Source organism: Mus caroli, unplaced genomic scaffold (assembly GCF_978045245.1).
Source record: "Mus caroli unplaced genomic scaffold, Mus_caroli_1 scaffold_12, whole genome shotgun sequence".
Classification (NCBI taxonomy): domain Eukaryota; kingdom Metazoa; phylum Chordata; class Mammalia; order Rodentia; family Muridae; genus Mus; species Mus caroli.
The window spans coordinates 80,865,602-80,937,690 of NW_028227267.1; the positions used below are offsets into that span (position 1 = coordinate 80,865,602).

Consider the following 72,089-nt stretch of genomic DNA (forward strand, 5'->3'; position numbering starts at 1 on the left):
AAGAAAGGTGTTTAATAATTGCATTTTTGTCTTTTGGCTTATATTCATAATATTTTCATAATATTTCTCAACATAAGTAGAGAAGCAACCTTGAAGATGTAAGAGTTTATCTTAAAACAGATTAGTTAGGACATAACATGATAAATCAGAAGTTCTGGGGTTGCTTCAGAGAGACATTGTGTTTCTTCATGGAAAGGGTGCATATTTGAAGACAGGTACATTGCTGTGTAGTTAGACTCCAAATGATCATCATATTTACCAAAGAAAACTCACATCTCAGCTATACTCAGTAGAGAGTCTCAGTACTGTCCAGCAAGGTAAGTACAAAGCTCCTATTAAGGTCTTGGGGATTTATGAAATCCTTTTGCATTCCCCTCCCTCAAAGATTCATGTGAAAGACAAATGCCAGGTAGATGAGTTACCCAAATTAAAAGACATGCCCAGTCAAAGTGTGATTCAAACACAGCAAGTGTTATAACTAGTATTAAAGTCACATCTCAGTGAGATCTAAGAATATCAGTAAGAGACATCATTTGTCCAGAAATCACATTCTGAAAAAGAGAAAGACCATATGCCTTCAATGACTCTCAAATGAAAAGATAAAAGAAAAGTCCTGCTGCTCTCTGATCTTCACTCTAAGAGAAAGCAAATCTGAAACCTGGGGAACTGGTTTACATTAACCACAGAAAATACTCAGGGTACAGGTGAGAAGTAGACATATTTCTTAGTTTTTCCTCTGATACCTCTGTGAAGTTCAGAAACTACTTTTAGCATTTGACAGAAAGGTAAAGTCATGGAGCAGGAAGGGAAGGTGAGCCAAATAAACAAGGGTTTTAATGACAATGTAAGACATGATAACATGATGAAAACTATATGAAAATGCTGGAATTTGTTTAGCAATTTTAGTCTATGATTTACGTTCTTTGTGAACATCACTATGGGAACATCCACACTGATGTTTGCTGATTCAACTGTCACATCAGATAATTTGGCAATACAAAGATATTTTTAATAAATCCAAATAAAATGAATTTTACTGTTTTTTTTTTAAACATTAACTAGTAAAATAGCAAATGTGGGTGCTGTGGAGGGTAGCACCTAATGACTCTCTCTTCAGTCAATCAAATATAGATGAAGCCACATTAAAATGAGAAATTATAAGCACTGACCTCATGGCTGAAGAAATCAATCAATCAATAGTTGTGTGTATGGTATTACAATTAGCCAAATCGTCCTTTGTGCTTGTGAGGTCATCTACTACCAAAATCCATCTCTACACCTTGATCATATAATTTATATATATATGTTGTATCAATATGAGGACTACCCTGATAACAAGCATATATGTTCCATATATCAGAAGCTGGAAAGAACCCAGATGCCCCTCAACAGAGGAATGGATACAGAAAATGTGATACATTTCCACAATGGAGTACTACTCAGCTATTAAAAAGAATGAATTTATGAAATTCCTAGCCAAATGGATGGACCTGGAGGGCATCATCCAGAGTGAGGTAACACAATCACAAAGGAACTCACACAATATGTACTCACTGATAAGTGGATATTAGCCCAGAAACTTAGGATCCCCAAGAAAAAAGATACAATTTGCTAAACGCATGAAACTCAAGAAGAACGAAGACCAAAGTGTGGACACTTAGCCCTTTCTTAGAATTGGGAACAAAACACCCATGGATGGAGTTACAGAGACAAAGTTTGGAGCTGAGATGAAAGGATGGACCATCTAGTGATTGCCATATCTAGGGATCCATCCCATAATCAGCTTTCAAACGCTGACACCATTGCATACACTAGCAAGATTTTGCTGAAAGGACCCAGATATAGATGTCTCTTGTGAGACTATGTCAGGGTCTAGCAAACACAGAAGTGGATGCTCACAGTCAGCTATTGGATGGATCACAGGGTCCCCAATGGAGGAGCTAGAGAAAGAACCCAAGGAGCTAAAGGGATCTGCAACCCTGTAGGTGGAACAACAATATGAACTAACCAGTACCCTGGAGTTCTTGTCTCTAGCTGCATATGTATCAAAAGATGGCCTAGTCGGCCATCACTGGAAAGAGAGGCCCATTGGACATGCAAACTTTATATGCCCCAGTACAGGGGAACGCCAGGGCCAAAAAGGGGGAGCGGTGGGGAGGGGAGTGGGGTTAGTGGGGAGGGGGGACTTTTGGGATAGCATTGGAAATGTAAAGGAGGAAAATACCTAATAAATAATTAAAAAAAGAAAATAAATATATTAGATAATTACATCAAATATAAACAAATATGGTAGCTTTAGAAGAAGGCACAGGGAGGCAATTATTTGTTTAGATGTAAGTAATAATTTTACTCTATAGTTTTGTTTGTATTTTCTACAGGAGAAAGAATAGAAAGTCAAAGATAAAAAGCCCATACATTCCTTCCCCTGGTTTTCCCTTGTGATATAAGAAAATTAAAGCAATTGAAAGAGAACATTTCTACTCTAGAAAAGAAGAATTTAAAAGCCTTATTTTGTTGTATGTAAAAATTAAAAGACAACAATGTATTAGTAAAGAAAGTATACAGAAAAAATATATTATGGAAAATTTCATGTTATATTATCTTTACCAATTTTATTTTTAAGTCTCTCTCTCTCTCTCTCTCTCTCTCTCTCTCTCTCTCTCTCTCTCTCTCTCTCTCTCTCTCTGTGTGTGTGTGTGTGTGTCTCTCTCTTTCTGTGTGTCTGTGTGTGTTGCTTTGGTTTTCAACATAGATCAAGATAGAATTATATCATAAAATACATCAATATAGGCACAAAGACACATATATGTCATATTTTCTTTTGCTTATCACATATTGGAAAAGGCCCTTGTTATACCTAAGCCTCTCAATATTATGATGATAGAGACACTTCCTAAAGACATGACTGAGCGCTTTGGAGTCTATCTTATACTATCTATATATCATACACTTGGTGTGTACTACTCTTACAACAGATATTTTGCTGAAAGCCCTGTGTGATCCAGCATCATTAATTATATAACTGATTAAAATAGACTCTCAAATTGTTTTTTTTTTCTTTCTCACTCTTTATTCCAAGGGCAGAATATTTAAATCACTTTCAGTAAAAGTAAAAAGTAAATAATGCTTTAAGTACATGGTTTATTTTTAAGAAAGAATTCATTTCTACTAATAGCATCTAACTATATTAAAATAGTCCAGGAAAATTCCTTAAACGTGAACATTAAAATTTATCATGAAATAATCAGCCAAGTTGTTTGGCTTCTTTAGCACAAGTAATAAATTTGAGTTATTTGAAAAATCTCTGTAAGTTTAAACATTTCCCTTTTTATTGGTGTGTGTTTAAGGAAAGTGATTTGAAACTTGCAATAATTATTTGCTTATAATGTATATAAATTTCAGAGATTTATCAAATAATTATAGGTATTTAAAAAGATCATGCAGACTTGATATTATTATCAAATTTAAGGAATGCTACTTTTGTGCATCTTCCTGCCCATTGTCTGCATGTAACTATAAGTTTCAATTTAACAAGACAGTAGAGAAACATGATATATGCTCTCTGGACACTCTGGACACTGGTCAAACAGGTTATAACTTATTGGAGAATGTTGGAGGCCATGAGCTCAAACATTTATTCTAATATAACTCATCCCCAATTATAATAAAAATGACTTTTTTTACTCAATACTTGATACATCAGAAGGTGAAAAGAGTTCTTGAGTTGAAAAAAAGATTTGACATCAAAATGTATTTATGTACTGTTCTTTGATACTCATTCTATGTCTTAATAAATTTTACTGCTTTCTTAGTAATCGAAAAAGTGCTTTTGAGCAGAAGTAAAGGTTGATGATATGTTTATGCTTACTAATTATAGACTAATATATGTGTCTTAAAATGTCAATGTATAAAAATTCTTAATTCCATTTATAATAACTATAAGTTATGTTTTGTTTCTACACTGTTCTACCCTGATCTACATTCTTTTTTTGTTGAATAGTGGCTAAATCAATTGTTTTTTATTACCATGATTTATGCTTTCCCTCCCAACTGCAGCCCTCCTCCCTCCTCTCCTCTCTCCTCTTCTCCCTCATTCTCTCTCTCCCTGCTCCCTCCTCCTCCTCACCCTCACAAGTACTTCCCCCTATTAACACTCGTTTTCTCATTTCCCTATTTGAACACAACTACAGCTTCATTTGGGCGAATTTGGAGTCTCCATGTTTTTTTCAGAGTTTATTTTAGATTAATACTATTTGTATCTATTTCAGTACATATTCTAAAGCATCATCTTAATGAAAAACATCTCTCCTTAGACTGAAATGTTTGGCAGAAAAGCCTGGAAAGTCAGATGACATTACTGTCCTCTACCATATTTTGTAGGGTAGGCTGGTTGCATAGGTTGTCTGCCTTCCTTCCTTCCTTCCTTCCTTCCTTCCTTCCTTCCTTCCTTCCTTCCTTCCTTCCTTCCTTCCTTCCTTCCTCCCTCCCTCCCTCCCTCTCTCCCTCCCTTCCTCCCTTCCTTCCTTCCTTTCTTCCTTCCTTCCTCCCCCCCTTCTCTCTGTTTTTGTGTATTCAAAAGGGGTTCCTACCTTAGCATGCCGCTCATACATTGTTTGCATTAAAGTTACTTAGTACTGAGGAAACCCTTGATATGCTGCAGAGATGTTACATTGCACACAGATAAAATGAATGAAAATGGCAAAATAAAACTGAAATGTTTTCCATTTTTCCAAAGTGAGGAAAATTTAAAACAATTTTCTTCAATTTACTTCCTTCAAATTTCCACTAAAAAATTCTGATTATTTTCTAATGAATTATTCGTTTGTTTTTGCCTCTAAAGAGGTAATAATTTCACTTATCCTAGTAGTATAAAAGTGATAATGTAATGAACATCCTAAAGATCAAGTTGGGGTAGAAAACAAGATACTCATTTTTGAATAATTTAGTAAGTATATTTGGCTTGACTTGGTGAACAATTAGATATAGAGAAAAGAGAATTATATCTAGGAGAACTGCACTTTTTCTGACCTTCAGTGACTTTCAGTGAACAGAGAAATTTAGGATGATCACCTTATTTTCATTGATTAAATAATCAATTCTAATTGGAGGAATGATGGGTTTGAAATGCCTATGAAATATTTGAGTTTGAAATTCAGTGGGGTAACCTAGAATGGAATTGAATATTAATCCAAAGTACAGTTGATTGATGGAGCAATAAAATGAAGAGAGGTCACCTAGGGAGCAGGTAGTGTGAGATTATAGCTACAAATGAATTGTTAAAATTATCACCATTTAAAATATAGGCACAAGATGACTAAAGGAGGAAAGCTATGTTAGAGTGGACAATATTATGTATAAGCTTTAACAAAATTCTCAAACCAGGTATTCATTTATGGGTATTGATTTCATCTTTGTAAAAGTTTAGTCAAACCAACTGCAATTCTACTCCTGTCATGAAGTTGGAAAAGAAATGTCGAGGTTATCTGAGTTGGATTAATCACTTCCAGGGTCTCATTTTCTCATCACTAAATATTCAGTGTAATTTTCTCACCCTTGTTCAAGCAAGTTCAGAAATTCCAACCAGCCATATTTGTCTGTTCATGATCCCCCCTTCTCTTACTGGTTATTATTTACATTTCAAATGTTGTCCCCTTCCTGGTTTCCCCTCTGCTACCCCTCATCCCTTCTCCCCTTTGCCTCGATGACAGTGCTCCCCCACCCATCCACCCACTCCTGCTTCACAGCTCTAGCATCCCCTTACACCCGGGCATCAACCCTCCACAGGACCAAGGGCCTCCCCTCCCATTGATCATAGCTTGAGCCATGCGTTCGTCTATGAATACACTTTGGTTGTTGGTTTAGTCCTTGGGAGTTCTGGGTGGTCTTGTTAATTGATATTGTTGTTCTTCCTATAGGGTTGCAATCCCCTTCAGCTCCTTTAGTCCTTCCCCTAACTTCTCCATTGGAGTCCATGACCTCAGTCTAATGGTTGGTTGATAGCAACCACATCTATATTGGTCGGGCTCTGGCAGAACTTCTCATGGGACAGCTATACCAAGCTCCTTTCAGCAAGTACTTCTTGGCATCAGCAATAGTGTCAGGGTTTGTTGTCTGCATGTGGGATGGATCCCTAAGTGGGGCAGTCTCTGGCCTTTCATTCAGTCTGTGCTCTCATTTTGCCCCTGCATTTCCTTTAGACAGGAGCAATTCTAGGTTAAAATTTTTGAGATGGTTGGGTGCCCCTCCATCAACTAGAGCCATGCCTATGTATTACAGGTGTTCTTTTCAGGTTCTATCTCCTCTTAGTTGGGTATTTCACCTAATGTCAACCCTGTTTAGTCTTGGGACTTTCTAGTGGCTACCACCAGTTGCCCACCCCCCATTGCTACATATATCTGTTCAATTTCCTGATCCACTGAACTCTTCTCTCTTAATGTATCTTTATCAGGAACAATGAAAGATAACATTGATATTAGTTCTTTAGTTAACTCTAGTGATAGTTATAAACAAAACCAAGGGTTTCTATTTCACACTATAAAATTATGATTAAAAACCAAGCCAGAATTGTCAAAACCTGCAATTTCACACAGAATGGGGACACAAAAACAATACCAATTCAGATCCCCTTGTGGCTGATGGCAGTGAAATCCCACTATCCCAGGAAAGAATATTCTTTTGACTGTTAAACCAATCTTCCTGTTGGTAGACTGTCAAAAAAAAAAATAGTAAGAGTTTCACTCAAAGAAGCTACCAATGATTTCCTCACACCATTGCTTCTATCACTGAATAACTATCTGAAACCCTTCAGAGAGCTTCTTATCTGTGTAGCACCTTGTTAGCCCCATGTACCTATAAATCAATAAGGCTTTAAGGTTGTTCTATCTCCTCCTTATGAACTTCTCCTTAACTGTCATTGCAAATCTCACTATTAAATGCTTAAGATAATATTTTTCTGTTGTGAAACATTGATGAGAGGATGACTACTGTTTCTTAGGACTGTTTTGTATATATAAAGAGTTATCATGTGCTTAATACATTATCTATGCAGAGAATTAAATAACTAAAAGAATGAACATTATATTATCCTTAAACTCAAATAATTTTACAAATCTTAAAGCTGTATTCTTATTTTTTTGGCATTAAGACACAATTGCATTTTTCATTCTTTTCATTTCTTGTATTATCTATTTTACTCCTTTTAATTTCTTGGAAATACTCAACATTTTTAGAATAATTTTTCTCCTACTGATATTCACCACAGATTACCAAAACTCTATTTTCTGTCTTATTTTCCTGTTTCAACAAAATCTTTCTCCAAAGATATGATGAGGACTATCTTAATAATTATTTCACTGAATCAATTTCTGTCAAGATTTAATATTAGTTTCCTTGTCACTCATCACAATGCTTCAAGCAATTAAACACATTTTAAATTTGAAAATTCTCTATATTTGCATAATGATTTCTCTATCAAAGCTATTATATGGAATTGTGCAGCTAAAATAGAGATTTAAAGCAATAATTTAAGTTGTAGGTGGCCAATCCTTTGTGCAGGTCAAATGATTTTCTACTTATATGGCTCTAAACAAAATTGAAGAGAGAATGCATTAAGTTCCCATCTCATAAAAGATTTAGTGTGGTTCTTAATGACAAGTCGCTACATATTTTATAGAATACACTCAAGAGTAGTTCAGAGAAGTACTAATTAGAAGAGGCAAACTTTTCTTTTTGATGGGGATTTGACTTCAGAGACTAGAAAAAAAATCAACCCAGATCCACAGTAAAACAACAAATAATTTGTCACACAGAGCTTGTGCACCTGCTTAGCCAGTAGTTGCCCTACTGTGTGCCAAGTCTTATTTATACCAGTTATTATTGATGAATAACATTACACAATGGTAGTAGCAGTATTATTTTTCCTTGAATAAGTATTCACAAATTGAAATTTGAAGACATCTAAAATGTCTTTCATTTACTCATGACTTTTAGCACCTTTTATTGACATTTTAAGAAGAGGTTAACAGCACTGGGATCTAACAGAGTACATACATTGTCAGACTCCTTCCTATTGTATTTGCATCTTAGCTCTGATCTCTAACAAAGAGAAATAATATCTGACTATCAATACTATCATTACAAAAGGCACTGTATGTCTGGTACTTTGATGAGCTAATCCAGTGGTACATGCATTTCCCTTGGTAGAGGTCACCTGAACTTAATTTCGCACAATGATTCTGTTAATTATTATTTGTTTTTAATACATGCTAAGCAACAGCAGATATTCAAATGGCATTTAGGAGGCGAGTCTGCAAATCACTTAATGAAGACATGCCACCTTTTCACAGTTGTTTAATGCTTCATTGCTGCTTCTCATCAGTAATCTCTTCTGCTCTCACTACAGTCTCCAGAGAGATGAGCAGTTAGTCATCTTGCCCATCTGAAGGATGACAGAATTGAGGCCCAGTGGAATTCCTAGATTATCCAAGGATGCGCAGTTACCTGAAAGGAAATGTCCTTATCATTCTGTTCTTTGTGATAGCCCAAGGTTTACTTTAAATATAGGATTTCTCACAAGCTACAGTGTTGTTTTTAAAAAGAAAATAAATGTACTGTACATATCATGTTCTGATAAAGTTTACAATAATGATCCATACTTTCCTCTTTTAGTTAAAAAATTTGCTATCATTGAAGGGATTTTCAGTTTGGGGTAAAGTTATTTGTATTCCCCTATTAGAACAGAAAAATCTAGGGTATTCTTTGATATGCCCCCAAATTAAAATAACCCTTAGTGGTGTTTAACTGTTTTTTTAGATTTATTTCTTTTATTATTTTATGTATACGAGTGTTTTGCTTGCACATATGTACATAGATAACATGCATACCTATGGTCCATAGAATTCAAAAGAGGTCAACCCCTGTCTTGCGACTAAAATTACAGATGGTTGTGAACTGCCATCTGGATACTGGGAATGAAAATTGAGTCCTCTGAAAATCTAAACAATTGCTCTTATACACTGAACCAACTCTCTATCAGTCTCACTGCCTTGATGATATCCTACATTGATTCCCCTTCCTAATATTCATGGCATCCACAGTCTTTCCCTATCCTACCCAGAAGTGATTTATGCCTACAGTGTAATAAGGTATTGTAATAAGAGGCACCATGTCTTCTGAGCTTAGTCATAGGCAATGTTGTAGGCTGTTTTTGTTCTCAGATCATTTCCATTTATAGTAGTCAACAACCATATGGTGAAGACACTCAGGTATCACTGTGGGTGATTGTTTATATCCAGGAACTTATACCTAGAAAAATATTTTGAAGACATTGCGTGAGGCCTTATGTAGAGTTTTGGGCCCATGTCTGCTCCAATACTGAGCACAGAGGCTGAACACAGGGAGTTTGACTGAGCTTATCCCATGCCTCCGCTAGGGCAAGTGCGGCATTGCTCCAGAGACAGGAAGGCAGTCTAAGATGTGGGAAAGCCAGAGCTGGTTCGGAGTCTCTAAGCCTGCGACAAGGCTGGGGCTGTGGGGTTCTCGGTCTCTTGGACATTCAGGCACCACTGAGAGTTGCAGAAGAGCAGAGAATGGAATCAGGATCCATGGGCTGTGTCTAGCCTGGTTAAAGGGTTGGGGGGAGAAAAGGGGCTCTGGCTTGTCCCAGTGGGGATAGTCCTCTGCTTGGTGTAGGATGTTGGCTTGGTATAGGATGAAGCTTGGTTTCGGTTGTGACTCGGAGCACGGAGAGGTTAATCTTCTATGGGAGATTAAGCTGCCGGGTCTTGAGGCAAACCCCTATTTCATGGCTTCCCATAGCAGATGTTGATGAAAAGAGACTATCCATGGTTCTAAACAGTTCATTGTCATGGCAGAAAATGGATGTGTAAAACCATACCCCCTTGTCAGGGTGGGCCTGAGAGTAAATACCTTTTGCAGGGAGGAATGACTGGGAAGAGATGTTTATTGGCAGTGCCCTCCAGGTCTCTAGGTGCCTCATTAGCATGGAGAACTCTGTTTTGAGCATACTTGACTATGGCCATGTCTCTTTTCCTATTGTCTTGATCTGAGATGTTAGGGACGCCTCATCAACATGTGGAAAAGATTGGAGCATTTCCCTTACATGACTGATGGCTACAAATCCATGGGGGCCAGGGCTGGGGTCGGGGGGAATAATGTGGCTACATTATGGAGGCCTGGTGCCAGGAGCAGGCAAAGTTCCTACTGTCCCATCTGGTTCTCCAGGGCTTCTAAAGCCTTTGGCTTAGCCTTACCAGGTTTCCTCTCATGGTCCTCCACCCTGCAGCCTTATGTAAAGGCTGTTCATACCATGACTGCATCTAACTGTAGCTCGGACCCATATCTTGCAACCTTACTGGTAACTCTGAATCATCTTTCATCTAACCTGCTCCCAACTTGTAGATACACACAGTGAGATATGTGTTTTAGCCATTTTATGCTTTTTTTTTTCGGATTAGTATTTTATATAGCAATAGCAACTTCAGAAGATTTAAATATTCTTTCAAAACACCTATACTTCACTAAGTAGACACTAATACAGTCATAATTGCAAATTTCAGGATGTTTGGGAAAGAAGCAGTTAATGATACCTAGAAGTAGTTGAGCCCAACAGTTTCATGGGAACCATGAAGGACCTGTTATTAAAGGTTATACACTAGTGAGGTAGAGGAAGGCAAGCACAACTATAAGTGCAAGCAACAGGATATGCACAAAAAATAAAAAATGAAGATGCATTACAAAAAATTGAAAACTATTATTGTAACGGACAAAGATCATGCTTCTGCTAGGAGCAAGAGAATGATGATAGGTAAGATGATTTTTGTTGTTTTGTTTTGTTGTTTGTATTTCTTTGTTTTTTTGTTTGTTTGTTTGTTTGTGTATGGTGTATGTTTGTCTTTGTGTGAAGTTAGAATTTAAATTACAATGGTCTGAGGTGTATGTTTTCTAAGTAAAAGAGTAAATAGTATTTTTAGGTAAACATTTAAAATAAAATTTAAAATGTACTAGACTTGTAATGAAGAGGAAAATATTTACAACTGGGGACATACTGTATGTGTTGGTGCACATATATACAAATTTCAACATCACTTTTGTGGTTGTACACAATTTAAATTAGTTTTGAGACTAAGGAGAACAAGGATTCAAGTTTGGAGACAAGGATGTTCAGGAGGTCAACTTCTTACTTTTGGCTGAATTCCAGTAAAGAATTCCAGTAATTAGTGTGGAGATCCACTCTGAAGATCTGTAGTGTAGATTTCTCCTGAGGACTCTGGAAGTTTACAGTAGGCTTTCTGCAAGGAAAGAGGTCAAAGAGAGCAGGATGATGATACATGTGGTCAGGATTTTTCAGAAATGAACTGAGAGGTTTCTGAACAAATTCATACAAATGCACATATAGAAATAAATGAGGATATATGGTTTTACTCAAACCACACAAAACACACATGCACATGTATACATGCACACACATTAATTGTTCTTTCTAGTTCTATTTTTGTAATAAAACATTCTGATCAAAAGCTACTTAAGGGGGAATGATTTATTTAAGTTCAGAATTCTAAGTGACAGTCCAGTACATTGGAAAGGCAAGACATAAGGAACTCAAACACAGCTCACCCCATCACATTAGGGTCAAGAGCAGAACAAATAAATGTCTGCATGTCTTACACATGTGGAGAAGATCAATTTTATGACCTCATGTTGGATTAGAGATAGCAGTCTTTTGGTATTTTTAATTGTTTCCCCTCTGCAAATATCTTTGTCAATGTTCATCTTTTCATATAGATATTGATCATATATATATATGTATATATATGTGTGTGTGTGTTTATGTACATATATATGTGTGTGTATATACGTGTGTGTATAAATATACATACATATAAAAAATATATGTATATATGTATACATATGTCCTCAGGCCAGTTTTTATATTCACACAACCCTTGATCCTCTGCTAAGGAATGGTACTGCTCAGAGTGAACTAGACTATGAATATTAATTAACATTAATTATCAAGGTAATTCCTCAGAGACATGCCAAAGGTTATCTTGATCTAAGTAATTGCTCATTGAGAATCTTTTTCCTGATAGTTTAAGATTGTGACATAGTAACAATTAAACTACTCATCATGTACATGTTGATCTATTTTAAAAGAAAGAAAAGAATTACATTCACATAAACATACATATGTCTGCATATATTATACATGTGGAGAAGATCAATTTTATAATCTCATGTTGGATTAGAGATAGCCATCTTTTGATATTTTTAGTTGTCCCTCCTCTGCAAATATCTTTGTCCATGTTTCATCCTTTCATAGAGATATTGATCACATTTGATGTGGACAAAGAAGTAGGTAGATTCCAATTTCTTACTTGATGTTTATCCCTTGAACTATGCAAGTACAAAGATGTACATAGGAAGATACATTAGGAACATGTACATATTCACATATGAACTCAGAGAACAGCATTTCTAACATCACATCTGTATTAACTTAGTTTAAAATGTTCATGGATATTAATTATTATATCCATTCTAAAATTTGTATTCTTTGATATTCAGTCATTTTGTCATAGCTTAAGTATAACACAAACTTAATAACCTGAATCTATATCTTAGTGCATTTTGTCTCTAAATTAACCACCATGCCAATATTCCTATGTAATACTCTCTATTTATCTGGGGTAAGAAATAGCCATCAAGTCATTATTTTCTTCTCAACTATCAAGCCCTATCTTATAATGGACAGTTGATTCATCAAACAGGTAAACTGCAGCTGCACATGGAAATTTCACAATCTTTTGACCAAATAAAAAAACAGTTTCCATTAGATTAGCAGCATTACATTTTGCTTATGGGAGGCAGTGTGGACAAACATACATGAAGTACACATATCATTATATGTATGCATATGTTAGTCTTAGCTAGTAAGTGAATATCATATCTTGTAAAAAAATAATGAACACTTGCTTATTTATGTGACACCCTTTTCTGCTAGAATTACCTAAACAAAATATATCTCATTTTTATTAAATTGTTTTGTTCAAATATAGTTGTGTCTTGTTATAATTTATACACTGATAAACTGTAAAACAAGATCCCTGGATTTTGCAAACTTCTATTAATCCACATCTATAAAAGTTATCATATATGTGAGAAATGGTCATATTAACAGTACTCTTTTTTAAAAACAATTTTTATTAGATATTTTCATCATTTACATTTCAAATGCTATCCCAGAAGTCCTCTATACCCTCCCCCTGCCCTGATCCCCAACCCACCCAATCCCACTTCCTGGCCCTGGCATTCCCCTGTACTGGGGCATATAATCCTTGCAAGACCAATGGGTCTCTCTTCCCAATGATGGCCAACTAGTTCATCTTCTGCCACATATGCAGCTAGAGACATGAGCTCAGGGGTTACTGGTTAGTCTATATTGCTTTAGTGGATGCTCACGGTCATCTATTGGATGGAACACAGGGCTTCCAATAGAGGAGCTAGAGAAAGTAGCCAAGTTGCTGAAGGGGTCTGTAACCCTATTCTTCATTTACCGTTAAAAAACACATTGAAAATAGAAGCTGTTTGGTAAGCTGTTTGCAGAGTGCTGACCTAAAACGAAGCCTCTAGCAAATGACTTGCTATGGATTTCCTACAGAGATAATCACTCCTTTTCTCCATGTTTGCTAACAATTTTTTGTCAGAAGCAATTAAAAATTTTAGCTGTGATCCTTCAAGACTTGAATGAGATAGGTAAGGATTCTTACCCATTATTGAACTCTTTGTCTATAAAGTGTGCTCTCTAAAACACACATATAAATGGACACATTTCCATTGCATTTAATGAATATATCCCATTTTTATTAAAATTCAAAATTGTGGCTTTAAACAAGCTTGCATTCCTACAATTTCCTATACTAATACACAACTACTCTGTTGTGTTGTGGAAACTGCAAAAATGTTCTTTAATTTTTTCTGGAGTAATTTTAGGGCAACACCTTTGGGACTGCAAAATGTTTCTTATAAACACTAGTTCACTTTATCCATTATAGTTTGTTTCCACAATCACTTTATACCTACAGAATACTACGCCTTTTTGATTAAAGTGAAGGCAGTAATCTATTACAACCATATTAAACCCATTAGCTGTTACCTGAGTGTGCACACTTTCCTACCACACATAGATTTTGTTAGGGGTTGGAGTCAAAATCATCAGAGTAATTGGAATTGTGAAAGGTCATGAAATAGTTTGTAAAAAAAAAAATAGTGGGAAAAGTCAACATACTCAAATTTAACACATACATTCAAATAATTTCTATGAAAAATCTTTTAATTTTTATTTTACATACATGAGTGATTTGCTTATATCTTTGTCTGTGTATCATATGTGTGTCTAATGTACTCAGGAAATAAAAGAGGCCATTCAAACTCTAGAATTGGAGTTACTGGACAACTTTGTATCACCATGTGGATGTCACATTGATCCTTTGCCAGAAAACAGGTGCGTTTTTAGCATTGAGGCATCTCTCTACCCTTACAGTGATTTTATTTTATTTTATTTTATTTTATTAAATAAGAAGCACACAAAACATATTTGGTGGTCAAACACTAGTGAAAACTTGAAGTACAACATTCAAAATTTCTAAAGAATTTTAGTATGATGACAACACAACCTCAAATCAAGAAAGAAAGTCTTCTGGCTCTGCACTGTTTATGCTCAGGAAATTGTCCCTCCCTGTGGCAGTCTATACCAATGAAAAAGAATACACAATTGTTACATATCATTTACAGAGATGAGGTATAATTTATACCCTATCTCTGTCTCATTCTGTCAAATATTTCTGATTCCTCTCCCTTTCTGTCCCTCAATAAGATGTCATTTTCAGCTTTCTTCTACAAACTAATGGCACCTTAAAGGTGTGTACTAAGGACATGTCTGTATTGAAGCCAGAGGGATATATGTGGTGTCTTTGCAGTCCAACTGGATCACTTAGACCTAGTTTTGTGGGTGTGAATCATTGCCAGCATAGCCACATTGCTGGATTAAAATTCCTCTACAGATCATATTATAGGGGCATATAATAATTCATCAGAACTTCACAAAGCCTTTTAGAAAACTGAGGCTATAAAAGATGTGTAGGTTGACTAGGGATGAGACTTTTCATGAGTATACATGTCTATAACTTGTTCAAAGGCCTCCGGTAGAGTTTTTGTGAGTCAACTATGTCACAAATGGGACTCTAAAGGTAATTCTACATAAAAGTTTTCTAGAAGTTTCACATTTGTAGAACTACATTTGATTTATTCATGCTCTTACAAGATCCTACAAGACACTTACTGGTTCTTCAAAATAAATTTGGATTGGATCACTTCTTCTATTTGCTAAGGATCTCTTTATTTGATGTAGACATTTATTTACATGTCATCTCTCAAAAACAATCCTATGACTAAATTAATTTTTAGAATTTTGTCTCTCCTTTTTGATGCCTTGTACATAGTCAACTTCATCAAAATGAAGCTAAGGGCTACAGAAGTGGCTCAGCATTTAGTGTGCTTATCATCAAGCAAGAGTTTGGAACTCAGAATTCAGATTAAAGCTTTGTGGATATGACACTGTACTGTAATTGTAGGGTCAAAGGAGGAGGCAGGTCATCCCAGGAACAAGGTGACTACTGTAACTAGCAATATTAATGAAATCTGGATTTTATAAAGAGCCCCTGCCTCAGAGAACAATACAGACAATAGATTGAAAAATAATCATGTCATCAACCTAGGACCTGTATAGACATGCAAAAATATGCATCCATATTTACTCAAAACTATGCATGCACATACATGCATATACACATACCACATACATGTAAATACACACATACACACACACACACACAGAGAGAGAGAGAGAGAGAGAGAGAGAGAGAGAGAGAGAGAGAGAGAGAAAAGCAAAAAGAAAAACAGATGAAGTTAAATAATCATTTCCTTTTACTGACTACTAGAGGCTCCTTGAAGTTGGTGCTGAATGCAGTATTGCTACTTTTGATGAGAAATAAATGGACACAGGAGTTATTGGTGCTGTAGATAAAGAAGTTGAAGATTGTGATATCTAAATATGTTGTAAGAATGATGAAGAAAAAGCTTACCTGTAAAGTAGGAATTCTTGATCCATAGCAGAATGGACTTGGCATCAATTAAGTGGTATGTGTTTGAAAACCAAGGATAACTGGAAAGAAAAGGCACAGGTCTATTTAAATGTCAGTCTGCCTGTGAGAGGTGCAGAAAGTTCTATCTTGGTTGATGCTACTGGCTGGGGTCCAAAAGGGTCAACAGTCTTCATATACTTCTCAATCTCCCCAAGGAAGATGATTTCCACAAATGTGCTGGTAGAAAATCATGTCAGCAAAGCAAATAAGGAATCGATTATCAAACAACATTTTTCAGTGTCATGTGACTTCATAGTTTGAGGCCAGCCTGGTCTACAGAGCAAGTTCCAGGACAGTCAGGGCTACACAGAGAAACCCTGTCTCGAAAAACAAACAAATAAAAACAAAACAAAACAAATGCTGATATATTTTCAGATAGAGTAAGTCACTAAGAAAAACACGTAAAAGCCTGTAGAACATGGGCAGGTTTAGGCCAAGAGATAGAAGACACCAACGAGAAGTACCTGAAGCAGATTGCTGACATATATTGGCTACTGTCCTTGAACCTTTAAACGTCACACATTTAAAGAATCAGATTTTAATCTTCAATGCAAAAAAGGACGCAGAGTACCCACAACATTATAGCAAAATTTTCATCTTATTGATAATGAATATATTTTGCACATTTTCATTTTCTTAGAGGACTATTCAATTGAATAAATTCTCAAATGATCCAACAGCTAAATATGCTTCTCAAGTTATCTGAAAGTTTTTCTAATCATGAATAAGTTCATATGATTTGTTTAAAAGTAAGAAAATATGTAAAATATAGACATCATAATTTCCAATCACAATATGCAGAATTTAGAACTGTTAAAATTTTACTATAGATATACAGACGACTATAAAAAAGGAATTACATTTAGGGATTGTGTCCATGTGAGGCTTTGTGATGTCACGATCTGATACTGTAAACCAGAAAGCTAGTGGCCCAAGGTCCAAACTGGATTCACAGGAAGTCTACAGACTCATTTTCTACTTGTTCAGAAGAGACAATTTTGCTTTGTGAGGGCTCTCAATCAACTGGATAGAAATCAATCATAGAGTAATCTGCCCACTCAAAGTACATGGATTTAAATGGTTATCCTTTAAAAAAATCGCCTTTATGGAAATACTTAGCAAAATTTTGGCCAAACACTTGGTCATCAAAATATGCCAACAAGTTGACAAAAAATTAGCCAATATGTTTTCTATGGAGGTGTTTATGGAGCTGTAGCCTCTGTAACAAATTATGTTAAAATGCCTTTTTTATGACTCTTGTCATTATATACGAAACATAAGATCTGATGGCTTCTAATATGGTCTGCCCCCCCCCATTCCCCTAAATCATACTTTTCTGAACTTAGGAAAAGTATTCTCCTTTTATATAATTTTCATAGGTGTCTTCCTGCTTTTCTATTTTATTCTTATTTTATGTTTCTTTCCCCATCCCAAATAATATTATGAACTTTTATATGGCCTCTTCCCTGTCTACTTGAATTCACCATAAAGTCATGTCTCTGTTTTTTAGCATTAACCATGAGATACACGTTTAAATGGTCAATTCAGAGAACCAGAAGGCTGAGCTATGGGAACAGAGAGCTTGACCTAACAAGATGCAATTATTCGAACATTATTGTGAAAGAGATGTTATGGGTCCCAATGTCCAAATCTATTTTTATGTTTAGTCTTGGCTTGGCTGCAGAAGCAATTTTTGCTGGTACTACTTCCTTCTGCGCAGTAGAGGGATGATAACCTCTGGGAGTGGACCCACCACCTGCTGACTTCTGCCATATGAACTGCTACACTGAGGCTACACAAATACTAGGGAAGCTATTTCCAAGTGCTATTTTCTGCAGTGGAGATGGTTTCTGAGTGGAGCTGTTACTTGTCTCATGACTGTCCCAATTTCAGTCACTTAAATCACAACTTGGGAAAGCTAGGACTCTGCTCCAATATTCCTTGCAAATTATTTAATAATATATTTGTTATGAGTGATTTTAGCTCCTGGATTTTTTTTTAAAGTAACTGGTCTTATTTTAGGTACTTGTGCAGCATAGCCCAGTCTCTTTTTGATATTTTTTTCTCATTCCCCTGAGACTTATATCTATTTCTGATTCTGTTCCCCAAGTCCTCTGAGAGGCTAGAGAGGCAATGAACTCATTTGATTTTTGTTTTAGCAAAGCCTGTCTCTGCAGTCAGTAAATTGTTCTGCCCATCTGTAAGAAACTCCACTCACTCTGTGACTGACCTTTTGTTCCTTTCATGTCTGAAAAATGTCTTGTTATTTGTTTTAACATCCCCTGCAATCTTCTTTTCGTTTGTCCTCTTTCCTCTTTTCATCACATTTTTTCTTTTACACGTCAAGCTTCAAAATCACTTATATATTCACACATTTCTCAGGAGATCTCCTTGCCTTTAGTCTCCTTTCTGCCTCTGGTGCTGCTCAGTAGGAACTCCCTCAGTGACTGCCTGTTTGCACAGCACTGACTGTGGCAATTCAGGGGGAATGTAAAATGATGATTACTTTAGCTTTTCCGTATTTATATCTGACCTTTGAAAGTGAAGGAGAATTTACTTATCAGCTTTCACTAAATCGCTCGTTAAATAAACTTATTCTAAGTACTTATTGTACTTTGGGCTATTCTTTACCTCAAGTTCAATTTATGTCTTTCCCCGTTTCTAATTCAACACATCTCAACTTTTTTCTCCTTAGTTGCCACCTGCTGGACCTGCTAATACAGCTGATGAATATGGCAAAATCTAAACCCTACATGTAACAAAGGTTGTGTATGTGTAAACTATTTTCTACAAAATATGTCAAAAGTAAAAATTGCATAGATCCTGAAAACTTACAAATATTCTTCCAGCGATGTCTGTTAATGCTACGGATTTCTTCACCGAGAAGAGTTATATAATAAAACGTATATGACCATATCTCTGTCCATTTTTACATCACATGAAGCTGATTTACTGGTAGCATGACTGAAGAAGACTTGATTTTCTGTTTTTCTATGTTTGGATAATATACACGGGTTGGAGCCACTCTAGTATAAGATTTCTAACATTTTTCAATGCTTAAAAGTTTGTGTGAAACAGTAATTTAAGAAAACCAACACCAAATAAGCCACACATTAATTTAAAATGACATAAAGATTTATTTAACTTTGCTTACACAATCAAACAAGCAAGTTACTTTAAATGTTTAATGAAACAATTTATAGAAAACTTTGAAAACTTTTATAAGTTTTCTTTTGATTTCCCACAATGAATAAATTACACCAATAAATTTTCACCCAATTCAAGTACTGCAGCTATAGATGGTGTTCTTAACCCCGCTTTAGTCAATCACCCAGTCATAAACACATGAAAATGCATACTTGAGGTACCTGAAACTTGTATGTTATTATAAATGTATTAATAAAAGAACAATAAATGGAAAAGGGAGGTCATGGATTTGAAAAAGAGCAAGAGAGGCTGCATGGAAGAGTATGGAAGGAGGAGAGGGAAGGAGAAAGTGATAAAATTATATTCTAATCTCAAAAATTAAATAAAAAAATCAATCTGAAAACCAAGAATTCTATACTCCTGGTTAAACTGATAGGTAAATCTTAAACCAAAAATAAACAGATGGCAAAAAATGATTATGCATAACAGTGCCAAATTAGTAGCCTTGATGAAGACTTTTACCTTGTTTTCATTTTAATACTTTTAAAATTATTTATTGTAGGAGTTAAGCATTATTAGTATCCTTTTGACGGTCTACTTAAAATTATATTGTATTTATACACATCTCATTCTTTACATACCACAATGCAAATGAAAGAAAATCTTAGATGTATTATATCCCATCCACACTCTGCACAGATATTGATGTTTTAAAAATCATGAAAACAATACTAAATGTGTATTCTCATTTTTATTTTACATCTCTTCTTTAAATAGAATAGAATTTCCATCTGATATTTTTTTGCCAAGACTGATAATTTTATTATCTTTTGTATTGCAGGTTTCTGACAGTAAAATGTCTGTTTTGTTACTCCAAAACTGTCCAGCTTGCTTCATTTTTTATGTATTTTTACCCAGAACATAGATTTTTGAGTAGGCATCTTGCCAGTATTCCAACATTACATTTTATTAACTCTGGCCTCCTATACTTCTGAAAATAAATTGGTCTAATTGATATCATTATTCCTCTGTATTTATCATATTATTTTCTTTGAAAATGCTGGAGAATATTTCGAATATTTCTTCTTTGGTGTTTAGTATGGGTAATATAATGTACTGTAACAGAGATTGCTTTGAATTTATTTTGACTTAGTTTGACTGTCAAAATCCAGTGCCTATGGGAAATTTCAAACACTGCGTATTCTATACATTCTTTCCAGCATATTTTCCATCCTTTGAGACTTCTACATCCATGCCGATGGAAACCACCTTCTTTCCAAGCCTGCACTTTGACTCCTCCTCCCTCCTGATTCTTGGTTTTTTTTGTTTGTTTGTTTTGTTTTGTCTTTTTGTTTTTTTTTGTTTTGTTTTGTTTGTTTGTTTGTTTGTTTGTTTTTTTGAGACAGGGTTTCTCTGTGTAGCCCTGGCTGTCCTGGAACTCACTCTGTAAACCAGGCTGGCCTCGAACTTAGAAATCCATCTACCTGCCTCTGCCTCCCAAGTGCTGGGATTAAAGGTGTGCGACACCACTGCCTGGCCTCCCTCCCTGTTCCTTACGCTGGATAATTTCTATGCATTTTCTCTAAGACTGATACATCTTCTTGTAACCCTTAAGGTGAGTTGTCAGGGAAGCTGTCCGGCAGTCCCCCTGAGCATGTGCTCCAGGACAACCATGGACTCCAGTCTGCCTTGATGGCACTCTTACATAAGTACATCTTATTGACCCATAGTCTGTACTAACTTTCTATGTTCTTCAAATAATCTGTCCATTAATCACCTACCCCCGACAAGACAAATGCCGTGTTGAATTGTTGTAATATATGGACAAAATAAAGATTTTTGTTTCCTAATAATTTGTACCTGTGGACAGTTGAAGCTTCTGATTTAGAACATACAATAGAAAAGAGCGTGTGAGCTTAATTTCAGAGTGTATTTTCAAGTTCTATTATTTCTTCCTTCTTCTTTATAATAGCTTTTGCTTTTATCTCCCAGATTTTGAACAAATAAGACATTAATAGAACCTTCAATGTTTAGTCATTAAATCAGCACATAACATGTATTATCTAATAACTGTGACACCTAAAGTATTCCACAATTATTTCTATTGATTATTTTTATTTAAATTTGATTATATGCTTCTGATATGTTAAATTTGTATTACTTTTGCATATGAATGTAAAGAAAATTACTTTTTAAAGATTAAGGCATTAAGTTTTAACATTTTATTTATATTTGTCAGTTATTCTGACTACAATACAAATACAATCATTTTATCTTTGAAGTTGTGTTATTTAAATATTTTTCTTACTTGAAAAATTGTCATTTCTATACTATTTTTGAAGTCACAAGTGGTAAATGTATATACACATATGTATAAAATTTTGAAGTCAGGAAAATACATATATCTCTATATATGGTTATATATGTGGGTGTAAAATATGTACAATACACATATTTAAAAATGTGTAAATACATATCTATATATACTTCTTTCTACATATAGATAACATAGACATAGATATAGATATATACACATATGGAATTATATTCCTACCTAAACACGTGAATCATATCTGCTAATTAATCAAAGTATCTGGATTCATGTGATATTCATTAATGAGAAATTTAATGATTAACATAGTATCAATGATGGAAAGAACAAAATGTTACCAATTATATGAAGAACATAATGTCAACAGTTTATAACTTATATAGAATTACATATTTATTTTGTTTTTTATTCAGTATTTCACCTTCCATTCCAAAAAAAGGAAAGGAGCCTACAGTCATTTGTCTGACTTTAAGATACTTGTTTCTTTATGCTGATAGAATTTATGAAGTACCATTTGGCTCTTCTTAGTTTCTCCACAGGATGTAGTAATTTTCAAGAAGTTTCCTTAGACAAAAATTCATTCCACTTTCCCAAATGACCATTAATGACAGAGTGTGTTCTTAACATATGATTTGAAGAAATACTGGAAAATTCTTAATGACTGATGACTAAAGTGGTCTTCATGTCTCTGTCTGGCCACTGTTTTTAGGTGTTTAGCTATTGATTATGAAGACACTAAGGTAATTTGCTTTCCCCTTACTGAGTAAGCATCTGGGTGCCACCACTGTGGCACTTACTAACTGAGCTGGCTACTCCTGTTACTATGAGCAGAACAACTCCAATTAATTGGGCAATTAAAATTATGGGACATGCAGAACAAAGAGATTCTCTTAATTCGGTTTACTTCAGTATAAAATATTGTTAATTTCACATTAAAGTGAACATATTGTTTGAAGAAATACTAGGCTTTGTATTTGATCTTTGGTCTATCTAAGGTTAATACCTTATCTTAGTAAAAAAGCTTTTAGTTTTAGATGTAAAATATTAATTGTTAAGTTTTAGTTGCTGGTTTTGCCAGTAGAATTTCTACCTTTGACTCCTGACTAGCACCCTTACTCAAAAATAAATGTCAAAATCTATGAAGAGCCTGAGGTATGGGATGCAGCAGTCCATTTGCAAAAGGCTACTACACTGAGTTCTCCCATAATTTAATGTTGGTGCTATTCTATTTAAATTATGTTTTTTAAGTGGTATATTAACTCCAAATAGTGTACATGATTGTGCAATTTAATTCATTTAAAATAAAGTATACTCCTATATGCATGTCTGTAGAATGGCTCGGAATTAATTAGCCCAATCTGAGTTTGCCCACTTTATCCAACATATATAAATTTATCATATATATATATATATATATATATATATATATAAAGAACTCAAGAAGATGGACTCCAGAAAAATCAAATAACCCTATTAAAAATGGGGTATAGAGCTAAGCAAAGAATTCTCAACTGAGGAATACTGAAGGGCTGAGAAGCACCTGAAAAAATGTTCAACATCCCTAATCATCAGGGAAATGCAAATCAAAACAACCCTGAGATTCTACCTCACACCAGTCAGAATAGCTAAGATCAAAAATTCAGGTGACAGCACATGCTGGCAAGGATGCAGAGAAAGAGAACCACTCCTCCATTGTTGGTGGGATTGCAAGCTGATACAACCATTCTGGAAGTCAGTCTGGCGGTTTCTCAGAAAATTGGATATAGTACTACTGGAACATCCAGCAATACCTCTCCTGGGCATATACCCAGAAAATGTTCCAACTTGTAATATGGACACATGCTCCACTATGTTCATATCTGCCTTATTTATAATAGCCAGAAGCTGGAAAGAACGCAGATGTCCTTCAACAGAAGAATGGATACAGAATATGTGGTACATTTACACAATGGAGTACTACTCAGCAATTAAAAACAATGAATTCATGAAATTCTTAGGCAAATGGATGGATCTGGAGGATATCATCCCGAGTGAGGTAACCTAATCCCAAAAGAACACACATGATATACACTCACTGATAAGTGGATATTAGCCCAGAAACTTAGAATACCCAAGATACAATTTGCAAAACACATGAAACTCAGGACAAAGGAAGACCAAAGTGTGGATACTTCCTTCCTTCTTATAATGGGGGGAAAATACCCATGGAAGGAGTTACAGAGACAAAGTTGGGAGCTGAGATGGAAGGAAGGACCACCCAGAGATTGCCTCACCTGGGGATCCATCCCATATACAACCACCAAACCCAGACACTATTGCAAATGTCAGAAAGATTTTGCTGACAGGACCCTGATATAGCTATCTTTTGTGAGGCTATGCCTGAACCTGGCAAATACAGAAATGAATGCTCACAGTCATCTATTGGATGGAACACAGGGCCCCTAATGAAGGAGCTAGAGAAAGTACCCAAGGAGCTAAAGGGGTCTTCAACCCTATAGGAGGAACAACAATACAATCTAACCATCCCCCCCCCCGCCCCAGCTGTGTCTCTAGTTACACATGTAGCAGAGGATGGCCTAGTATGACATCAATGGGAGGAGAGGCCCTTGGTCTTGAGAAGATCATATGCCCTAGTACAGGGAATGCCAGGGCCAGGAAGCAGGAGTGGGTGGGTTGGGGAGCAGGGTGGGGGCAGGGTATAGGGGACTTTCAGGATAGCATTTGAAATGTAAATGAAGAAAATATCTAATAAAGAAAAAGAAAATAAATGAATAAATACATAAAGTATACTCCTATATGCATGTCTGTAGAATGACTCAGAGTTAATTAGATCAATCTTCTGAGTTTGCTCACCTTTAAGAAAGCTACTCTGAAGGTATATCTCAAGCTGTATTTTGGGTATTTTTGTTTGTTTGTTTGCTTGCTTGCTTGCTTCACTTGTCCTTCTATTTTTCTTTCACTGTTTCCATATCTCTTCAATGTTCTCCAAGTGGGAATATGTACCATTGGATTCTTAGGAATGCTTTCTGACACTTTGGTTTTCTGGATTCTTTATATCTAAGTGATCAGAGTATGGACTCAAAACTTAGAGTTCCTTCATTTTACTACAGTTCAGTTCTGCTCAATGTTAAAAAAAAAATAGAGCATTGGATAAGGATGTTATTTTTCTTAGGGATTTAAAGACAACATAGAAAGTAAATCAAGGGCACAGGAAGAAAGAATACTTGTCATTTACTTGAAAGTTAGGCTTGGCTATTTTTGTACTTTCCTAAATATGAATATGTTGATTGAATTGTTGAAAGGCCAGCAATTACAATCAGTATGTGAGTTCATATAATTTTGATTTATTCACTACCCCACAATCCATATTTATCTGAGTATACACTTCATACTTTCTGACTTTTTGCAGCCTATGAATCCATTCCTGTGGTATTGTTGATTCTTTCAGTGAGAATTTTGTTTGCTAATATATGTGTGAGGATTAATCGCATAGGTAGACATTGCAGACAATATTCAGACATTTTAATATCTGGAAAGATAAGAGTAGATTACAAGAATTCTATACTATTGATTATAGGACATTTATATATTTGTTGAATTTTGAGTAGGTGTTGAAATTAATTCAACTCAATTGGGAGATTTACAATAGTTATGAAGAATTCACGGCCTGATGAAAATGAAGAAAAATAGCATATTCAGTAACAACACCACCTAAAAAGTATAGCTCATGCTGAAATATTCACATTAGCATTGCATTAGGAACTGGGAATTAAAGAAATTTACAACCAAGTCTCATTTGCCACTTGTATTTTGTGAAGATGATAGAAAATGACATAAAATGACCAAGCTAATAGTCTGGAATGTGGCATCTTCACGCTTAACTTCATTAATGTCACTTCCTGTTATGGTTACATGCTTGTTGGGGTGTACTTTGGTTTAATAATAAAATAGAAAGTATCTGAATCACATTCAATAATAGGAAAGTCATTGGACACCTCTCTTCTTCATTTCTTATATTTGCTGATGATATGAATACCAGAGAACAGTCTTTTGGGGTGGGGGGTTATCAATAATTTTATTTATAAATCCCTAAACTATATACTTTAAAATTTTCTATCAAATCCTAACATCTGTGTTTTCTTTCTATTTTGTAAATATAATGGATTGTATTAATGCAAACAAAAAAGGGTCAATATTTTTAGGCAATTTGAATATATACGTCATAGAGACATTGGAAACTCAAAGCTGGTAACCACAGACAAAATAAACCTTCTACCTAACCACATGCTGTAGTGTGCATTTACTGACAAGTACCATATTTTTGCTAGTTCAGTTTTTCTTCTTTAGCATTATTAAAATTATTATTACTTTTATTTATTTCTTTACAGTCTAGCCATTGCCCCCTTCTCTGTTCTTCCTCCCACAGTTCCTCATCCCATTCCTCCTCACACCTGTCTCCAAGAAGACACCCACACCCAGGCCTCCCCTCTCCCTAGGGTCTCACTTCTCTTGAGGGTTAGGCACATATTCTCCCACTGAGGCTAGACCAGGAGGTCCTCTGCTACATATGTGTTGATGGCCTCAGACAAGCTCATGTTTGCTGCCTGGTGAGTGGCTCAGTGTCTGAGAGATCTCAGGGGTGTGGGCTAGTTGATACTGAGACTGCTAGTCTTCCTAGGGGGTTGCCCTCCTTCTTAACTTCTTCTAGCCTTTCCCTAATTCAATCACAGGGGTCCCCGACTTCCGTCCAATGGTTGGGTATAAATATCTGCATCTGTCTCAGTCATCTGTTTGTTGGGCCACTTGGAGGACAGCCATACTAGGCTCCTGTCTGTAAGCACAGCATAGCATCAGTCTTTTTGTGAAGCAACGAGTGATCTCTCCCACTTCGGTATGCTTACTAACAAAAAGATCAAGAGCTGATGACATCCAAAGACTTGCCATGGACAATGTGACAGAGATGCAACAATATCAGCACTGTTTGCCTGTGAAGACATGTGTGATGGAGTTACAGTTTAAGGCTCTACATAATTACAGTTTAAGGGAGTTCTTCAGAAAGCATGGCATAACGTATAATTCAACTACAGTAACCCTGCTATAAACCAAGTAGTCCCATATTTGGGACCCATACAACAGAGTATCATTTATTACCTTGATCATTAGTTTTTCTAGTTGTTACAGAAAAGATGAAATTTGATAAAACTAACCCTAAGTGTTCAGATGAACAAATATTCTATATCATAGTTTTTCATATGACATAATTCAATATCCCAATAAGAGCAAATGCTTACAAGCTTAGAATTTCTTATGTGGATAATGGCTTAGGGCCATTTCTTAGAAATTTTCTTTGGAAACTGCACTGTTCTGATATGCAGCAAGTATGATATATATAGGCGTGGCTGAGGTACTAAGCCACATTACTCAACAAGTCAATTCAGAATTTTTATATCCTAATAATGACTAAGAATATACTAATATAAAATACAAAATATATTTATTTTAGAAGTTATGGAGAAAGATAAAATTCTGATTATAAAATATATTATGGTTCTTTGTTTTTTTTTTGTTTTTTTTTTTTGTTTTTTTTTTTTTTTTTTTGGTTTTTCGAGACAGGGTTTCTCTGTATAGCCCTGGCTGTCCTGGAACTCACTTTGTAGACCAGGCTGGCCTCGAACTCAGAAATCTGCCTGCCTTTGCCTCCCAAGTGCTGGGATTAAAGGCGTGTGCCACCACCGCCCGGCATATTACGGTTCTTGAAAACAAAATTATTAAAATACAACATATAATAATAGTAATGTTTTTCAGACTTTCATTTTCGAATTTCTCTTATTTTCTTGGTAAAGAAGGGGGAGATGGAAGTTTCTTCATTTGGTTTGAAAATTTGTTTTGAGTTGTACTTTTCCTTACTGTATTATTTTCAGATGAATCTGGATATTTTTCTGACAAAGACAGATCTCTGTGCTTCTGCAGGATTATTCTACAGGACATCAAAGAAATTAATGACGGAAAGATCCCATTCTATTTCTAAAGTGCCTTGTGGAGCTTGCACATAGCTGAGACTACTGAGTAATCTAAATCAATTATATTGAATTCACATCGGGTGATTATGGTCTTCCCAGCTCCTCCCTCGGCCAGCTGTTCCTAATCAGTCTTCATTCCTTAGTTCAACTGATGCCCCCCACACTGCTGACTTCCTCCTGCAAGACTTCTTAATAATCGCCCGTTCATTTGCATCAATCTTCCCCATCACTTGCCTTTTGACTCTTTGCTTCCTCTCAGTTACTTCTGGATTCTTTACATGAAATATTAATGACAACTTATTGTTTGCCTTTGTTAGAAATTTATATAAAATGTGGAATTTGGAATGCCCGTTGATATTTTAAATAAGACAGGCAATGTCCAAAGATGAATAAATACTTTTACTCCTTAGCATAGCTAATTTTCCGACCTAAAATAAAAGCCAACAAATGGACTTTGATATTTCCATTATATAATCATTTCAGAGAATTATTGAAAAATAGAACTATCTTGAGATTTCCTGATACCACACACATATATTTCCATCACACCTTAACAAAACTAACAAGAATATGTTTAATGATTTTTGTGGTAGGATAAATTATGGATTTAATTTTGTTGTTCTGTATTTTATTTTATTCTATTTTATTTTATTTGTTCAAGACAAATAACTCACTCTATATCCTTGACTGAACTAGAAAATTCTATATACACTATATTTGTCTAGCTTTTCCAGAGATTAGCCTAGCTCTGCTTCCTCAATACTCTGTTTAGAGGTGAGGCACCATATCCTTCAGATATTTTATTTTTAAATTGAGAAAATTGTGTTACACTAAACAGAGACAATGTAGACCATCCACAACTTACTTTACCTGGAACATATATGAGGTAAATAATATAAGAATGTCAATAGAAACATCAATGTGCAGCCGAAGACTCAATATATTTCCTATCTGGTTCTAGTTAAAATGGTTGCTATTTGCCATATATGAAACCAAATGTTTTTAAATCATGGGGCATGAAGTGGGCAGGAGGTACAAGGGCAGCACCCTTTCAGAGGCTAAGGGGAGAGGGTTGCAGTGAAGAACTCTTGGAGGGGGACTGGAAGGGAGGCAACATTTGAAATGTAAAAAATAAAACTTTTTAAATTTTTAATATGGTTTTATGTAAAAAAAAAATATATATATATATATATGAGGTAGACTTGATTTCTAGTTTCCAGATAGAAATATTTAGGAACCTTAGTCATGAGTTTAGTTAATTGCTCTAATCTGGATTTTCACTCTGAAAACAAGTCTTTTACTCTCCTATGTGACAAAATCTCATAAGCAAACTGGCCATACCGCTTGCTGACCTCATTCTTTCCTTATGCTACTCTAGCTCATTTTAAAAATATATGGTGATGATGATGATGAGTGTGTGTGTGTGTGTGTGTGTGTGTGTGTGTGTGTGTGTAAGTGATGGGGATGTGACTACGACAAAGTGTGCATGTGGAAGTCGGAGGATAGCATTATAGACTGGGTTCTTCCTTCTGTTGCTTAGGCTCCAGAAGTCATGCTTAGCTCAACAGGCTTCTTCTGACCAGCCGAGGATCCTCGCATGCCCAATAGCACTTCCGTTTTCACACTTTAAACAAAACAGACCTTTCTTTTTCCCAGTTGAGGAAGGTCATATTTTAGAGAATCGGTTTAAGGCATTATTACGGAAAGAAGATATGCAATTAAAGGCTTAATGCTAATGTATTAATAATTTAAGTTGATGCATTTATTTCTCTTTCCTAGCATAACAACATTTAGACGGATAAGAAAAGCCTTTGCTTATCCTAGGTACTTCCTATAATGGCCTTTTCAGCTATGAGTGTGTAACTCTGGTGGCGAGGGGGAGTGATTTTAAATTATGAAAATGCTGTTATGACATCCGGGTAATCAGAAATGAAGGAAAACAAGGGCTATTCTTCGAAGATAGAGTAAAACCCCAGGTAAAGGAGAAGAGGTTTTTAATGACTCTGAGTAAATACCTGAGCATGTAGATGCTCTTTGCATGAGGAAATATTTGGGGAAGGGACTGACATCCGCACAGTGAGAATCACATATCCCAGTCTCCAGTACTGTGTCTGAAAACTTGAAGACACTAATGATTTAATGTGTTAACAAATAAAATGAAAGAAATAAAAGTAAAAAAGTGAGAAATGAAGAGTGAGCCAAGTAAGTAGCAGGAAAGGTGCATACGGAGGAAATAATGTACAGTAGTTTCTAGCACATCAGCTTGATTCTGTAATGCTGCTAGCAGTTATTGAAAGCAGAAATACACAACAAAGAGCCCCTGTGATTCAATTTTCTCCTTTGTAAAAAGAGAGGGGTGATCTCGCCTTAGTCCCCAGCTTTAAGTTGCAAAGGCTGTATGGCTCTCAGATTCTCAAGTCAAATAGGACCTGTGATTTGTTTGTGTTTTCCCCTACCCCAGCTTGGATATGGTCTCTAACTTTTCTGCTGGTCATGGGTGCCCTTGTGGTCGCTGGTTAGTCTGACCTCCTCTCAAACATGTCTGCTTGATGTCTTTGATACTGCTGTCTGTGATGTTCATATTTAGTCTAGATTGATTTGAGTTTCCCTCTCAGTCCATAAAGCGGCAGGGGGTGGGGAGGAAAGACCCCATTGTTTCTTTTGCAGATGCTCACTTTAAGGTTTTATAATTTTAAATAGAATTATCAGAAGAAAAAATATATATCATTTGAGATTGAGTAAGGAAAATCTGGAAGGAAAAGCAGACAGGGACTGGCACCGCTGATCACACCCCAGGTGTGACACTGCAGAGCACTTTACCACTAATTCACTAGGCTCCATCTCTGGCCATATCTCTAAATGATCGCGAATTAGCAACTACAGCACTGCCATATCTTTTGCCTCATCCACATGTTGCTATTGAACTGGAAACCACATGGTTTCTGGAAGCTAATCCCAATTAATTCTGCCAAAGATGGCAATTTGTTTCTGAAGTTGGGCAATTTAATTACTAGTTTTTAAAAGCTCGGATTACACAAAATCCTACGGAAGAAATGTATCCAAGTGTTTATGGCAAAATGAAATAAAGCCCTAAGTCTAAAACTCATTAAAGTAAAACATATTAGGTCAGCCTTCAATCCTGTTCTTTCTTAGTGCTTAAGGAACTAAAGCAGGCACATTAGCCTTCCTGTTGCTGTCAACTATAGATACTGGAGCTGATTTTTCATTAGAGAGGGGATTAAATTTAAAAACCAGAATAATGGAAAGTTTTAGTGATACTAAATGAGTCATATGTTTGTAACCTAAATTCTTCCTTTTAGGTTTTAAATAATTAGGGAAATGATCTTTCAATATACTGCCGTAGAAGCAATACAATTATTGTGTTGAACACTGGACCTAATTTCCTATCATTAATTGTATGTGTTAATTGAGAGTCATTTCAGCCAATCAATCACAGGCAAAGCCCTTAATGAGTTTCTGTAATGTGAATAATTCTGTATTCAGTTTGCTAGTGCCTAGTTTTCCAGCTTTTAAAAATTAAAATTCAGTTTGGAACTCGTTTTATACTTTAAGGAGAGATCCATGTACACATACATATACAGTAGCGGTGAAGAACATTTATATTTAGGAAGCACCCTGATAGAGTCTGTAATGTCTAATTTTTATAGCATATTAATTTTTTCTTGTTACTTTATTGTATTTTTTAAAATTAATTAATTTACATCATACTACCTCTTCCTCTTTCTGCCCTCACAGAGACCCCCCCCAAACACCCTTGTCTTCTCTGAGAGGGTGGGCATCCCCCCAACCCTGGCTCATCAAGTCTCTGCCAGGGTAGGTGCCTCAGAGGATGAAATTTCTGACAAGTCTGCCTCGTTGGGGAAAAGATACGACAGTCAGGCTTTAGAGAGAGCCTCATGCTCCAGTTGTTGGGGGGCCCATGTGGAGACTGAACTGCTTTTTTATACATACATATCAGGGGCCTCATTCAAGCCTGTGTTTGTTCTTTGATTGGTGACTCAGTCTCTGAGAACGCCAAGGAGTCCAGTTTAGTTGACATCATTGGTCCTCCTGTGGAGTTCCTCTTCAGGGTCTTCAATCCTTCCATCAACTTTTCCATAAGAGCAGACCTCTGTGTCCAGTGTTTGGCTGTGGGTATCTGCTTCAATTTCAGTCATCTCAGAGCCTCTCAGAGGACAGTTACGGTAGGTTCCTATCTGCAAGCATAACAGAGTATCATAAATAATGTCACAGACTGGTGTTTGCCCATGGGATGGGTTTCAAGTTGGATCAGTTATTCTATTGTATTAAGAAGTGTTGCTTGAGATACATGGGGAGAAGGATGAAAGGCATTGCTGCCATGATAGGGGGTCTGTCTTTAAGATGATTCATAGATCAGAAGAAAATTGTTTGAAATAGTTTTACATAAAAAATCAGTGAAATGGATATCAAGTGATAAGACTTAAGATAATTCTGATGAATAAGAGCAAGTCAGACATGAATAAACAGAGCACCGAGGTTTTTGAGAGCACACAACCATTTATATAGTAGTTGGAATGACAATTCTATTTGAAGCATATATATGCTATTAAAGCAGACAAATTACAGACAAGAGAACTGTAATAAGAATAACAGCAGATGAGAGTGAGAAATATAGGTTCCTTTTTAATATAGGAGGAACTAGAGAGCAATTAAACATTTTGATTATTAGAAATGTAAAATTTAAACATTAGAGTTTCATTGGATGAAAAGATTGAGAATGAACTTTGAGTGAATGACTCCAGGGTAGGGGAGGGAGATGCACCATAGCAGCCATTTCTAATGCCAATGAATTAAGTCTAATTGTGTGATGTCAAGAAAGTCTATAAAATAGACTATTTTATAGCCTTTCTTGATTTTCTACATATAGAGGGAAATATAACGTGTATTTTTTAAAAATAAGGTTGCAGATAATTTTTGATATGGAATTTCCTGGGAGGGGGTGCTCATATGTTGAAGGCTGTGGCCCCAATACAATTCTTTGAAATAGGGATTTGAAAACTTATTGGAAGAAGAAGTTCTCACCTTAATCAATAAATTGTTCCAATGATAAATTCATAGCAAGATGACTTTATTTGGGTATGATATGTGGCCTAGTTGGAGAAAGCAAATTAAAAAGTGAGTACCTTTGAATGTAATATCTTGTCCCCAGACCTCTTATCCTCTCTCTCCACATCTGAAATCAGGTCACCAGCTCTGTTCCACTGTGCCTTTTCCCTGTATGTAGCTCTGATTCACCACAGACCCTGAACAATGAGGCTAGATGATCCCAGGAGGAAAATTCTGAGATGGACATTCACCTCAACTATTTCCTCTAAGTTTATCTCTCTTAGGCGATTTGTCACAGTACAGAAAAGCTATCTGACATATGTCATCACATCTAATTGTATTATTTAAAACTTCATGAAATAAGTGAAATCTAACATATGTTGTTAACTTATTAGAATAATATTTAATACAAACTTTCCAGAAACCACTGTAAAATGAATGTGGAAGCATGAGGAAGCTGAGGAAAAGTCTGTAAATATTTGTAGAAGGAGTTGAGGTAATATTTATAGAGAACACTTTAGATACCCACATGAGACCATACCACAATATAATCTAGTTTACAAAATCTACCTATTAAAGGCTATTAGTAGAGATAGGTTAACTACAAGAGGCAACACAGACCTGAGAAAGAGAAAGAATTTACACCAGGATTTTCAAATGTGTTGGTCATTTTTACATTTCTCATTGAAAAAATTAAAATCAAATACACTGTATATAGATTAATGACCTAAAACCGCAAATGCATGAAGACTCTGGAGGCCTGAGAATATCATGAAGAAACCTTTGCCACTGGCCACATAATTAAATTAGCTCTCTGCCTCCAGAAGGTCACGAACTCAGAGAAGTCTTAAATCTATTATATTTAAATATCTAACATTATTGTCAAGTTTTAGTTAAAGCCATTAGAAAACAAATCAGAGTTAGAGTCTCTGGGTTACTGGTTAGATGGTCAAATCAGATCTACAAAATCACATAATTAAGGGACCTGATGTGAGGACTATCCATTTATAACACATCTCACAGTTGAAGCTTCTAAGTATTCCAATTTAAGAAACACCTTTCTTTCTCTCTCTCTCTTTTTTTCTTTATTCCTTTAATGGGTGAAAGGGTTTATTTGGCTTATACTTCTAGGTTAGAGCCAATCAGTTTTCTGCCAGGAACTTGAAGCAACTGTTTAAATTGCATTCATAGTCAGGAACAGAAAGGAATGAACTAACACCTGCATGCCAGAGCTCAGCTCAGTCTCCATTTTCATTCCTTTCAGGGTCTCAGCTACCTCCATTTGACATGTGTTTTCTCATTTCTATTTACCCTGGTAGGAAATTCCTCCTTTAACAAGAGAGATGAACTGGCTGTTGAAGATTAAGTGATGCTTTTTAGCCATACTGTCACAGATGAAGCTACAACTAGAACCTCAGTTTTCTTAATTTTTTGTGTTGTTGGTGTCAAAACATTTTCAGTTTTTAGACATATCTGATTCTGAAACTTAGTTCTGATTTAGTTATTTGAACCATATTAAGATTAGTTTCTGTAAATTAGTATTGTTATATTGGGAACAATTATATACAATTTTAAATTGAGATATGCATAGTTTTGGATAGCCAACAGTGTTGGCAAACTGTGTATGAATGACAGCTGCTGTCACTATTCTGCTCTATTGGGTTCAGTAGTTCAAGTGTCCATGTATATGAACACTAGAGCAATGCTCTAGGCTTGCACTGAGTCCTGGCCCTTGGCTAGCTCTCTAGCCATCTGAGAAGTGATTTCATTTTATAAGAATGCCATCCTTGGTAAACTGGCAGAAAGATGTATCCCGAAGAATTACTAAGATGGACTTCATGCATGCAAAGAATTGAAAAAAGGCATATCACACCCCTGATTTCAATTAATATATGTGTCCCCTTTATTGAGGTTTTATAAAGGAAAATAAAGAGGAACAGAATTAAGGAGGTCACTGATGCATAGTCAGATGATTTTTAGTCAGAGAAGAAGGAGTGTGAAATGTAGATCATTTAAAGGAGGTCAGCACAACCTTGGAATCAGGAGCACTAGATACCTGTGTCTTATGTAGATAGAGTTGTCTTTTTGGATATTTCAAATTTAGGTCTAGCTGAAAATTGGTTAGACTGCACATTCCCCCTGGCTTTCCCTGTTCTCCTGTTTATTCCTTACCTCTGGTAGTCCTCTGTCTTTTTCCTTACAACCTTTCTTGTCTCATTACCCTGGAAAAAGAAATTGTATTTTCTTTGGACTTCTAAAAATTCAGGGAGTTAAAAACACTTTAAGATATTTCCTAGCTTCTTGTATGTTTAGCTTTGAGTTTAAATTTCAAGAAACTTATTCTTGCGAGGGGAGAAATTATTTTGAAAATGCTTGAGTTAAAGTTGCTGCCTATAAGACATTCAGGTCACAGAAGCTAATTAAGTTCTTCATGTAACATAATAAATAACACAATCAGCTACCTTTAGTTTAAAACATAACACCATTATGATTAACATCAGTTAAAACAGCAAGTCATATTTATGTATGTACATAAAAATAAGCTGCCATTAAATCCTAATGACTGTACTTTCTCAAAGGTCTTAGATTCTTATTCATAGGAGTCTTTTAACCTTCTTCTCTGAAGAACTCTGTGGTTCTCTACTACTTGGTACCCTAAAACATTCACCACACAGAAAAAATGATTTTTAACATATTTTGTTTTCAAATGAGGGTGAAAATCTAAAGAACACTGCCTGTTAATGACATTATGGGTTATGTTTTGATTCAATGTGTAATGATACTTATCTCTTCAAACACTCATTTTTAATTTGTGAAAAAGTTCAAATACTTTCTTCTAGCTTTATGAATCATGTAGTAAGTATATTAATAGGTTTGTAGTCAGTGTATGTCAGTGTATGCTTCAATATTATTCCAGATTTTCCTGCTTTCTAATTTATTACGGACTTACTTTCTTAACTACTTCATGCCACATCTACCTTAACAGTCCCTGACAGCCACCATTCTACTACTCATTACGATGGACAGACCTTTTCAGATTCAAATTATTAGAAGTCCATGAAACTCTAGGGGCTGTGCCATTAGCACAATGAATTCAAGTCCCATCCACATTGTGGCAAGCTGTTGTACAGGAGTTCAACAGCTGCAGGTCTCTCCACTTAACTCTGTTTGATGAAATGTGAAGAAAAACATTCCTTTTTTAATTTTAAATGAAAATGAAAATATTTTCAAAGATTTTAACAATGCCATAAGTGACTCCTTATCAAATCCTTCTGAATTTCTCTGTCCTGGGTTTCTATAAGGTGACGTTCTACACACAGGAACTATTTTTTGATTTGATATCAAGCACCATGATGATATAGATTCTTTGCAAGAAATGTAGAACAGTACTCTTCAGTTTTGAAAAGATACTAAAGTCCCTGGAGCCTCCAGTCTCTTGAGAGTTAGCTGCTTGTTGGGTCTTCTGGGGTGGGGTTATGCTAGGTCCCTTTTTGTGAGTACTCTGTGGACTCAGTAAAACTGCCAGGCCTTGGGATCTCCCCTTGAGCTGGATTACACTGGAACTTCTTTTCCTTAGGCTCCTCTCCATTTCAATCCCTGTAGTTCTTTCAGACAGGAATAATTATGGGTGAGATCTTTGACTGTGGAATGGCAACCCCCTCCCTCATTTGATGCCCTGTCTTCCTGATGGAGGTGGGCTCTGTAAGTTCTCTCTCCCTACTGTCAGGCATTTCATCTAAGGTCCCTCTCTTTGAGTTTTAAGCGTCTCTCATCTCTCAGGTCTCTGGTGCATTCTGGAGGGTCCCCCCAACCTTCTATCTCCAGAGATTGCCTGTTTCCATTCTTTCTGTTGGCCCACAGGGCTTCAGTCCTTTTCCCTCACCCAATACCAGATCAGGTTCCCCTCTCCCCACCCCAATCCTGCATCCATTTCCCCTCCCAGATCCTTCCCTCCCTCCCCACTTGTGATTGTTTTCTTCTTCCTCCCAAGTGGACCTGAGGAGTCCTCACTTGCGAGCTTCATCTTGTTGACATATTTGAGTTCTGTGGACTAAATCTTGGTTATTCTGTACAAGTTTTTTTTTTTTTTTTTTTTTTTTTGCTAATATCCACTCAGTGAGTACATTTATATCCTTTGGGTCTGAGTTACCTCACTCAGGATGCTATTTTCTAGTTCTATCCATTTGTCTGCAAAACTCAAGATGTCCTCATTCTTAATGGCTGAGTAGTATTCCATTGTGTAAATGAACCCCATTTTCTGTATCCATTCTTCTCTTGTGGGAGCTTCTGGCTATCACAAATAAGGCTACTATGAACATAGTGGAACATATGCCCCTGTAGCATGGTGGAGTTTAGAGGTCAGGTGGGGTGGGGGATGGGGATGGGGAAATCCTTGTGAAGACAGAGGTGTGGAGAGGAGGTCTGGAATGTGAAACAGTAGGAGGAGGGTGGACAAGGGTGGGGGAGGATAAAATCTGGAGTGTAAATAAATAAATAAAAAGATAGTAAGATGAAATCATTATATATTTTTCATTGCTTTACATTCTTACTGCATTAAAATTTACTGAACTTCAAAAGAAAGAAAGAGAGAAAGAAAGAAAGAGAGAGAGAGAGAGAGAGAGAGAGAGAGAGAGAGAGAGAGAGAGAGAGAGAAAGGAAGAAAGAGAGAAAGATACTAAGACAAATTCAATAATTGAGCATTCAAGTTTGTGTGCCTCTCAATTAGACATTAATTTCAAGCATGGCTATTTCCTTATATAAATTAATTTTAGCTTAAAGGTGTGTACTAAGGATGTATCTGTATTCCTGTCATAAGGATATGAAATGTGTGTGTGGCATATCTGAATCACACAGACCTAGGACTTTGGATGTGTTCTCTTGCCAAACATTCCATTCCAGCCTTATTGCTGGGATAAAATTCCTCTACAGGAAAGCTAATTATCCACATCTCCCAACTACAAACCCTGTGCCCCACAACACTGACCTGCCTGCAAGATATACTGCTACAATAGTGGCCCCAATGTTATATGAGTAACCAACCATTTGTTCAAAACAAAGAAAACAAACAAACAACACCACCACCAAGACAATGCATTATGATTCATTCTATGAGGAAGATCCCATGACATGGTAAAAAGTCAAAGAACTTATCTACATAGGAGAAAACCTAATATTATTATTCTTCTAAAGGTGTTTACCGCTCTAGAGGAGGTGGGACCTGAGAGAATGGAGGTGATAAACGAAGTAGACTAAAGTCACATGCCATAGTCAGTTTTATTCTGAACCTCAAACAATTTATACTCTGAGGGTTAAGAAAGACCGTGGGAGTTAATTTCTCATGAGTTCAAGGTGTATGCAATCACAAGCCACCTATGGCAAAAACCTTTTTTCCAATAGAGACATATAAAAGATAGTTTATACCTTTAATTAAATAACAGCTGCGAACAATAGTAAGAAATCTCTAGTAAACTCACTCTTATTTGCTGTAGCTGAGAGGAGTACCACACACACTAATGGAACAAGTTCATGTTTTGAAGAGGCTGAGTTTACAGGACTCAATTCCCCAACCTTTGCAGTGTTTTCAGACAATCAGAACTTTCCTCAAATGACTTTCAATTCCTGGAAATATTTTCTTCTTTTTTTCATTTCTGCTTTTACTTATTCTTTTATTATTTTAACATAAATGGACATACAAGTTGTTGGTATCAGGACCTCCCAAACTCATGACATCACATGGCGGGAGGTGACCCACAGACCTGTTACCAAGGCAACAAATACCATATTCCCAGAATCCACTTGGCTCACCTCCCACCTTTACCATTGTTACGTCATCACCCATAAAGAGAGCCCCCCTCATCTCACTCTTCTCTCTCTTCCCCACTTCTCTTTCCACTGCCACCTTCCCCCTCTCTCTCCCAATAAATCTCTTTCTCGTGGAACTGCTTTGGCCTGGTGTGCTACGCTTAGACACAAGCCGACATTCTAACACATCACAAGTAAAATTATTTACAATAACATTTCTGTATCCTTAGATCAGTGCCTTGCTTAACCCTCATCAGAGATGCTACTTCTTGGAGTAGGTGGTGATTACCATAGAGAACCACTATTCAATGTGCATACAATGTGATGTATTGAAATATTCATACATAAGCAGAGCATCTACATCAAAACTGTTTTCACAAGGATCAGGAATGTATGTGTAAGATGAGGCAGAAAGATGGTAAGAGGCAGAGATGGTGACTGAGTTCAAGGAAACAGCATCTTTCAGTCAATATGGCCAAGCTGCATCAGAGCTTACAGACACTATAGGAATAAACACAAGAACTGGCCAAGTTCAAACCAGACGAAATCCCAACATGGAGGAGGAAAAATTGACATAATGCTTCCTGTTATCAAGAAAGCTATTTGCAACTGAGAAAGGGGAATCCGGTGTTTCCAACAGTTTCACTGGGAATATCAACCATAGTCCAAGTCCTAGAAGTATTAGCTAACACAATATGGAGTCCATGTTTGTTTGCTCTGTTTTGATATTTTTGTTGTGTTTTGTTTGTGAAAAAGATATAGCATGATTATGATTATGGTAGGGATTTGAGTAGGACCAGGAAGGAGTTGTAGAAGGAGAAAGGATATAGTGAAAATATGATTAATGAAAAGTATTTAAAAGAAATAAATTAAAATGCATTTATAAACAATATTTAATATTTAAATGTAAAAACAGAAGACATGTTGCATACCCTGCTAGACATTGAATATAATCACTAGGCAGAGTTCAATTTTAACAAATCACTTGAAAAGCAAATATGTATATGACAATAGCAGATAAGTCTCTATTATTTTCATCCTATTTAATGCCCATAGTTGTTTAGGCCATCCTATGTGGAACAGACCTTATGAGTACTACTTGATAGTAATTTCTAGGCCTTAAAAGTAATTTGATATAGAAATAATGTCAGTAGCAAACAAAGAAAATTGATTTTTTTCCAGTTTTGGTCTACAAATCTTTTACCTTTTTTTTTTTTTTTTTTAAATTCACTTTACACCTCTATCACTGTGCCCACTCCAGGTTCACCCTCCCACAGTCTCTCCCCTGTCTTCCCTCCCCTTCTCTTATGAGAGAGTGGAGGCCCCATCTGGGTATCCCCCCATTATGGCACATCATATCTCTGCAGAAGAGGCCAATCAGGACATCACAGATGGGCAACACCCTTAGGGATAGACGTTGCTAGTTTTTCAGGACTTACATAAAAACCAAATTGCACATCTGCTACATGTGTGCCAGGGCCTGGGTCCAGCATTTGTGTGCTCTTTGGTTTGTGGTTCCATCTCTGAGAGGCCCTAGGATCCAGGATAGATGACTCTATTGGTCTTTTTGTGGCATTCCTCTCCCCTCTGGGGCTCTCAGTTCATCTAACTCTTCCATAAGAATCCCCAAGCTCTGTTCAATGTCTGGCTGGCTGTCTCTGCATCTGTCTGAGTCAGCTGCTGGGTGGAGCCTTTCAGAGGACAGACATGTTAGACTCCAGTCTTGCAAGTATACTAGAATGGCATTAATAGTGTCATGAATTGGTTCATGTGTTAGAATTAGAGTTCAAGTCACTCCAGTAACTCCTAAATAGATAGGGATATATTATTGATGCTATTTACTGAAGAACTTTCCTGAATCCATGGTTGATCATGGAGTGTGCTCATAATCTAAGGTAGACAGATCAGAGCTGAACACATTCTTCCAAAATTGTGCACAGTTTTGAGATTTATCTGTTCACCTTTCCTATCATTGAGAGTTTGCTTGTAATCAAAGCAAAGATAAAAAGTAGTTGATGCTGTTTCATTTTAAGAAGTGTTTTTTAACTTTAAAAGTTTATGTATACCGAATGGCTGAGAAGCACCTGAAAAAAATGTTCAACATCCTTAATCATCAGGGAAATGCAAATCAAAACAACCCTGAGATTCCACCTCACACCAGTCAGAATGGCTAAGATCAAAAATTCAGGTAACAGCAGATGCTGGTGAGGATGTGGAGAAAGAGGAACACTCCTCCATTGTTGGTGGGATTGCAAGCTTGTACAACCACTCTGGAAATCAGTCTGGCAGTTCCTTAGAAAATTGGACCAAGTACTACCGGAGGATCCCGCAATACCTCTCCTGGGCATATATCCAGAAGATGTCCCAACCGGTAAGAAGGACACATGCTCCACTATGTTCATAGCAGCCCTATTTATAATAGCCAGAAGCTGGAAAGAACCCAGATGCCCCTCAACAGAGGAATGGATACAGAAAATGTGGTACATTTACACAATGGAGTACCACTCAGCTATTAAAAAGAATGAATTTATGAAATTCGCTGGCAAAAGGATGGATCTGGAGGGCATCATCCTGAGTGAGGTAACCCAATCACAAAAGAACTCACACAATATGTACTCACTGATAAGTGGATATTAGCTCAGAAACTTAGAATACTCAAGATACAAGATACAATTTGCGAGACACATGAAGCTCGGGAAGAACAATGACCAAGGTGTGGATAGTTTGCCCCTTCTTGGAATTGGGAGCAAGACACCCATGGAAGGAGCTACAGAGACAGAGTTTGGAGCTGAGACGAAAGGATGGACCATCTCGAGGCTGCCATACCTGGAGATCCATCCCATAATCAGCCTCCAAATGCTGACACCATTGCATACACTAGCAAGATTTTGCTGAAAGGACCCTGATATAGCTGTCTCATGTGAGACTATGCCGGGGCCTAGCAAACACAGAAGTGGATGTTCACAGTCAGCTATTGGATGGATCACAGGGCCCCCAATGGATGAGCTGGAGGAAGTGCCCAGGGAGCTGGGGGAATCTGCAACCCTATAGGTGGAACAACAATATGAACTAACCAGTACCCCCGCCCTCCCCAGAGCTCGTGTCTCTAGCTGCATATGTATCAGAAGATGGCCTGGATGGCCATCAGTGGAAAGAGAGGCCCATTGGTCCTGCAGACTTTGTATGCCTCAGTACAGGGTAACGCCAGGGCCCTATCGGTGGGAGTGGGTGGGTGGGGGAGTGGGTGTGGGAAGGTGTGGGAACTTTTGGGATAACATTGGAAATGTAAATGAAATAAATACCCAAAAATAAAAAATAATAATTTAGAAAGAAAAAAAAAGCTTATGTGTTTGAAACTGCAGATTATATTTTAGATAATGTTATGTGTAATGCTGAGAAATATTTTGCAAAATTCATACAAACAGAATGAAGAGGCTTGTAGAAATTAGGCTATGTATACAAAGTGCCAAGGTAAAAGAAAAGAGAATTAAGGGAAATATTACATCAGTCTTCAAATACTTGTAACGCTTTCATATCTATTAAGAATTAAACACACTCAGTTTTGCTATTGAAAGAAAAACGTTTAGAATAGTTTTATAAATTATCATAATGCCAAAAGATTTACTCTTAAGAATAAACCCTACTATTTGTATAAAAAGTTATTCTTTTATTTCCTAATATTGGTTTGTTGTTGGGTTTTTCTTTAGAAAATTCCTGTTATTATATATATATATATATATATATATATATATAATATTATATATATATAATATAATTTATTTATAATTATATAAATAAATATATAATTATAAATAAATATATAATTATATATAAATATATAATATAATTTATATATATAATACATATATAATTTTATATATATATAATAACAGGATAATTTATAATAATATATATATATATTAAAATATGGAGAAGTTCTGGATAGAAAATTTTATAATATTTTGATTTTAAAGGTGAAATATGACATAGAAGTACTAATGACATTAGTAGACATATTATCACCATTCTCATTCCCCAAACAGAAAGTATGCAATAGCTATGTATATTTATAATGAGACTTCAAATATCAGTATATTTTTACACAATAGTTAAGTGAAATAAATCACATATGCAGTGAAATAATATTTTGACTTAAAATTTGCTTGCTTGTACTATGAGGTTTCTTCTTGTTGAATGGATCCTATAACCTTGTACAAGCTAATAATGGAAAAGTCACTGTGATTATGGTCATGACTTAGTAAGACATAGTTTCTCACTGGTGTTTACTGTACAATTCATAAAAATGAGGTGATAAACAGACATATGGGGGTCATCAACAGGATGATGCTGAAATTTCTAAAGGATCAACCTCTTACTTACTAATGAAGTGGCTAATAGGTATGATAGGTCAGTTATGACTTCCTGATTGAGTATGTAAAAAGGTGTTTATTTAATTGCTGTAAGGTGGAATCTCAGTGTTGTATTGATTTTCATTTCCCTGATGAATAAAGATGTTGAACATTTAAGTGCTTCAGGGCCATTTCAAATTTCTTTGTTGAGGATTCTCTGTTTAGGTCTGTACCTCATTTTTTAAATTGGGTTATTTGGTTTGTTGGAGTCTAACTTCTTGATTTCCTTATATATTTTGGATATTAGCCCTCTCACTGATGTAGGATTAGTGAAGATATTTTCCCAAGCTATTTTGCTCAATTGAGAGTATCCTTTGCCTACAGAAGCTTTAAGTTTCATGAGGTCCCACTTATCAAGTGTTGATCTTAGACCCTGCATTATTGATATTATGTTCAGGAAATTGTCTCTTGTACCAGTATGTTCAAGGCTTTTTCCCACTTTCTTTTTTATGAGATGTAGTGTATTGTAGTGTCCTTGATCCACTTGGACTTGAGTTTTGTGCAGGGTGATAAATATGATACTGTTTCATTCTTCTACATGCAGACATCCAGTTAAACCAGCACTGTTTGTTGAAGATTCTATCTTTTTTCTATTGAATGGTTTTGAATTCTTGTCAAAAAAAATCAATTATCTATCTTACACCAATCAAAATGGCTAAGATCGAAAACTCAAGCAACAGCACCTGCTGACCTGGATATGGAGAAAGGGGGACACTTCTCCATTGCTGCTTAGAATGGAACCTTGTACAACTCTGGATATCAATATAATGGTTCCTCAGAAATTTGGAAATAATTCTATCTGAAGACTAATCTATACCACTCCTGGGAATATACCCAACAGATGCTCTACCATATCACAAGAACACGTTGTTCATAGCAACTTTATTTGTAATAGTCAGAAGCTGTTAACAACCCACAATTTAAGAATGGATACAGAAAATGCTGTTTATTTAAATAATGTGCTTCATTTAATACTACAAGTGTGAAAAACAAGGGAGGACATCATGAATTTTGCAGGCAAATGGATGGAACTAGAAAATATCATCCTGAATGAGGTAACCCAGACCCAAAAGGACATGCACAGTAAGTATTCACTCATAAAGCACAGAATGGACATGATACACCCCCACATACCCAGAGAAATTCAACAAGAAGGAAGGCATAAGTCATAATGTTGAATCACACTTAGAAGGGGGAACAAAATAGTCATAGAAGACAGAGAGAGAGAGAGAGAAGTGGGTGGGAGAGTATAGGGGGAGGGGAGTGGAGGGCAGGTCTGAGAAGAGACAGAAGAGAAATATTAGATGGACAGAGGAATAATGAAAATCTTCTGCTGCCTGGTATGCGGGGTGGGGGTGGGGAGTTATATTTAGGAAGTCCCAGAAAGCTGAGATGGGGGAGACTCCCAGGAGTCAATTACAGTGATCTTATCCAAAAGGACCCCTTCTGTACTCAGGCAGGGATCCCAATGAAAGAATAAGGACACCAACCTACCCACAAACTTTCAGTCCAAAATTTGTCCTATCTACAAGACATGCAGGGACATAGATGGAGCAGACTGAAGAAATCACCAAGCAATGAGCCCATCTTAAAACCCATCCCATGAGCAAACTCTAACTCCTCATATTATTAAGGCTACTGTTATAATCGCAGACAAGAGCCTAGCATAACTGAACTCTGAGAGCTTCCTCCCAGCAGCTGACTGAAACAGACATAGATACCCACAGCCAAACATTGGATAGAGGTCAGACTATTGTGGAAGAGTTAGGGGAAGGATCGAAGGCCCTCAAGGGTATGGGAACACCACAGGAGGACCAATGGAGTCAACTATCCTGGTCCTCTTGAAGCTCTCAAAAATGGAGCCACCAACCAAAGAATACACAAAGGCTGGAATGAGACCCCTGGCTCATCTGCAGCAGATATGCAACTCAATCTCCATGTGGTCCTCCCAAAAACTAAAGTGGAAGCTTTTCCTAAAGCTGTAGCCTGACCCCAACATGGCTGGCTTGTCTGGCCTCAGTGGAAAAGGATGCATCTCATCTGACAGAAACTTGATGAGGCAGGTTTGGGGGGAAACCAGAGGGAAGACCCACCCTCTCAGAGGAGAAGAGTATAAGGGGAGGGTCTCATTAAGATGGGATGGGAGAGGGACAGTATTTGGGCTGTAAATTAACTAATTAAAATTTAAAGATAGGGGGGAACGTTTATTTGGCAGATAGGGGCTAGTGTGAAGCTGAAGTCCTCCATCAACAAATAATATTGCCTAGAGGACAGAATATTTCACCATATGGGGAATTATTTCTCAAATTTAGGATGTCGAAGTGATGATTTCAGAATTTAAATTTTAACTTATTAGAATCACCTGTCAGTTAGATAAAGGAGAGAAAAAGAGAAAGTAGGAATTTCCCGAATCAACTAAATAGTTACCAAAATTTACTATTTTGAACTAGAAGACACAGCTATATTTGCATTGGCAACTCAAATTTCAGCTGCTGGGTTTAGCTTTACACACTGAACTGAGTTGTGAAATACAGAGAAATAATTAAACATCTATTCATGAGATGATCTAAATTTATAAGATGCCAATATAATATAACACAGAAGTTGCTAGGCTTTACCATTCTATAAACTCAACAAAAGGACATCAGCTCTCTGTGGGGGGAAGACACTAACAGTTACCCAAGAATAGACATACATAGCTATGTCAAGAAGTAATAGCAACTATTATTGTAAGAACTTTAAAAGATCTTCTTTTAACAGGTCTAGAAGGCAATACTTCCTACCTGTAAGGGAATAACACATACCATCTGGTACTATGAAGTAGGAGTAGGATGGTTATACAGCTTGTACAATGGTGTAAGTCTACCAGGACTACTTTTTTAAGTATTCTATTTAATCAGCAAAATAATAACTAGGAAAAGATTTGGTATCACAATCACCTTTGCAAGGATGCACAGTCAGAAAAAGGTTGAAAGATTTTGGTGGTCTGGGCCTTTCAAACACAATTAATAATACTAATATAAATTTTAATGTTCACCTTCTTAAAAGAGTGAGCTGCTAAACATTTCAAAAATATGCAAAACCACGAGTGACAATATTATTAGTTCTGCAAACATAATACTCAAATTAGTCATATTATGAATGAAACACTATTTTGTGTTCTTTATATTGTACTTTTTAGTTAGTTTTTAAGTCTTGTTTGCTTTTATTCCCATAAAATAATCTTTACAACTAGAGTTAGTGTGGATTGGTATTCAGAATGTATACATTTTATAAAAATTGTGAGGTAACTATCTAATTAGCTATTAGCTCAGATTTTAAACTAAGTTTTCACAACAAAACCCATTAATTTACATAAAAATCAACTTTATTTCAGATTGTACTTATCTTGTCAGCTTACAAATGACATTCATTTTTCTATGCAATTTGAAATTCCAAGCTCAAGGAGTTGGTCTACTAACAACAGACAATATCACTGTCAGTCATTGTTTTGGAATATTGCCGATAAGCAGAACATTTCATATAGAATCCATGTTGAGAAAGTTTTATAATAACAGCTCCTTTATCCCAATACTTGTCTCATACTCAGTCAGTATCTGAAGACAAATAAATGAATATGGGAATGTCCTGCTAGTCATGTGTGGGACTCACAGACCAGTGAAAGACAAACAGGGAAGTTTTAAGCCATTAGTAAGGGAGTACACATGTACTAGCTGCATATGTAGCAGAGGATGGCCTTGTCAGGAATCAATGGGAGGAGAGGTCCTTGGTCTTATGAAGGCTCAATTGATGCCTCAATGTAGGGGAATCCAGGGTGGGGAGGTGGGAGTGGGTGGGTGGGTGGGTGGAGGAAAACTGTCATAGCAGCAGGGAGAGGGAGGATATGATAGGGTGTTTCTGGGAGGGAGGGAGGGAAACCGGGAAAGGGGATAATATTTGAAATGTAAATAAAGAAAATGTCCAATTTTTAAAAAAAAGAAAGAAAGAATCTTATCATAATATGGGCTTTGTAGAAAATAGAAATGTTGCTATCCTCTGTTTCCGGGTTACTACTTCAGATTCGTTGGTTAGGAACTGCTTATGAGAAATGGCATTTGGTTGAAATTATGATAACATAAAAGAAGAAGCAAAAGGAACAATCCAAATAATAGAGGTAGAAATAGCAATAAGTGCAAAGACCATGAGCTGAAAATAAATTAATCAGAAAACAAATATAGTGTAAAAATAAGAGTTGAAATAGAAATAATAAATGAAGCTGTGGTGGTACTGGGTGAACTAGAGTATCGCTGAATTTGAACTCTGTATGTAGGCTGATGGGAAACAATTTACTGCAAACACTGACCTCAGTGTTCAACTTTATGTAAAGTGTGGGTTACATATTTGAAAATGAATGGTTTTTGCCTTTGGGGAAATGACCTTAGAAAGTATACAAGGGAAACAACTTTAATGTGAGGTGGAAAATGCATAACCATGGTAGAGTTGGAAGAAGGATGAATATACGCTTCCATATGCACTTAATATTATTATACAGTCCTGTAGGTGTAATCATCTCAGAAGAACAATCAAAGGGTTGCCTAGGAATTGTTCTCATCAGAAAGAATATAGAAAGATTATGTAATGTTTAAACAAGATCATAGAAACTTAGTGAAGAACCATATGAGGATGAAAAAATATATTTCTGTCTCATATGTACAAAGTTGAATATGATGCCTAGTTAAAAATACTTCAAAACTTCTAAGAATGATTAGCTTAAATTTGTGATCTCTCTGATTGGAGAATTGGGTCTGTCTTCAAACATTGGGGAAATATTAGTGTATAAGAGTGAAAAAGTTAAAAACAAATATCAGACATTGGAAAATAATATCATAGGGCAGGATGAAATTATGTGGCATATTTAATCAAATGGATTTTCATCTCTGTTGAAGATGAAATAAAGATTAGTGGAAGAATGTGATTTCTCTACTCAAGTACAGTGGTAAATAAAAACCAGAGTGCACATCTACCCTGTCCTTAACTAGCCAGTATCCTTTTCTTGATAATGTCCCACTTGCCTAACTTCTTCCCCTGCGTACACATTCCCTTGAAAAAAACACATACTGAGACTAGACTAGGCAAATAAATCATTTCTGCATGCTCATTATGCATATAATAGAATCCTTGTCTGGCAAGAACTGACAGGAGGAAAGTTTCAATTAAGCATTCAGGGTCCAGAAATCTTTGTAATGAACGCTGACATTTATTTACTCCAGAAATAACTATGAAATCCTTGATTTGTAATTGCCTCTATAATTAAAGCATTGGTGTGCTATTTAAAAAATTTAATCCCTCAAATTGTATCCCAGTCCACATTTACGCTGTATTTTAAAATCCTCTTTCTTTTCTTATTCCATCAATTAGCTGTCATATTCTTATTTTCAATTTACTGCTGCTTTAAGTATTTTAGTAAGCCTTCTATCATTAAATTATCTAGTTTTAAATGATTTTTAGATCACTTATGTTTAAATTATATCAAATGTTAATAGCTATACATACATACATATATGCATTTTATTGCATTTTAATGCATTTACTTTAAAATATCCTCATATATTCCATTAAAAGTGGTCTACAAAATTATACTTAATTGGTAAATGTCTCTTTCTGATAATTCTGTATTTTTATCTTTATTCCTTATTTTGATTTTGTAGTGCTTGTTGATATTTTGTTTTCCTATTGAATATTATAGAAATATCTTGAGTGAGAGTAATGCTCAAGATGTTTACTAGTATTAAAATCATTAAAGTCATGCTTTTCTTAACTTCAAGTATACTTGAAAATAACAACAGTGGGTAATATTCAATTCATATGAAAAGGACTATCTCTCAACACATGGTGTAAGAATGAAATCATATGAGATTTTTGAGTACTTTTTGGAAAACAAGAAAAGAGATTTGTGACCTCAGTTTCTTCAGACACACGGAGTTCTTGGATTATGTTTTAGTGTCCCTCAAAGGTGAAAGGTGAATAGGAGTGAGTTTACTTCGTATTATTGATTATAATTGACTCTTTCTAAATATTTACATGCCACTAAAAAAAAAAAACAACAAACAAACATGTTTTGCCACATGTGGCTTGCCCACAAGATGTGACCTGCTCTTGTGATTGTACACTTTACTCAGGAGACTACTTTTAACTCTCAGAGTATAAGTTGTCTGATGCTCTGAATAGAGTGGCTATTGCATGAGATTTTACCTGTTTCAATGTCCCAGGTGCCACTTCCTCTAGAGTGGTAAAATCATGCCTACATTTAATATTACTAAATGCCAAAATTATGGTACTTCAAAAATATTATTAATTTCTTTTGAATCATCAGGTTATTGACACAAATTTTTATTTTTTTAGTCTATTATACCTGCCCAGAGTCACCAGGACATATTCCCTTCTATTAAACTTCTTGCAGGCTGTACAATGTGCTCTAGATTTTCCATATATGAGATGTCACTCATGGTTGTGTAAACTTTGGTGATATAACTATCTTTGAGTCATTTGTGGTCCTATAAGAAGCCCTTTACAGTACTCCTATAAGCAAACACATTAAAATTCATTAACTCACCACAATATGCTTTGGTGATACCCATATCCATTCTCCATCATGTTTTTCTTATCTGGGGTAGGATGTGTGTGTTGTATCTCTCTAGGAAATATTTTGACAACAACATCAAATCACTGAGAGAACAAAAAAAAGGTTTGTTTATACTATATTGATGTTGTGGGTAGATTTCTTTCTTGGTCTAAAATAAGTGAGAATATCATTCATAAATTCATTGAGACAGAAAGATTAGACAACATGTTAGGTAAAAAGTGAAAATAGTTAAGACAACCTGTAAGATGTTTTGTGTGGTCTCATTATTTTAATTTACTAAATTTGACCTTCATGGAATCACCTCTTGGTTCCCAGGATCCACATGGTGTCTCACTACTGTCTGTAATTTTAGTTTGAAAGGATCAGATGTTCTCTTCTCATCTCAATGGATACAAGACATACAAGTGATGCATAGTTTATATACATGTAACCAAAGCATTCATATAAATACATTAAAAATAAAAGAGTATAAAATATATTAATATCAATTATGTGTTTAATGTAGTATTTAAAATCCTAAATGATAGCAGTAGAAAATGCTTGACTAATATGCCATGATATTCACTTTGGTATTACTCATATAGCAAGATTAGCATTGGCTAGTCAAGAGCAGGACAATTCCATGTGACAGGATTCTTGAAGTGTGAAATATTTGTTGATCAGAGAAGGGGGACTAGTAGATAACTGTATTTTACGCTTCACCTTTACCTTATACATTCTGTTTTAGTCATGTTGTCCCAATAAATTTTTGAGTTATATTGCTCTTTATTTCAAAAGGTGGTATGTGGGCAATTAGTCACATGGTCATCTTATTCAGGGTCCATGCTGGAGACACATCACAATCATTCACAGTTAAAGAGATGCTAACACGAATGTTAAAGGACAGTAAAATTAAAAATGTACTTGTGAGTCATATTTTTGTAGGGTCCATATTTTCTTTCTTTTTTTTTAAATTTTTAATATTTTTATTACATATTTTCCTCAATTACATTTCCAATGCTACCCAAAAGTCCCCCATAGCGCCTCCCCACTTCCCTACACACCCATTCCCATTCTTTTGGCCCTGGCATTCCCCTATATTGGGGCATATAAAGTTTGCAAGTCCAATGGGCCTCTCTTTCCAGTGATGGCCGACTAGGCCATCTTTCGATACATATGCAGCTAGAGACAAGAGCTCCGGGGTTCTGGTTAGTACATCATGTTGTTCCAACAGTAGGGTTGCAGATCCCTTTAGCTCCTTGGGTACTTTCTCTAGCTTCTCCATTGGGAGCCCTGTGATACATCCAATAGCTGACTGTGAACATCCACTCCTGTGTTTGCTAGGCCCTGGCATCATCTCACAAGAGACAGCTATATTTGGGTCCTTTCAGCAAAATCTTGCTAGTGTATGCAATGGTGTCAGCGTTTAGAAGCTGCTTATGGGATGGATCCCTGGATACGGCAGTCGCTAAATGGTCCATCCTTTCATCACAGCTACGAACTTTGTCTCTGTAACTCCTTCCCTGGGTGTTTTGTTCCCAATTCTAAGAAGGGGCACAGTGTCCACACTTTGGTCTTCATTCTTCTTGAGTTTCATGTGTTTAGCAAATTGTATCTTATATCTTGGGTATCCTAAGTTTTGGGCTAATATCCACTTATCAGTGAATACATATTGTGTGAGTTCTTTTGTGATTGTGTTACTTCACTCAAGATGATGCCATCCAGGTCCATCCATTTGGCTAGGAATTTCATAAATTCATTCTTTTTAATAGCTGAGTAGTACTCCATTGTGTAAATGTACCATAATTTCTGTATCCATTCCTCTGTTGAGGGACATCTGGGTTCTTTCCAGCTTCTGGCTATTATAAATAGGGCTGCTATGAACATAGTGGAGCATGTGTCCTTTTTACTGATTGGGACATATTCTGGATATATGCCCAGGAGAGGTATTGCTGGATCCTCGGGTAGTACTATGTCCAATTTTATGAGGAACCGCCAGACTGATTTCCAGAGTGGTTGTACAAGCTTGCAATCCCACCAACAATGGAGGAGTGTTCCTCTTTCTCCACATCCTCGCCAGCATCTGCTGTCACCTGAATTTTTGATCTTAGCCATTCTGACTGGTGTGAGGTGGAATCTCAGGGTTGTTTTGATTTGCATTTCCCTGATGATTAAGGATGTTGAACATTTTTTCAGGTGCTTCTCTGCCATTCGGTATTCCTCAGGTGAGAATTCTTTGTTCAGTTCTGAGCCCCATTTTTTAATGGGGTTATTTGACTTTCTGGAGTCCACCTTCTTGAGTTCTTTATATATATTGGATATTAGTCCCTTATCTGATTTAGGATAGGTGAAGATCCTTTCCCAATCTGTTGGTGGTTTTTTTGTCTTATTGATGGTGTCTTTAGCCTTACAGAAGCTTTGTAGTTTCATGAGGTCCCACTTGTCAATTCTCAATCTTACAGCACAAGCCATTACTGTTCTATTCAGGAATTTTTCCCCTGTGCCCATATCTTCAAGGCTTTTCCCCACTTTCTCCTCTATAAGTTTCAGTGTCTCTGGTTTTATGTGAAGTTCCTTGATCCACTTAGACTTGACCTTAGTACAAGGATATAGGAATGGATCGATTCGCATTCTTCTACATGTTAACAACCAGTTGTGCCAGCACCATTTGTTGAAAATACTGTCTTTCTTCCACTGGATGGTTTTAGCTCCCTTGTCGAAGATCAAGTGACCATAGGTGTGTGGGTTCATTTCTGGATCTTCAATTCTATTCCATTGGTCTATTTGTCTGTCACTATACCAGTACCATGCAGTTTTTATCACAATTGCTCTGTAGTAAAGCTTTAGGTCCGGCATGGTAATTCCACCAGAGGTTCTTTTATCCTTGAGAAGAGTTTTTGCTATCCTAGGTTTTTTGTTATTCCAGATGAATTTGCAGATTGCACATTCTAATTCGTTGAAGAATTGATTTGGAATTTTGATGGGGATTGCATTGAATCTGTAGATTGCTTTTGGCAAGATAGCCATTTTTACAATGTTGATCCTGCCAATCCATGAGCATGGGAGATCTTTCCATCTTCTGAGATCTTCTATAATTTCTTTCTTCAGAGACTTGAAGTTTTTATAATACAGATCTTTCACTTCCTTAGTTAGAGTCACGCCAAGATATTTAATATTATTTGTGACTATTGAGAGGGCACAGGGAAAGCATCCTAATTAACAAAATCAGAAATGAAAAAGGAGACATAACAACAGATCCTGAAGACATCCAAAACACCATCAGATCCTTCTACCAAAGGCTATACTCAACAAAACTGGAGAACCTGGATGAAATTGAGAAGTTCCTAGACAGATACCAGGTACCAAAGTTGAATCGAGATCAAGTTAATGATCTAAACAGCCCTATATCGCCCTAAGAAATAGAAGCAGTCATTAATAGTCTCCCAACTAAAAAACGCCCAGGACCAGATGGGTTTAGTGCAGAGTTCTATCAGACCTTCAAAGAAGATCTAATCCCAGTTCTTCACAAACTATTCCACAAAATAGAAACAGAAGGTACTCTACCCAACTCATTCTATGAAGCCACAATTACTCTGATACCTAAACCACAAAAAGACCCAACAAAGATAGAAAACTTCAGACCAATATCCCTTATGAATATTGATGCAAAAATCCTCAATAAAGTTCTTGCTAACCGAATCCAAGAACACATCAAAACAATCATCCATCCTGACCAAGTAGGTTTCATCCCAGGGATGCAGGGATGGTTCAATATACGGAAATCCATCAACGTAATCCAGTATAAAAACAAACTCAAAGACAAAAACCACATGGTCATCACCTTAGATGCGGAAAAAGCATTTGACAAGATCTAACACCCATTCATGATAAAAGTCTTGGAAAGATCAGGAATTCAAGGCCCATACCTAAACATGATAAAAGCAATCTACAGCAAACCAGTAGCCAACATCAAAGTAAATGGTCAGAAGCTTGAAGCAATCCCTCTAAAATCAGGGACTAGACAAGGCTGTCCACTTTCTCCATACCTATTCAACATTGTACTTGAAGTCCTAGCCAGAGCAATTCGACAACAAAAGGAGATCAAAGGGATACAAATTGGAAAAGATGAAGTCAAAATATCACTTTTTGCAGATGATATGATAGTATATATAAGTGACCCTAAAAATTCCACCAGAGAACTCCTAAGCCTGATAAACAGCTTCGGTGAAGTAGCTGGATATAAAATTAACTCAAACAAATCAATGGCCTTTCTCTACACAAAGAATAAACAGGCTGAGAAAGAAATTAGGGAAACAACACCCTTCTCAATAGTCACAAATAATATAAAATACCTTGGCTTGACTCTAACTAAGGAAGTGAAAGATCTGTATAATAAGAACTTCAAGTCTCTGAAGAAAGAAATTATAGAAGATCTCAGAAGATGGAAAGATCTCCCATGCTCATGGATTGGCAGGATCAACATTGTAAAAATGGCTATCTTGCCAAAAGCAATCTACAGATTCAATGCAATCCCCATCAAAATTCCAACTCAATTCTTCAACGAATTAGAATGTGCAATCTGCAAATTCATCTGGAATAACAAAAAACCTAGGATAGCAAAAACTCTTCTCAAGGATAAAAGAACCTCTGGTGGAATCACCATGCCGGACCTAAAGCTTTACTACAGAGCAATTGTGATAAAAACTGCATGGTACTGGTATAGTGACAGACAAATAGACCAATGGAATAGAATTGAAGACCCAGAAATGAACCCACACACCTATGGTCACTTGATCTTCGACAAGGGAGCTAAAAATATCCAGTGGAAGAAAGACAGCATTTTCAACAAATGGTGCTGGCACAACTGGTTGTTAACATGTAGAAGAATGCGAATCTATCCATTCCTATCTCCTTGTACTAAGGTCAAGTCTAAGTGGATCAAGGAACTTCACATAAAACCAGAGACACTGAAACTTATAGAGGAGAAAGTGGGGAAAAGCCTTGAAGATATGGGCACAGGGGAAAAATTCCTGAATAGAACAGTAATGGCTTGTGCTGTAAGATCGAGAATTGACAAGTAGGACCTCATGAAACTGCAAAGCTTCTGCAAGGCGAAAGACACCATCAATAAGACAAAAAAACCACCAACAGATTGGGAAAGGATCTTCACCTATCCTAAATCAGATAAGGGACTAATATCCAATATATATAAAGAACTCAAGAAGGTGGACTCCAGAAAGTCAAATAACCCCATTAAAAAATGGGGCTCAGAACTGAACAAAGAATTCTCACCTGAGGAATACCGAATGGCAGAGAAGCACCTGAAAAAATGTTCAACATCCTTAATCATCAGGGAAATGCAAATCAAAACAACCCTGAGATTCCACCTCACACCAGTCAGAATGGCTAAGATCAAAAATTCAGGTGACAGCAGATGCTGGCGAGGATGTGGAGAAAGAGGAACACTCCTCCATTGTTGGTGGGATTGCAAGCTTGTACAACCACTCTGGAAATCAGTTTGGCGGTTCCTCAGAAAATTGGACATAGTACTACTGGAGGATCCAGCAATACCTTTCCTGGGCATATATCCAGAATATGTCCCAACCGGTAAAAAGGACACATGCTCCACTATGTTCATAGCAGCCCTATTTATAATAGCCAGAAGCTGGAAAGAACCCAGATGTCCCTCAACAGAGGAATGGATACAGAAATTATGGTACATTTACACAATGGAGTACTGCTCAGCTATTAAAAAGAATGAATTTATGAAATTCCTAGCCAAATGAATGGACCTGGATGGCATCATCTTGAGTGAAGTAACACAATCACAAAAGAACTCACACAATATGTATTCACTGATAAGTGGATATTAGCCCAAAACTTAGGCTACCCAAGATATGAGATACAATTTGCTAAACGCATGAAACTCAAGAAGAATGAAGACCAAAGTGTGGACACTGTGCCCCTTCTTAGAATTGGAAACAAAACACCCAGGGAAGGAGTTACAGAGACAAAGTTCGTAGCTGTGATGAAAGGATGGACCATTTAGCGACTGCCGTATCCAGGGATCCATCCCATAAGCAGCTTCTAAACGCTGACACCATTGCATACACTAGCAAGATTTTGCTGAAAGGACCCAAATATAGCTGTCTCTTGTGAGATGATGCTGGGTCCTAGCAAACACAGGAGTGGATGTTCACAGTCAGCTATTGGATGTATCACAGGGCTCCCAATGGAGAAGCTAGAGAAAGTACCCAAGGAGCTAAAGGGATCTGCAACCCTATTGTTGGAACAACATGATGTACTAACCAGAACCCCGGAGCTCTTGTCTCTAGCTGCATATGTATTGAAAGATGGCCTAGTCGGCCATCACTGGAAAGAGAGGCCCATTGGACTTGCAAACTTTATATGCCCCAATATAGGGGAATGCCAGGGCCAAAAGAATGGGAATGGGTGGGTAGGGAAGTGGGGGGCGCTATGGGGGACTTTTGGGATAGCATTGGAAATGTAATTGAGGAAAATACGTAATAAAAATATTAAAAATTAAAAAAAAAAAAAAAGATCCTGTGGCGGGTGTTGTGGGTAGCTGGCGAGTGTCAGCCGACCCTGCGCCCTAGCTACCCTGGTGCTTTTCTGACCGGAAGAGGCTTGTGGCCCTATGTAGGCCGGATTTCTGCCTCCCCAACCAAAGCAGTCTCAGGTCAAGCGTGATTGGACTGGATTCAGAAGCTGTGTTCCACTCACCAGCAGTCTCAAAATCCTGTGGCGGGGGTCGTGGGTAGCTGGTGGGTGTCAGCTGACCCTGTGCTCTAGCTACCCTGGTGCTGGTCCGGCCGGATGAGGCCTGTGGCCCTACTCAGGCCGGTTTCTGCTTCCCTAACTAATGGTGTCTCAGGTCCCGCGTGCAATTGGATTGGAGCAGAAACTGTGTTCCACTCACCAGAAGTCTTAAGATTCTGTGGAGTGTGTTGTGGGTAGCTGGCGAGTGTCAGCCGACCCTGAGCCCTAGCTACCCAGGTGCTTTTCTGACCGGAACAGCCCGTATTTTCACCTTAATTTTATTCATAAAGAATTTGAGGCCAAGAGGCTTCTGTAACTTTTCACAAATTAATTATCAAGAAAGTATCAAAGTTGGAAAGCATACAATAACTAACTCAACTTCTATGTTCACAAAAATTTAGGGGAACAAGGAAAGAATTGACAAGGAAGTAACATGAAATTTCCAGGATGAAACTCTGATGAGATTCTCTGTAATGTGTTTCCTAAATATAGTAGGATTCCTTGATTATATCTGAAAGGATTTTTATAGTAGTGGGAAGTTGAAAGTAGTCTTACATTATAAAGGGATGACTAACAAGAAAGACAGATAGGAACAATAACATTCTTCTCCAAAACTCGGGGCGGGGGGGGGGGGGTTGTTGGGGAGAAGATGCAGAAATTAAAAACTTGCTAAAAAGGCAAGAAAACCAGAATTTGTTTATCAAGAAACCACATGAGATAGAACGGGAGTGGTGATAGTCTCTGTAATTTCAACCTCAAACAGGGGAGTTAGAGAAATCCTCAGAGCAAAGTTGGCTGGCAAAATTAAATGCATTGGCAAGCTCAAGTTCTGACTGAGGAGAGACTCAAAAAGAGTGAGGTAGAGAATTATCTAGGCACATTATATACAAATGTCCCCAAATCAGTAAAGCATACCCACATATAGCACAGTTGCATGCACACTTACACACATTGTGTGTCCATGCACTTGTGTGCTGGTCCAATTTTGTCAATTCACACAAACTTGAGAAAACCTTGAAGAGTATAACTCAAGTGAGGAAGTTCCTGAATTAGATTGATCAGTAGAATGTCAGTGGAGTATTATTTATTTTTGTTGAAGAAGGTACTTGCCTAATGTGGTGATTGACACTCTTGGTCATCTAGACCTGGCCTATATACTCAGAATACCCAAGATACTATTCACAGACCATATGAAGCTCAAGAAAAAGGAAAACCAAAGTGTGGGTTCTACGTTACTTCTTAGAAGGGCTAACCAAATACTCACGGGAGCAAATACTGAAGGGACTGAAGCAAATATGAGCAGACTGAAGGGAAGGCCATCCAGAGACTGCCCCACCTGAGGATATATACAGTCACCAAACGCAGACACTATTGTAGTTGCCAAGAAGTGCACACAAACAGGAACCTGATATAGCTGTCTCCTGAGAGGCTGGTCCAGACCCTTACAATTACAGAAGCAGATGTTCACAGCCAACCACTGAACTGATCATGGAGTTCACAATGGAGGAAGGAGTTAAAGAAAGGACTGAAGGGGTTTGCTACCCCATAGGAAGAACAATGTCGAAGAACCAGAGCTCCCAGGATCTAAACCACCAACCAGAGTACACATGGAGGGACCTATGGCTCCAGTGGCATATGTAGCAGAGGGTGGCCTTATTGGGCATCAGTGGGAAAAGAGTTCTTTGGTCCTATGAAGGCTCCATGCCCCAGTGCAGAGGACTGTGAGGGCTTGGAGATGGGAGTGGGTGAGTGGGTGGGGTCACACCCTCATGGAAGCAGGAGGAGGGGGCCTGGGATAGGGGTTCTTGGGGGGGAATCAGTAAAGGTGATAACATTTAAAATGTAAATAAGTAAAATATCCAATAAAAATAAAAGATTTATGAGACAGAAAAAAAACTTAGCTGAACGTGAGCCTGAGGCAAACCAGTAATCATTATTGCCAAGTCATCTCTGTGTCAGTTCCTGCCCCTGTTTCCTTGGTTAGTTGGATGAGGATCACCTATAAAATGTAACAACCCTCTCTTCACTTTTCTATTCTGAATGTTTCACCCCAGCAAATGAGAAAAAAAATAGAACCATATGTGAACATGTATACCCACAAGCACACTGCACATATAGACACATAGAAAACTTGTAGCGGTTACAGCCAAAATGTTATTGAATTTTTTAAATAGGATCTTATTATTTCATATATTTAAGTGTTTTTCTGAGTGTATAAGTTCACCATACATACATCAGGTGCCCAGGAAGGACTGAAGAGGGTTCCTGTTTGCCTGAAAATGTGAACTTCCATGTGGGTACCAGGGCATCGGTAACTGATTCCTTTGGAATAGGAGTTAAGTGCTTTTAACTGTGTATCTGTCTTTCTAGGCTCTTGATTATTATTGAAGGAACTGCTTGAATAATTATGTAACATAAGAAAATTATGAAGTTTAAACAGACTGCAAAAACTGTGGAAGAGAGCCTGAAGAGTAAGTTAATTGTGGGACAAAAAGCCAAAGTAAGTTGTGGCAAAGCACATAGATGTGAAAACACAAGCAGAGAGAGACCAGCATGGCAGTGAAAACTGTTGGAACACAAATAGCAATAAAGTGCTATGACACTGTTTCAATTTACTATGATTTTCTTCATTCTTAGAATACTAGAAAGGATATTTCCATTTAACCAGGAAAGCTACTGTCCGAGTTTGACCAAGGGCAAAGTCATTAGTTCGACTGGAACTCTGAGAGCAAGGTTCAGGAGGACTCAGACCAGTATTGGTATCCAGGATGCTTGGGCACCTGCAAAAGAATTAATTGGTGACCCAGCACTAATTGGAGTGTATCCCAGCCAAGATCATTAGGCAGCTGATTTCCTAAAATGTGTCTGTTCGTTCCAATTAACATTTCAAAATCTTTAGTCTTCAGCTTGGCTTCCTGTTGTTCAGCAAAGGACGAGGCAAAATCTTTGGTGTGATTTTTAAAAGGAAAAAAAAAGTTTTAGTTTACTGATTAGACTTTTAGTTTAATGCTCATTCAGTGTAAGCATGCAAATTGAAACTAATTACTTTACATGACTAGTAAGTGTCTTACCTAATAATTTATATGTAGAACTAATAATCAGTGTAATGAAAACTCTGTACTGTTGCATCATCTTATGGATAGATATTTATACGTAACCAAAATGGAATCAGTGGCTTTAATCACATGTAAAATCAGTTTACCGTTCTAGGCACCAAATCATAAAAGTGTATTTCAAATTGTTCTTTTTTTAATATAGTAAGTCCATGAATGTTTGCATATTTTTGTGCTTATGTGTAACTCTATGTGAACGCTTACCTTATTCATATAATATAACTTTAAAAAGACCTTCCTTTTCCCTCAATCATTCTATGATCTTCAATTAAGCAGAGAATATTATTTTAAACCCCAAAATATCATCAAAGAGCAAAATAACAATTTAGTATTTTTCAGCAATATATTCAAGTAATTATGACTTTTAGTTTATCTGAAAAAAAAAGGCTTAGTGGAAATATCAGTATGGTATCTTTTGTTTAGTTCAAGTGAAATTTATAGAATGGTTACTTTACCCCAAGCTGTGTACCCAAACCACATTCCAGACTGTCTGCTAATTGAAACAGACACATAAGCAAATAAAACACTTCTTCTAACACAGTTCTCCCAGTCTGGGATGGGAGACAGGCATGTAAATAACCACCCTGTAATAAAATGTGCTCAATATCCTATATTATCCTAATCACTGGAATTAAGTGCAATAGACTTATAAAGGATGGAGAGAGACATCCAGTCTGTGGAGCAAAGCCAATGGGTTTTGGCAAGACCTTCAAAGAGGAGTTGACATTTAAGCTGACCCTTGAAAACATCATTAGATCTCTACTTGGCTGAGAGTGAAATGTGAAAAAGAAAGATAATGCATTTGCAAAATATATAATGCGGTCATTTGAGGAAGACACAAAGAGGCACAGATTCCCTCTAAAGTGCAGGGTCTGACTATAATGCTGGAGTGTTGCCAACACTGCACATCCAAATGGTATTCTAGTCCTAGCATAGCAGTAAGGAAGGTACTTTAATTTTAGCAGGGAATGAACTTTTACGTCATCTATGGATCCTTCATAAGTTTATAACATTTTGTTCTTTCAGGAAATATTATTACAGTTGATGAGTCGCTACTATACTGCTACCAAGGCAAAAACCAGAAAATAATCTTGTCAGTCACCCCAATTATTGATCAAGTATGTATGATAGCCTCAAAATTCATTGAATAAAGATAGCCCAATTCTGTAGAAGAATGATAAAAGTTAATGTACAAAGGACTTGTAAAATGGCTTCATATGTCATATCCTTTGAACACTTTACTCATGGAATGAAGAATAATCTTATAAACAAGAATAGAACTTTATTTTTTAAGGTGGTAAATTTTAGCATCAAAGGGGTAATAATATGTACAAAGTTCCTATGTAATACTGAAATTGTTTTGTTTTAAAGTCTAAATCCTCTGTTTTTTTTCCTAAATAACATAGTTGAGATTCACCTATATAATTTAAAATTTAAAAATAATTCTATTCATTGCCTGATTATGATTCCCATGAAAAGGCAGATTTAGAAGTCCTACAAATACTTTGGTGGTGGTGGTGATGATGATTATGATGATGATGACAATGATGATGACATGAAAGAAGGTGATTGTTGAAACTGTGTATTGTGTTAGATATCCTGGTCATTTTAGATGCATTAACACATTTGATTCTCATAGTATTGTAACAGACTGGCTACCTTTATTGTTTTCACTGTAGTTGTGAATGCAACACAAAGAGAGTTTACATAATTTGCTCAAATTAATTTGGCTCGGAAGTCAAGCAGCTAGTCCTGCTGTCGGCACAGTTACTTATATAACTAATGGCATATCTGGTGGCAGAAGAATAAGAAATAAATTATATTGCTTTGCTTGTCTAATGTGTGTTTAGAACTCGGCGAGGTGTATTTTTTTCATGCATTTCATTTAACTACTACAAAAGTACACACTCCATCATAAGAGTGCAATGATTAAGAGGAAAAGACTGGAAACTTCCTGGAAGCACTAAGTACACATTAATCTTATAATTGTTAGTCTATTACAAGAATCCAAGACAATTTTCTACACTTCGTACAGCATCTCACACAAAGTCGTACAGTTAATGTATGCTATTTCTGTGATTGGAACTCAAGTCCTCACTATTTACATATAATTTAAAAAGATAATTAAAATGAATTTTAATATTGTATTTTAATTTTATTGTATGTTATGCCATACATGTTGATGATCATATGATTACTATCATGAATCTAATTAACTTGTCTATTGTGTTATGAGTTTAATTTGGTGAATGAGAAGTGGCAAATCTGGGTCCTATTTAGCGTTCTAGACTTTCATAAGACAGATCGGATGCTTTGAAAATCTGCCTATATATTGTTTTATACCTATCTCTCTATATTTCACTTTTTAATTATTTGATTGTACATATAAGTGAGGGCATGTTATATTTTTCTCCCTGTGTTTGACACACTTCATTTAATGTATCTTTGGTCTCTGCAAGTTGTGAAAAAGCATCAAGATTCCATTTGTAAAATCTGTAATACAATCTACATGGACATTTATGGATACATATATCAACACAGTTACCAGGTTTCCCTTTTTCCATTTACATGTCTTTGGGCATTAAGGTTATCTGTGTATCTTCGCTATCATGACAAAATAGGCAATAATCATGAGTCCAAATGTCTTTATGAAGTTATGTGGGTTTTTTTTTATCTCTTTTGGCGCAAACACAAAAGAGTGATTATTGGGTAATTTTTCCATGGTTTTAATTTCAACAGTAGTTCCCGCTTTCTGCTCTGTTAGTGAAATAAGTTTATATTCTTATCCGTATGAACTGGGATTCTCCTTTCTTCACATGCTCAACAACATTCAGCATCTGCTGTACACATTCTTTTTGTTTGATATGCATCATTGTAAGGGGCTTGGGTGATCTCTCATAATTATTCACACCTAGATTTTAAAGCTGTGGTTACTGTATTCCAAATGGACTGAAAATATGCACAGTGCCTTTTCTTTCTATTAAACTTAGAAAGCTAAAGTAGAAACAAAGAATACAGAAAGGAAAGATTATGTCTCCCTTCTTAGACATGGAAAAATAATGTTCAAATAAGAAACATCTCTACAGTCACTGAAAATGATCTCTTCATTTGCATGTGTGTGATTTTAAGGTAATGGAAAATATAAGGTGCAAAGCTCTAAAAATATTTTTATAACAATAAGAAAAAATCATGATCTAATTGTGAGACCTTGGGAATAAAATATGAAAAAAAAAAAAAAAGATTCACCAAGAGGCTAAAATGTGGCACATATTCTATCCTGGTGTTTGCAGTTATTGATGCTCGAAATACATATCAATGCATAAATGATCACTACAGGAATGTGATAATTAGTGGGAAGATGGATGATTAAAAGAATTTTATTAGACTTACAAATGTTGTAAATGTAGTATAGCCCAAGCTGTTATATGATACAAATTTACTATGAAGATGAGAAAATGAGGAGAAACAATTATTCATTTTGTGTCTACTAACACCCTATGGTGAAAAGACTTTTTATTAATTGATTCTGATTCTGTTTATCAGCAAATAAATGTATTAATTAATTTCAAGTAAAAACAACTATAATTTATCCCGAGACCTTAGACCTTAACCCCGGTCCCTGGACACTAACTACACATGGCTACTTAAACTTAAATTAATTCAGTCTGGAAAATAAAATTTTGTTGCCTCAATGGTAAATATAATCTTCCTAATGTTTAGAAACTGTATGTAGCTACTAGTTACCACATGTGCCATTGCAGACAAGGGGCATTGTCTTTTCTGCAAAAATTTATATTGGATATTATAATGCTGCAATACGATACTATAGTTTGTTTGTTTTAATGAGGCATTTCACCCAAGAATATTGGATTCAAGAAACTGTCTTGCTGTGATTGTTCCACTTTGATGTTCCTACAGTGGCGTCAATCAAAGTGGTTTCAATATATAATAACAGCCCAGGTGTAGTTTAAAGCTAAAAATGTAGAGCCAGTAGTCTGTGACACGTAATAAACTCACCACAAGGATATGTACAAGTGTGCTCAGACATCCTGCCTAGAGAATATTCTATTCAACAGTGAAGAGGGAATAACGGATGTGCTTCTTATGTACCATCAAGCTTGTTGCTATGACATAAGCAGGTTTTCTGATTTAAAACGGGGAAAGGAAGACAAATAAAGGCTTTTGCAAAGACAAGTTGTAAAAAACCTTAAAAGTTTCTTAGGTGATCATGGGATAAAAGTAAATGAATGTCCGATGTGGGTTTCAAAGAGAGAAAGAATGTTCAGGAAAAAGAATTTTATAGAATGAAATTGTAGCACTGCATAAGAACCACTCAAAGAACTTAAAGTCAGTGACAGATTCCACAAAGTCTATGATGGAGGTATGAAAATTTGACCAGAACACTGGGAAGGACAGTGAAGATAAGCTGACTGTGGCTAATGGAAAATAAATACATTCTCATTCAATGCAAACTGAAAAGGAATAATACATTTTATACAATCGACAGTGGGAGAAAATAATGAAAAAGTAAAATTAGAATTAACTCAAGTCTATTCTATTTCATGTAGCAATCACTCTAGCCAATGCATACCTGCATAAAGATTTATAGAACTCACTCATAACACTGTACATAAAATTCCACTTCATTGTGTTATTAGGTCCTACTGGGCTAACTAGATTATGGATAACATGTGATAATTATTTTAAATCGTTTTATCTCTTTTCACATGATATGAATATGGTAATTCACTCATGGCAAAATAACAGGTATCTACTGGAAGATTTTCTTATATATTTTCTTTTAACGTTTAAAGATTTCAGTTTAGTTATAAAGAACAGAACTGTAAAATATGTTATATACTTCAAAAGGCCCTTCCCTTGTGACCAGCAGTAGAACTCATGTTTTTGTTAAACTAAGCATGTTTCTCTTTATAAACATTTTAATAACATTCTCAGTATTTATTCTGCATGCTGTTGGTAAATAGATATTAAATTATTTATAAAAAAATACACTTTTGCATCAGAGTGTGGATTTAATCATAGATGCCTGGACAAATCAGAAGTTCTCTTTGTAATAGAACAATAATTTGCACAAAATAATTGTGCTTTATTTTTGGCAGGTGCATGAAGCTATAATAAATTAGCATATTGAGGAATAGTCACATACTTTTAGCTATTGAACAGTAATTTATAGTATTCAATTCAAGATAAAGTGTAGTTAAGCATGCCATTGAGTAATTTTTCCAAAATGCTCTCTCTGTATCCTCAATGCAACATCAATAAAGTTGCAGTACTGGCTGTTCTGTCTTATAGCAGAAACTTTTCAGAAGGATGGCCAAAGGTATTTATATTGCTAGACTCATACTACCCATGACTCTCTTTTTAAAGAGTGAGTTATTTTTTAAAAAATTACAAAAATATAATCCTTGTAGTTCTTATGTATATGTCTATCAGAGACCAGACTGAAAGGATCTAGCAGTCAGATACTTCTGTAGCATTGAAGGATTGCACCAAAAAAAAAAAAAAAAACAAACAAACAAAAAAAAAAAACGAAAACAAAAACAAAAACAAAAAACAAAAAAGACATCATTTTCCTCTGTGCTGGCTGCTACCTGATAGAAGCAGATGCATTTTTATGTTCTTTGAACTAGAATTTCAATTAAATTAGTACTTTAAAGAAGAATTTCAGTTTTTTATGGCTATTAGCATGAAAACTTTAGAAGGAGCAGCTATTGATGTCTGAAGATGAAGTAATCTTACTTTTATGAGCACAAAAGTATAATATAAAGGAATGATGTTTGTCTTATAGTTCATACTCACCCATGACTTTAAATCACATTTACTATGGTAGTATTTAGAGATCACTCTTAAGTTTTAAAACCTGAAAGTTTTATAATCTAATTAGTCTTGCATTTTAGTATACACTTATATTTTGTAGGAAGTAGATAATTTTCTTTTGGAAGTAACACAACACAGTTACTTTACCATGTTAAGATTTATCTGAGCATGTTAATGTTTGTAGAGAATCATAATAAAATAGTATTCCAAAGTCCAGGGCCTGCTTCTGGCTCTTTTCAACACTGCTTACAAGATCTTGAGTAAATGGTTTCTTTGCTGAGTTTCAATTTCCTCATTCACAAATTCAATAAAAGTGTCATTTTTAGAGCATCTGTGAGCCAGGCACTGAAGAGTGTCAGTCATCACATGACAATGAACAAGATGCAGTCTGTGTGTCATAGTAGGTTAGCTTCATGACACAGTCTCCATGGTGTGACAAATCTTGTAATTGTGTGTATACATACAAGCTTTTCTTCTACTGAAAGCAAGCACACACATATTCAACATCCACCCAAAGTCACCACACACACAAAGAAAATTGGTGATTTTGTTTAATTTAACAAAGATAATTTTCTTTAGTAAGACAGAAACATGGTTGTCTTTGTTCATTTTCTATTGCTGTGACAAATCACCATGGCCAGCAGTAATTTCAGCTTTAAAATTTTCAGCATATCACCATTGAAACCAGGGCACAAACTCAAGGTGAAACCTGGCCTTAGAGACCACAGAGAGGAGCTGCTTATTGGCTTGCTCTATATGGATTGCTGATAGGCATTCTAGTGGAAGTATTTCTCATTTGTGATTCCTCAACCCAAGTGCCTCTGGCTTGTGTCAAGTTGGAAAAAATAGACAACCAAACAAACCAAGCAAATAAAAAACAACCTACTCCATGCTCTTTCTGTAACCCAAAGATATGAGTTTTGTTAGATCTGTAATCAGAAAGTCACAAAAGTGACTTAAAAGAAAGTCCTATAAACAATGCTTAAAACAGAAAGAAACAGCAATAATACAAAATCCCTTAAAGATAATTCTGGGCTTTAATTGTGTACTTTGAATAAAGATAGGCCTGGGCAAAATGTTCTGGAGACAAGAATGATGGTTTCAAGTCTTCATGTCTTCAGTTTCCTTTTTGTTCATCTCTCAGCCTTAAAGATTGATTGACTGTTATCTTCTTGATTGTTTACATGCCCACACTGTTTGATGTATTATGTTGTATTTTCTTGTATGTTAATAAAAGACATTAAAACTTCAAAAGGGAACCCTATCTCGAAAAACCAAAAAAAAAAAAAAAACAAAAAAAAACAAAAACAAAAACAAAAACCTTCAAAAGGGAAAAAAAATCAAAGCACTGTAATGGATCACAGTTCTAATCCCAAAACTATGGATAAACATTGCCATGAGTTTAAGGCCAACTTGGGCTACACCATGAGTTACTGGCCAGTGGAGTGTACATAAGGAGACACTATTTTAAAATATCAAACTTCAGCATCAGGTGTCACATCTGCTCTCAATCAGCAAGAACAACACGACCACCAGTTCTTCTAACAGCAGTTTATTCAGCAAGCTTTAGTCTTCATCTCTCTCCCTCTTCATCTCTCTCCCTCTTCATCTTTCACCCCCTAACCCCGGGCCTCTCACTCTTATATACTCTCAGCCCCCATCCACTCAGGCCTTGTCACCTCACCAGGCACACTGCTTCAGCCAATCAGGGTGGCAGGGGTGTGTCTCCACCAAATATGAACTTGTTTACACCGCCAGCATCACAGTGCAGCTGTGCAGTTCTCACGATGGTCATGGCTTATTTTCAGGTGTATGAGGAAGTCAGCTGCAAGTCATAAGACTAAGCTGCAGTCCCGGGAGCCATCTTGAGACTGCTGCCACACCCGCTCCTCACAATCAGGAGCAACAACACTCAAACTCTGCAGTTCAGAATTTATAAAGCCCTTTCCTTTCCTTCTAATGAATATCAATATAGTTTTTCACAATAGGAAGTATTTGAGCATATTAGTAGCTAATAATGTTTGGAGAAGATGTTGCCTGAGGCACTAGATATGTTTCTAGCTGCCTGACCCTTGTTACTAACATGGTCCATTTTAGAATGGTGTCCACTTCCAGATTTATCATATTTGGATATTGTATAATTATCCGGAGGAATGGGCAAACAAAGTCGCATAACTGAAGCAATCATCTTTCCTTGCAGGATTTTAAAATGTGTTCCCAGCATCATTCGAAAACAAAGAAATTTTATGATATTCTAAGTTGCATCTTTTTGATTATCCTAAATGCTTTACAAGTGTTCCTTTGAATTATCATTTAGCACCCATTTCAGTGCTTTCACATAATACAACTTGTAATTAAATATGAAACAAGCACCACAGCAGTTATAATTTACATTATACTCAGTTATAAAGGCTATTAAGGACTAGGTCCATCTTTATGAGTTACAGGAAGTGGGTTCAATTGAGTCAGTAGTAAACACTCATATTTCCTTTAGGCCTGGAATCCTTCCTGTGCTTCCTTCCTGGTAGCTTTCACGTGAGAAATGCTTGCAACTCGGTGAGATTTCACATAGAATATTTTTTTTCAGAAAATTTTCATTTCTAGGCCTGGTTTTTATCATGCCTTCATCAGCAAATTCATCAATTATCAGTCATATATCATTAATAAACCCTCTCTACATTAAACGTAGTTTCAAAATAGCAGCATTTCACACCCATTACTGATCAAACGAAAGAGGAATTTAAATGTCAAATACATTATTTCAGAGATCACAATAACATTTAAAGTTAGTGAATTATGTAAGTTTAAAGTGAAATATTCTTTGTGATAACACAGATATTTATATTTTATAATTTTTAAAGAAATAAAGATTACTAAATTACCCAGATCATCTAAATTTTAACCTTGATATATAGTTGAAAGAACTAGTGGAAAGCAAGGAAGAGATACATGTTCACAAATTGGTGAGATCACAAACAACAGTTATAGCACAGTGCCTTTAAATATGTCACTATACACCTACACATTTTTGTGAAACTAAATGAAGAATCTATCCCATTAGGAGTGATTTTTGTTTTTCAGAAAAATAATATATGTAGATTAGTTTTATTGTTGATACTACATTCCTGTATTTGGCATATTTATAACTGAAAATTAATGTGACATACCTTATTTAAATTTTAAGTAAAGCATACCTTTTAAACTGTTTATATAGCTGTAAGAATTGAAATTATAATAAGAAAACTAGACAAATTTTGAATTGAAAAATATTTTTATTGTTCTTTGTTCCTTTCATTCTTTTGTTTGAGATTGGTTTGTTTGTGGCATGGTCTTGCTATGGAACTCAATTTACCTTGAACTTAAAATCCTCTGTCTCAGCTTCTCCTTAGTGCTAAGATGCCAGTTGCATGTACCATGTTTGACTCCCAAGGGAAAAAAATAACCAGAATTCTTACATTTTGTGCCAGATATTATATCTTGGATAATATTTTTTTTCACATTGGATTATTTTACCTTGAAAATAGAAATAAAAAAGTTGTGAGATTTATAAATATTTGTACTTAATATTTGTTATTATTTTATTTATATGTATATGATTTCATAAATGATAGAATTACTTAACTTTATAGTCTGCCTGCTTATTAAGTTTTGGAACATTATCCAAAGTAAATTCTGATATATTCAGATCATTATTTTTTGCTTTATCAAAATTATGCTTAGGAACTGACATCCTATAATTAAGACTGCAACCAGAGCTATCAAAATTCTGTGTGTTAGGTATATTTCCCATATAATTGAAATTATTACATTCTGCACCAGGAATACAGCGGGCACACGAACAGCAGAGTAGCTGAGAATAGGATCCTTCTGGTCTCCATCTGTGACCTGGAGGTAAAGGTGTCTCAGAGCCCTCCTCACCCAAAGCCTGTCCAGAGAGAGCTGGTCTCCCCAGGAGTGCTGACACATCTAAGATCACAGGCTCACAGGCCCACAGGAGGTACAAGCTCCAGTCAGAGACAGCAAGACCACTAACATCAGAGATAACCAGATTGGGAGAGGCAAGCCCAAGAACCTAAGCAGCAGAAACCAAGGCTCCTTAGCATTAGCAGAACTGAGTTCTCCCACCACAGTAAGTCCTGGATTCCCCAACACACCTGAAAAGCAAGATTCAGATTTAAAATCACATCTCATGTTGATGATAGAGGACTTTAAGAAGGACATAATTAACTCCTTTAAAGAAATACAGGAGACCACAAGTAAACAGGTAGAGGCCCTTAAAGAGGAAACACAAAACTCTCTTAAAGAATTATAGGAAACACAACCAAACAGGTGAAGGGATTGAACAAAGCCATCCAGGATCTAAAAATGGAAATAGAAACAATAAATAAATCACAAAGAGAGTCAACCCTGGAGATAGAAAATCTAGGAAAGAGATCAGGAAACATCACCAGCAGAATACAAGAGACAGAAGAGAGAATCTTAGGTGGGAAAAAGACTATAGAAAAAAATTGACTCAACAGTCAAAGAAAATGCAAAATGCAAAAAGCTCCTAGCCTAAAACATTCAGGAAATCCAGGACATAATAAGAATACCAAACCTAAGGATAATAGGTATAGAAGAGAGTAAAGATTCCCAACTTGAAGGACCATTAATATCTTCAACAAAATAACAGAAGAAAACTCCCCTAATCTAAACAAAGAAATGCAGATGAACATTACCACCAACTAAAGAGTACACATGGATGGACCATCAGCATATGTAGCAGAAGATGGTATTGTCTAGTAGGAGAAGAGACCCTTGGTCCTGTGACGGCTCAATGCCCCAGTGTAGGGAAATGCCAGGGCAGTGAGGTGGGAGTAGGTGGGTAGGAGAGGGAGCATCCTTATAGAATCAGGGGGATGGGGAATGAAAGTAGGGGTCCTGAGGGGAATCCGGGAAAGGGGATAACATTTGAAATGTAAATACATAAAATATCCAATATAAAAAGTGGTAATATAAAAATATGTAAGCAATTATTATATAGTACAAAAAGAAAATCCTTAAAAGTAACAAAATAAATGTATTGCATAGTAAAAAAAGAAGAGGTTGTGAAATATTATTGCACAATATACAAGTGTGGGTAGTATGTCTGAAACTGGGGGAAAAGTCAGAGGTAGAAAGAAAGTAAAGATTTAAAGTCTCCTTGGAAGTACTTGGAGTTGTAATTTCTAATACCCAGTTAATGGAAATATAAATTTATGGAAATAATTTGATCTGGTTGAATTATTTAAGAATTCATTGATGGAAAAGATGCAGGAAAATGCTTTGTGTAGGCTTTTACGTCTCCTTACGTGGGGAATCTTTTGTATGCTATACTAAGAAAGGAAAGAATTGAACTTTTTTTTTTTAATGCTGCACTTTGTTTTAAACATTGTGTACTAAATATGTTCCCACAAGGGCAGATGCCATACAGTCACAGAATATGTTAAACATATTTACTTGTCGTTGTTGAAGTGTTAATTGACCCTGGAAGTCAATTCAATATGTCAGGATTTGAAAAGGCAATTGCTGAGGGGCAGTGCAACCCGAGGATGTCAGATGCATAATATCTGGAGAAATTTCAAGACTGGAAGCTCCTTTACTTCTAAACCTCACCTCACTTCTACCAGAAATTTCAGAGTGCAATATAATGTGACAGTGCAACTTTCCTGTTACCCAAAGGAAGGAGAGTGTTGCACTTTAGTTAATAGTATAGTATTCAGAAGATGTCTTCTAATACTCCTTTTTGTCTGGGTTTCTTTACTTATAACATGTGAATAAAATTATCATGTTCATTAAAAAAATTGTCACACAGATGAAATGAGGTAATTTATGCAAAGGAATTGAAGTGATGCCTGTATATTTAAAATATTAAATATTATTTTCATTACATTGGGAATGCATCAACATTGATCAAACAAGTTTACACTAACAGCCTAAGAAGAAGAATGAGTGAGTGAAGAAGTTACTCAGCAGCAAGAAGATGAGCTCTAATCTATGCAAATAAACTCCAAGTAGACCCTGGGAAGCAGATTTATATGGAAGTTAGAGTAGGCACATGAATTGTGGCTCAAGAAAATGCTTAGCAAATATCTCCCTTCTCTTACCCAGTAAGTGGAAAACAAGGCTTAGAATGTTTGCATTGCGTAGAGGTTCCTTGATATCTCAGAGTCCTTTTACTCAAGAGAATACACAAGAGAAATGACGTCCATTTATTCAGAAATTTGAAATTGTAATCTTCACCTTTGTGATTTGAAAGAAACAGATCTCAAAGCTCAGCTAGGTAGAATATGTCAATGTAAGAAAAACAGGACTTAAGCACAATATTCAAAGTACCATAGGACAATCTAGACAGATAGATGATAGATAGGTAGGTAGGTAGATAGATAGATCTCAGGTTGAGATACATGGGAAAGGTTGGAAGAAAAGGTGAGGAATTATTTTAATTATTTAATATTTTATAAATAAATATTTAAAAGTTATAAACACTACTTTTTGATATTTAAAGAGCAAAATCGCTCTTCCGGTCAGAAAAGCACTGGGGTAGCTAGGGCGCAAGGTCAGCTGACACTCGCCAGCTACCCACAACACCCGCCACAGGATCTTAAGACTTCTGGTGAGTGGAACACAGCTTCTGCTCCAATCCAATTGCGCGGGACCTGAGACTGCATTAGTTAGGGAAGCAGAACCCGGCCTGAGTAGGGCCACAGACCTCATCTGG

The 72,089-nt window shown here is 36.2% G+C and overlaps 1 long non-coding RNA gene across 2 annotated transcripts; it reads right to left on the minus strand.

Moving 5' to 3' along the window:
* Positions 1-11,223: 11,223 nt before the first annotated feature.
* LOC147001920 (uncharacterized) lies at positions 11,224-38,509 on the minus strand. Of its 2 annotated transcripts, XR_015044752.1 has the most exons (5): positions 38,282-38,509; positions 32,784-32,851; positions 31,692-31,936; positions 16,161-16,240; positions 11,224-11,309 (listed from the first exon to the last, which is right to left on the minus strand). It is a non-coding gene; the product is annotated as an uncharacterized LOC147001920 (long non-coding RNA). The 2 variants fall into 2 exon arrangements; XR_015044751.1 differs by lacking the exons at positions 11,224-11,309; positions 16,161-16,240 and having other exon boundaries at positions 31,576-31,936.
* Positions 38,510-72,089: the final 33,580 nt, after the last annotated feature.